This window comes from Esox lucius, chromosome 23, assembly GCF_011004845.1.
Source record: "Esox lucius isolate fEsoLuc1 chromosome 23, fEsoLuc1.pri, whole genome shotgun sequence".
Classification (NCBI taxonomy): domain Eukaryota; kingdom Metazoa; phylum Chordata; class Actinopteri; order Esociformes; family Esocidae; genus Esox; species Esox lucius.
Genome location: NC_047591.1, coordinates 22,048,440 through 22,109,897, shown reverse-complemented (window position 1 = coordinate 22,109,897; position 61,458 = coordinate 22,048,440). Strand labels below are relative to the sequence as shown.

At 43.4% G+C, this 61,458-nt stretch overlaps 1 protein-coding gene across 3 annotated transcripts; it reads right to left on the bottom strand.

Moving 5' to 3' along the window:
* Positions 1-1,303: 1,303 nt before the first annotated feature.
* On the bottom strand, positions 1,304-30,046 carry mvb12ba (multivesicular body subunit 12Ba). Of its 3 annotated transcripts, none has more exons than XM_010893614.5 (10): positions 29,500-30,046; positions 25,136-25,258; positions 19,914-20,021; positions 17,913-18,009; positions 17,422-17,551; positions 16,333-16,476; positions 12,984-13,078; positions 8,795-8,850; positions 8,506-8,565; positions 1,304-5,926 (listed from the first exon to the last, which is right to left on the bottom strand). In XM_010893614.5, exons 2-10 carry the CDS (start codon positions 25,247-25,249, stop codon positions 5,840-5,842), a joined length of 891 nt encoding a protein of 296 aa, XP_010891916.1. In that variant the 5' UTR covers positions 25,250-25,258; positions 29,500-30,046; the 3' UTR covers positions 1,304-5,839. The 3 variants fall into 3 exon arrangements, with proteins under 3 accessions (XP_010891916.1, XP_010891915.1, XP_010891917.1); XM_010893613.5 differs by lacking the exon at positions 29,500-30,046 and adding an exon at positions 29,294-29,442; XM_010893615.5 differs by lacking the exon at positions 29,500-30,046 and adding an exon at positions 25,782-26,531.
* Positions 30,047-61,458: the final 31,412 nt, after the last annotated feature.

The following is a 61,458-nucleotide window of genomic DNA, read 5'->3' as shown; positions in this document are numbered from 1 at the left end:
ACAACAATGACGCCGATCGTGTCAAAAGTCGTAAAATACTGGCTGGTAAGTTTGAAACGCATTCATAAGCCGGCTTCATAGTTTCGGACAGAGGTCCTATCTGACAGGTTGTGTCAGTGGAGACAAACCAGAGCTTTTCTTCTAAATCGACGCATTCCTCAACTAATTAATGTATTCAACTCATTCAACTTTATCCATCAGCAGCCCATCTCGTTTAAACTTTTGATGGATCCAGGATCACCTCTCGCCCTCAACAATTTGGCAAAAAAGAACTCCACCTGCTGGCCGCCGACCGCCAGTTCAGACAATTTCCCACTCCACTCATGGATCCCGGAACAACAACCTGATACGCAGGAGAAGTCAGCGGGATAACACAACAAGCCGCTACAAACAACCTGTGGTGGCCTGTTACACACCCTCACTAAAATCCGTTGCTCACACAGCTGCATGGAAGCATGACCCCCCCCCACCACCAACCATCAAACAACAACACTCCCCTGTGGTAGTTAGGGAGGCAAGTTCCTCAGGCAACTGACTGATGGTCGCTCCTTTGATCTCACCAGAAAGAAATCCATTCGTCTTCCTGCCCTAGCCACTTAAACTCAGAGGTTCCCAGGGGAAGTCAATGCCAGGACCTGTCCAGTCGTCTCTCCTCCACATCTGCCTATCGGAGAGAGGAATCACCTCACACCTAGCACCATCGTAGGCCAATAATCCCAATCGGCCTCTCGTGGCCGCGAGAACAAACCTACTGAGGATGAAAGGGGTACGGGACCCCTCAGATTAAAGGAGAATTTCACTATTTTACAAGTACGTTAGAAGTCTCCACGGAGTGAAAATAGTATATGGGTCACGACAAACCTAGCCACGCATCAAGAGGGTTGAACCCAGTGAACTGAAAATAATAAAATACAAATAGCACAACTCTAAATAGAACTATAATCTCATTCCTGTTAAATATATGTGTGCATCTTGTAAATAATCAGAGAGAGAATAAAGATCATTTAAGAAAGTTTTATTAAAAATGTGTTAATACAGACAAACAAAAAAAAAAAAAAGCACACATTTGTCCCTTTGCAAATATTAAATGTTAAATAAATTAATAAGAATGGTACACAGTGCTTACGTGTTTTTTTTAGTTCTCAATAACATCAACAATGCTTATGTACAGTTAGGCCTAATCATTTGACAGGCGTGGCCACAGGTTCCCATTCCAAAAGACACAACTTGATTTGATGCTAGATCCCACCGGTCATCTGTGCACATTAAGTTAGAACATAGTCTACATGAATATTGTTTTTCAATTTGTTCACCAGCCACTCCATTGTAAACATACTGTAAGCCATTTACAAAAATAATCCGCTGAATCCATTACATTAGCCTAAAGCCTGGTAAATCATCCAGCAGCCTGCCTCCTGCATAGGAAATTATGCCGCTGTTTGCTGGCGTACGAGCAACATGCAACGTTTGACAAACTTCAACGTAATTTACATGGGACCAAAGCCCATTCAGTTCTCATAACATGAATGGAGATATGGCCGTGTTTACACGTGCAGTCAAAATCTGATATTTGCCTATGACTGGGCATAATAGCAGAACTGATCGGCCTATGTAAACAGCCTACGGATGCCAACAATACTACACGAGAGTTCAAGGACAAAATGCGAGGTAATTAATCGGTTTTGACAGACGCGTTTCTAATAAAGTAGCCTATATCGTAGTAAAAGTACAGTGCATTCCCGAACACTCTTGTCACAGTAAAACTAGCCTGATTTGGTGTCGACGGGTTGTGCGTGCCAGCTTTCTCTGTTGCCTACGCATTGTGAGAGGAAAGTTACTGGTGGGGTTCGAAGTAGCTAGTTAAGAGGTCTCGCTTAGTTGTTTTACTAGTCGTCATTAAAACGACAGAGGTGGTACAAAGATGAGAGAAACTGCTTGTTTACACACTGACGAATAACTAATTTGATTGCGGCAGCGACCAGATCACCAGAAAAAAAACTGATAACGAAGTAAAGAGCAATGGCAATTAAAATAATGAAGTTGAGGACTCTAACATTTTCTTTTTTAAATAGAAGCACGACGCACGTGGATTAGTCACCAGTTATTTGGATTTCGCACCATGTGTGCTACCCCACAAACAAAAACTTCCACAGAACGGTCTCACTAATAGGCCCATATTGATTTAACTGTCCGCAACAGAACGAAGTAGGCTTTGAACCAGAGTGAGCTTGGGGGTTGTGTGGGTTTGTCTTTTAAAACATCCTCAATCCACCAGCATCCTTTAGGGACATAATGAATTAAAGACCATCTATAAATGGAGACCGTAGCCGGCAGAAATAAAAACCTAATACGGCTCCGTCTTACAGGCTCCAAATTTGGTCCCAAAGAGCTGGTCGGAACAAACAAAACAAATATTTTATTTTCACCTTCAACTTCTGTTAATTTACTTTAATGATCAAAACGGTTAATCGAACAACATGACGGAGAAAATCGTAGCGAACAACATCAAACGATAAGCCAGCTTGTCAGCAGCTATTTTAAGAATGGAAGGCTCTCATTGTTGGCTCAGAAGTGTCCACATTTAAAATATACTGAACAAAACTTAACATCAATCAGCACTATTACTAAATGTTAATACACAAAACCATATTAGTTTACAAGAATGTATTTGATAATGAACAGCTGAAGATATTTACACACCATAGTTTACAGATATAACTATGTATGGAGCGAAGTTCACCATGGAAGCATGGAGGACAACACGAGCTGTAATAAGCGGTTAAATGGGCACACGTTCCAAGCATCTGTTTTGAATGGACTTAACTAAGAATCTTCAATCATGACAACAGTATACCAGCAGAACATTAACACATTCGATATCTTTAAATGTCACATTTGACATTGATCTGACTGTTATGATCTTCTCGAAACACATTGTAATGTAATGGTCAATTATTTTCGGGTGAATAGGCTGTTTCTCTGTTTTTAATTGAACAGCTCGACAACCAGAAAAGGAATAGCTTAATTATTGATGTTGTTCCTAACCGCACCAAAGGTTGCTCTCAAAAAACGACTCTGCCGTAGCAGAACTTAATCGTACTGCTTAAACCACAACAATAGACAGAATACATACCAAAAATATGAGGCTCATCCGATTTTACTTATTTTATAGGCAGTGTTTAAAAAAAAAAGCTCATATATATTGAAAAGGAGCAGCCCTGGGCACCACCTAAGACAATAACATGTACATAAAACAAGCATTCTCAATATTGATAGCCTTAAAACCAAGCATGTCTGGATAAAACAACAAATAGTAAGCATGGCAAGCAGCAGTAAACAAACGTAAATAAAGAACACGTTATAATCTCGTGTCGTAACACAATTGTGAAAAAAGGCAATCACATAAAAAAAAAAAACTAACTCTGGGTTTCAGACTAAGCAGTCGAAACGCTATACAAAGAGATGCGTTTCCTGATTTAGAGAGTGTGAGCTAGATTGTGTCAATAGAGAAGCCGTTTTTAAATAGGAAGGCATTACCTGGGGTGTGCTCATGCTGCCAAACAGAAGGTTACGTAGCAAAACATTTTACGAAACAGACGCAACCCGTACCAGACTGGGAGGGACCTATCGGAATTTGTCAAATCGAAAATATGAGTTACCACCAAAATGTGTCCAATAGAAAAACAGTCCCGCCCTTGCTCTTTCGGTTTGGCAGAATCAACACACATACAGTCAAACTTCGATTTGAATTCAGACTGGCTTCCTGTTGAAAAACGTTTTGATATAGTGTACCTTGCTGAAACCAACCCCTATGTGTGGATAGGACGTGGACACTTTTTTAGGATCACCATTTTAGGTTCACATTGTATCCTTCACTTCATGTCCTCTGGAAGAGCATGTGCTATTGGGACCATCTCCAATTTGAAGTAGCACATTCTTGTCTTCACATTGGCTAATCCTTCTAGTTACATGCTAAAATGACTGATGCCAGATAATCAGAAAGGATCCACTACTTCAAAATGGAGATGGCGTCAACCACACATTCTCTTAACATGGCAGATGTGTGATGCGTATGGGAGGGAATAGTGGCAGGCAGGTAACTAAGGACATAAGGGTGTTATAGCACCTCTATACCAGTGGACAAGCAAACCGTCAGGAACTGTTGCTTTATTAAATTATGATACTCAGTTTTTGCCAATACAAATAGAAACATTTACTGTTAGAAATACGACATTTCCACTTAGGAGTCAAACAAAATAAACTATTGCATTGTAACTTGACATCAGCCCAAATTAAGGTGTTCTTCCTGATACAAGATCACATGTTAAAAAACACATAATATACTTGAACATAAAACACACTGAAAAATCTTTTGATCATGAAGAAAATGAAATGGTAGCCAATGAATAATACCACAATGCTGCCTATTATATCCTTTAGACCAGGGAAGGAGGACTAACTGACAACTGTCCTTAGCAGTAGGTTTGTTTGAACTACTTTCTGAGAAATATAAAATACAGCTTTAAAGATTAAAAAACACTAAAACTCTAAGACTGAGTGAGCCACAGTGAAACTGGTAATCAATGCAAACATCTGGCTTTGCAGGGAGAAAATAATAGTGGCGTGAAGTTCAGCTATTTTACCAGCAGGCAATGTGCCCTTTAAATCTCAGGAGTGGTTCAGGCCAGAAAGAACACTGGAGTGGTTAAACTTGAAGTGGTCATGGGAAGAATAAGAACAATGAAATCACTAAAAACACTGTAATAATGCACTCACAAAGAAATCCATGTCATCACAATGAAGAGATAAAAGGGCCTTACTTGACACTGCAAAGGAGTTTGTGTATAGTATCTAGGAGACGGAGGAGGTTTTGTATCTAGGAGACGGAGGAGGTTTTGTATCTAGGAGACGGAGGAGGGTTTGTATCTAGGAGACGGAGGAGGGTTTGTATCTAGGAGACGGAGGAGGGTTTGTATCTAGGAGACGGAGGAGGGTTTGTATCTAGGAGACGGAGGAGGGTTTGTATCTAGGAGACGGAGGAGGGTTTGTATCTAGGAGACGGAGGAGGGTTTGTATCTAGGAGACGGAGGAGGGTTTGTATCTAGGAGACGGAGGAGGGTTTGTATCTAGGAGACGGAGGAGGGTTTGTATCTAGGAGACGGAGGAGACATTGAGGATTTGACGATCAATTGAACACTGTTAAGATGTTGGGGTTTCACATCGCTCGTCTCCAATAGGGGTGTGGTTCCGTTGGTTTAGATGAACTCTGGAGGCCTTGTTGGGTACAGGACCTCAAAGTTACTGAAAGGGAGGAGCCAACTGGCCACATCGGTCTTGGTTTCCTCCCCATTAACGACCAAAAGTCCAAATGACATAACCATGTCCAGGTTGAGCGGCGGTCCTGTTTTGACCCCAAGTCTTTCCTCCCGAGTACACACCAGAGTTCTCCCTTCACCATGACCACTGCCTCAGGGACTTTAAAGGGTCCCTTGTAGTGTAGTGGTTCCCTCCTGTTTAAAATAAGCAGCAAAAAAATACTGGACGAAAAATCCTGCACAGGGCAACCAAAGGCAGTCTGTTTGTTCTCTTTTTGCCCCCCCCCCCCCCCCCCCCAAACGAAAGCCTGTCCATGTGGGCAGAGGAACAAGCCGTCCGTGTCCCCGGGGCAATACCGTTTTGTCTGTTGTGGGACGGGCAGGGAGGAAGACGGGCCGAAGAGACAGAGGAAGAACCCGTTCCCTCTCACTCTCTGGCTTGGTCTGCGTGGACTGGCTGGTTGTCAGTAGTAGCGTATGAGTCCGTCCTGCTCGTCTCTACGTAGGGGGGGGGGCGGATGGGTTCAGGCCTCAGAGCCAAGGGAGGTCCGCGTGGGACTGGGGGGCAGTCTCGCTGCAGCACTGTGTTCTGTGCGGAAACTGTACTCGTACTGGCAGAAGATGGGTGGAAGGAGAGAGATGGACGTGTGGGAGAAAGAAACAGAAGATCATCTCATTAGCCATTAGTAGGCCTACATTAAAAAGACATTCTGAGGACAGGCAAAATGTATTTACTGTTAAATAGTGGCTTCTCTTTAACAAAACAAAAATAACTAGGCCTGGACAAGCTTTCAGTGACATTGTCCTACACCAACAGGGTCTTGGGCAGGTTAACTCAGAGCATTTGCCTAATCACACCTCCTTTGAAAAGAGTTTGGCCAACCCATTAGTCTCATTTCCTTGGTAAAAGTACTCCCCCTAGTGGTTAAGCCCAGCTCGGCTCAAACCACCAGAAATCTTTCTGAATTGGAAAAGTAGTTTCCCACTGGCTGGGTTACATACTTGGGGTCTGGAAACAAATCAAACGCATTTAAATCTAATCAAAGTCTTGTTAAAATCCAGAACAATGGGGGTTTGGGCTAAGAGGACTGCCAACAGTTTAATGTAATAAAAACACACGACCAACTGCACATTCCAGCTCTAGAGCTAAGAAGCCGGGGTACTAGGTGAGCCTGTGTGACCTCTAGTAAAGGGACATCCTCCGTTCCACTGGATTAGTTAAGTCTCCTTTATGAATCCAAGGAATGCACTCTCTAACTTTCATAGTGTCCTGTTCTGTTTAAACCTAGGAGCACAAGAGCCCTGGACCACGCCTCAGGACAACCAGGCCCAAAAGACTCATATCTGTCCCTGTCCAAAGTCCTCCTGGTTGTTTCAGATCAAGTTGCTGCCACCCCACCTGATTTTTCCTGTCCTTGTCCACCTGGTTATGCAGCTGATTTGGATTCTGAAATACCCTGGACACAGCCCACCTTCATATATTAATTATTATAATCTTGTATTCCTATAATCTTCACCCGGCACAGCCAGAAGAGGACTGGCCACCCCTCAGAGTCTGGTTCCTCTCTAGGTTTCTTCTTAAGTTCCAACCTTCTAGGGAGTTTTTCCTGGCCACTGTGGATCAACTCTGTTGTTGCTTGCCCTTTGTGGGTTCAGGCTGGGTATCTGGAAAATAACTGACTACTGATGATGTAAAAAAACGGCTTTAATAAATAAACGGGATTGAGTGATTGGTTGATAGTGTCAAAACCAGCAACACTCACAGGCAGAACCACTATGATCCATTTCCCTTTACTAACATGGATGTTGGCCAAGCAGATCTGAGGTGGGTGTGGTCAAAAGATCAGTTGGTATTGGGACTGGATGGCCCAGCACACTAGGCCACGACTCGCTCCCAACTAGGATGTCTTTTCAGGAACTTGAGATCCCAGATGAGCGCATTTTCCAGCCAACAACCACAGTTGAGCTTGCGGGTGCCACAAAAGGTTGCTCGAGGGCTACGATCATCCCTGCCTGACACCCACCTCACCAGCCTAGGAAAGTGCAGAGACAGTAACACCCCCTGATGCCATTTCTCTGCCATGTTTGTTGGCGCCACGACTGGCTAAAAGCAGCATGCTGGACACCTGGGGTCTTAACAGAGTACATACTATGACATTCAAGCAATGCCGACATTAAGACAAAAAATTTCCCACAATCCATTGCTTCTTATTTCACTCCCCCATTCCATGCCCACCCCATTCCTCTCCCTCTTCAACAGAATGAACAGGTCAGCTCAAACTGCGGGCTAATCAACACTTAAAGAGACACAAATTAGATATGCATGGATAAAAGCAATTACTGTGTGCCTAAGTTCCTCCAGTCACAGGGGAAATGGGAGCCTTGCTTAATGGCTGGAACGGACATCATCTGAACCGATGAAGGAAAGAAAAAGTTGCGGCGTCCAATTTTTTTTTTCTTACTGGCTGTTGTATATGGACTCTCATCTCTGGAACATGCATTTTAATTCTCCCAAAATGTTCTTTCCTTAATTAATGCATATTTAATAGCATTAAAAGCAGCGTCAGTCCAGCCCGACAACAGGAGACCTCAGGAACAGGGAACGGAAAAAAGGGAAAACACCACCCTCTAGTGGACAGAGGGGGCATTGACAGTGGCACACATTCTGCCATGGTTACCAATGCAAACTGCTGCATACTTAAAGCACTAACAAATAGACCGTGGATCTCCTCGCATTGATTCTTCAACTTACACTCCCTGGGTTGGTTATATTCCACTAATCCTGTAGATTAGCCATTAAGAAGGGGCTGGCGACCACTTGGTATGATTTACTCTTCTAAAGAGACACACACACCCTTGGCAGTTCTCAGGGCTCCAGAGTAGAGGGGCTTGGGTGCACTTTAATTCCAAACGGGATTATCTCTGTTGGAAAGGCCCCTCTAACTCTGTGTAAAAGCTCCTTACATAATCAACATAAGACCTAAAGTTTACCGAGCACCAGGACGCGTTTGAAGTCAAGTGACAGTGTCATAATGTCTTGATGGGTATGAGTATAGCCTGATCCTGGGCTGTTTGGAGTCTTGCTGCCCCCCCCCACGGCATTTGGAACGACATAAGAAGCGAGAGCATCGCGAGACGACGCCAACAGATCCGGATAGAGGGTGGAATGAGTTAGCAGGGTGACACTCACCTCCTTCTCAATCTCCTCCAGTGACTTGATCGTGATCCCCAGGAGATCCACTTGGTGCAGCTGCAAAGTCGGCCGCCGGGACACGAAGGTGACAGACTGAGTCAATGGTTCACCGTAAATGTATGCAGGCAGGCGAATGCCAAGGCATCCGCCCGTCCCACACATACAGAGAAGCACTATCTAAATCAAGCTTATAGTTACGCTGGACACCAGATAATTCCCTGTTGCATTTCCTTTAACAATAATAAAAAATATATATATATTTTAAGCAACGGCTGGTCTGACTCACGTCATCAGAAGCGCAGGCAAACTTCTCGGAGATCATGAAAGGCACTCCATCCATTGCTGAAAAAGACACAGAAAGGACCGATTACACAATCTGGTTGTGGCTTGTCACATGGCGGACAGAGTCACACTCCATCTGCCGAGTCCCCCAAAACATCTGGCTTTCAGGGACAGTCTTAACCTTGGCTTTCCACCAGAAAACAGGATGTCAGAACTCCGTTCAATTGTTTCATTATTGCCTGCTAAGTTCAGTTAGTGTAGAGCCAGAAACGTACATTTTTGGTTCAAATCCCATAGCAGGCAGGGTGAAAAATCTGTCCCAGTTTCCTTGATTAAAGCACTTAACCACAATTGCTTATGGGTCACTGGTGACTTTTGTTCCAACATTAAATCTTTGACAGCATGTCAGAGCATGTCTACAGGGTTTACAGGAAATCATGTGACAAAAACATTCAGTCAGCGACAGTCCATCAGGCAAAAAAACAGCCCTGGGGAGAAAGCAGAGTATCGTCCCAAGCTAACATGTGTCCCTTAAACAAGCAGTACAACAGAACGGCACCTGGGACACACAACCCGTCGGCGCTCATGTACCGGCTTCCGCAGAAGACCACCACGTCAGTGGAAACCACAGCAGCAGACGCCCCGGCCACACCGTAACCAACGCCATAACCAACACCGTAACACTGAGCGGTGGAGACCAATCGCCTGGCCGGACACATCCCGGGTTCAGTTTGAGCCTTTGACACGACAGGCAACGGGCTGATCACAGCTTGAGCAAATGCAATGTCATCGCATCAGTGCAGACAATCGTGGTTGTGGAGTGTTTTCTGACACCTTGTACAAGGCATGTCCTGAAGAACCCAGGGTGTTCTGGGAAAACGGTCTGGACCAGTAACAGACTCATGTACCTAAAAAACAGATGACTGAGCGTGTATTACCCATCATCACATCAGACCACGATGAGTTTCAATAACAAAAACACACGCACGCACGCGCAAAGTCGCCGTTTGATGAAGTTATAATTTGACCCCACTGGCTTTGGTTTAGCTAAATGAGTATGAATAGGGTCCGTGTGGTGAGATCAAGACAACCACACGCTGGCGTAAACGAGTCATTTCAACCCCACAAATGTGGTGCATGGCTTTTCGTGATGCAGGGCCACATTAAGACGACAGGCCGCTCTTCGCACATGAACGTCCAAGATTGTCTTTGTGACGCTCCTGAGCTCGTATTAAGACCTCTACACACAGGCGACATGGATGAGATCACATTAGGACCTCTACACACAGACAAAATAGATCAGATCACATTAGGACCTCTACACACAGGCGACATGGATGAGATCACATTAGGACCTCTACACACAGACAAAATAGATGAGATCATATTAGGACCTCTACACACAGGCGACATGGATGAGATCACATTAGGACCTCTACACACAGACGAAATGGATGAGATCATATTAGGACCTCTACACACAGACGACATGGATGAGATCATATTAGGACCTCTACACACAGACGACATGGATGAGATCATATTAGGACCTCTACACACAGGCGACATGGATGAGATCATATTAGGACCTCTACACACAGGCGACATGGATGAGATCATATTAGGACCTCTACACACAGGTGACATGGATGAGATCATATTAGGACCTCTACACACAGGCGACATGGATGAGATCATATTAGGACCTCTACACACAGACGAAATGGATGAGATCATATTAGGACCTCTACACACAGGCGACATGGATGAGATCATATTAGGACCTCTACACACAGGCGACATGGATGAGATCATATTAGGACCTCTACACACAGGCGACATGGATGAGATCATATTAGGACCTCTACACACAGATGACATGGATGAGCACCAGGGGTTGGAGGTGAGGATGGGATGAGGAAAAAAGATAAATGAAAACTAACAAGAAATTATCCTTCAATGAAACAGGACTAATTCAATCTAACAGTTCCCCTTTAAACAGGTTGTCGAGTGAAAAGATGGTGTATTTAAATTCTCCATTTCAATTCTCTGATTCTCCAAACATAATACAAACATCTCATCATCAAAACAAACAAAATATCTAGCCATGCCCTTTCGGCTCTCTTTTCTAGTGCCTTTGTCCATCCTACGGAAACTTTATAAGAAACCCGCCCTTTCAGATCAACGAAGGACAAGAGACAAGGGAAGGACACTTCCTCCAAGCAGAGCATTAGAAGTTCATTAATAACTTACTTAAATAGCCCATGGAGCCATCAGAGGATCTTTTAGGGACATGGAATGATGAATCTTCATAAAATGTCTTTAATGGCCTGGGATGAGGAGGGGTATAATTTCATCTGGCTGTAATTAGCTGCGGATACAGTAAGTAGCCTAGAACAAGCCGGAATGTCTCATGTCCATATTGCTATAATGTTTTTTTTTGTTGTTGTTGTTTTTTTTGGGGGAGGGGGGGTAGAGACAATTATACCTCTAAAATGTACAGAAATGCATCTCATGTGACGCGTTTCCATTTCTAAATTCTGTGATTCCCAAACATTTAAAACCAAACAGAACCGGCCTGAAACCTCGTCCGCCCGGTGTCTCTTCTCCATCGGATGACAGCGGGAGCGTGTTGACAGAATGAAACTCAATAAAAAAGACAAAGGATGACAGAGAAAAAAAGAAAGAAATTTGAGTAAAATCATAAAAAAGGAGAAAGCGAGAGAGAGGGAGAAGTCATTTTAGATAATCAGTGAGCCAGGCGCCATCTGGAACAATTAAGCGTATTCCACACACAGAGCGGGGGGGGGATCAATCGTCTGAGCGTATTAATAAAAGATCCCAAATTACACAAGTCATAAATCCCGGGGAAAATGAAGCGCACCCTCGCCTGTCACTGCTATTTTAGCTTCAGAGACTTCACCGGGGAGGGGGGGGGCTCGATAAGGCTGAACAGCAAGAGATTAATATATGTAAATTACATTGAACATTTACAAGATCCGAATAGCCCCTCCACCCCCCCCCCCCGCCCGTTTCCCTCCAAAGCCAACTCTCTGAGGCTTTTCCGCTTCTCACTGCGCCCCCCCCCCCACCAGCCCCAGCCACCACAAACCCCTCGCCTCATGTTTAATTCATCCGGGGGTCTCACCTGTCAGTTTCAACCTCTCCAGGGCTACGGGGGTGTCATTATTTCGACCGCCGTCGAAGAGCCTTGTTTTAATTGGAAAACTCTGCTTAGTTCTCGAAGCTACCATCATCAGGGGGCACATTACGGGCAGGTGCAGCCCCTCAAAATGGCTGATATCTGATATTTGTTTCAATGGACGAGAGGCAAGACTGTTGTCCGTGCTGCCATCCAAATCACAGCTGGGTATTTCTGACCTAAAGGATCCCAAATCTGCATGATGTTATAAAAGGGATTCGGAAACACGTGGAAATTCCATAATAATTTGGACAATATTGGCGGGTCGTAGCATACCACAGGAAATGGATGACATAAGCACACAACCGGATGACATGGAACAAAACAGGATGATGTAGAACACAAAAACAGGGACCTGATGTTGCCTGTGGCCATATAGATGGATGAGACTATACAAAATCTCTTAATGGGGCTTTCCCTGCTTGTTTCTCTTGCTAGTTTCTCCTAGACCTCCCGCAGAGCAACGCGTTGCTCCCTTTCACAGGGGTCCCAAAGGGGCCCGTTGGAACAGCTCTACATTGGTCTCCGTAACGACTAGGGTGGCTGACAGAGCGCAGAGGACACCGCTTTAGGCTGAACGTCGAAGAGTGACGCGTTGTTCGCCGAGGGAAAATGTAGCCCAGAGATCGGAGCATGGATAAATCAAGTCCCTCTGAATCAGGGGGTTGAGCTCATTCTCACCACACGATGTCTCTCTCTGCATTTGAAATACATCTGCCTTACGGCAGCCGAGCGCCAGTCTCCTTGACCTCCATATACCCCACCTGATTGGTTGCTGGACCTCTCACATCACCTATTCTTTTTTTTTTTTTAAGAGCTGGTCTGATTGGTCAATACACCAATCGCTGAAAACTATTTCAAAATTGGTCTGCCTGTCAAAATACAGTCCCTGGGGCCTGTTACCACAGCAACACCACAGACTACACACACACACACACACACACAACTGAGGGACAACACCCGCTTCACACCATATTACGAAGCGACTCACCTGATATGGCATACATGTTGGAGTTCTGGTGTTCGTAGTCCGGTCGAGTCGTGTTCTGACGTCTGAAACTGGCGGGCAGAGTCATGGACACATGTCTGTGCGAGAGGAAGAAAATGGAGCGTTAACCAGTGAAGGCGCCACACAAAACACACAGTTTGACACACAATTATTTTATGGAATTCTCCTCAGTATATAACATTTTATTGCAGCCAGAGGAATGGTTGTTTCTCACAAGCCTCCCTCTAAAACACCTGGCAAGATGCGGTTGACTGAAAGTGTCTTAAAAAGAAAGCAGATGTTACACACATAAATGAGAAGAATTTGAATGAAAACCAACACCTGACCAAGCACATCAACCTGCAACACTCACAAACAGACGTCGCGCTCTCTGGCTTATTCCGCTTGATGGGCTCGACCTTTGAACCTCACTTAGATCAGTGTGCGGGAGCGCGTCACGAGGGGAGGGGGGGGTTTAAAGGTTGATGTCAATCTAGGCATCGGTCATGGACAGCTTTAACGAAGACCTCTTTTCCATCTCAAAAGGCTGACGGAGGAAGTGGAGGTGAATTGTCTGCGATCTTCACGACAGCGCGTGATATTTCAAAAACACAGAGTGATCTGACAGGTGTGGCTCTGGCTGCTCTTTCTGGAGATGCCGGCCTTTGATTGCCTGGCCACACTAAACCAAACATACAGAAATATCCAGAAGTTCTAATTTAATAATCTAAAAGCTAACAAGCTATTTCCCACTACTCTCTTGTAAACAAGAACAGGAGCTCCCGTATTGACCAAGTTAATTGGACTGGTTCACAGGCCCTGTGAGAAGATTGGCCTCCATCTCAGGTGGCTAAAATATGACCCTCTGATCATCCCCGGTCCATATGTTGATGTCAAACACGTCAGCTCGGGGAAGCTCCGCGGCTTCAGACCAGTGACTCAATTGACATACAGGCAATAAATTACTCAAGTCTTCACTGTTGTGACAAAAACTCAAGTGAAAAAAAGCAGAGTAAAATTGACTGCTGTGGTTAGGTATTGAATTACAGTGGCCACTGGAGTTTGGAATCCAATTTATCATTGTTGTTGGAAACAAGCTGACAACCCCTTTTGTTCTCAGACGAGGTTTTGACTGCGGTGTGCCGAAATTCTTTATTAAATTACAGCAGAGAACATGGAGGGGCAGCCAGCAAGACTAAAGCAAATCTGCACCCTAACATGTCTTTGGGGGGTGATATTATCAGGCTTAGTCTAAAACAAAGACTGGAGAGTGGGTCAAACTTGACTTTGGTAAGCTTGTCTAGCACATGAAGACCATGACACTCTCTAGTGTACACAGCATGCTCACAGAACGCTGTAGAGGGAGGGATAGCGAGAGGACATCTCTGGAGAGGAAACGGCTGTATCAAACAGGCTTCCGGAAAGCATTCCCTGATCTCACTTCCTCTGCCATTGAAACAGACAAAAAAGGAATTTCACAAAAGACATACGTTTCCTTGCCTTTTGGTAAGGAAAACATGTCGCCAAAAGCTCACGCCAGGGGTACATAACTCTGGGTCCGGACCCTGCTGGTTTTCTGACGTACCTTTTCATTAACTTCACCCACCTGGTGACCCCGGTTGAAATAAAACTCTGATTAAAGGATTGAAATGAAAAATGTATTGAGTGAACGTGGCCTCAAGGTCCGGAGTTCGGGGGGGGGGGGGGGGGGGGGGGCTTATGCCATCAACTCTGTTTCTGTGTAGAGGATAGCTCAGACATTAGCACTCAGAACGACCAGCCTGAATCCGGACCAAAAAACCCAACGCAAAGCTGCTGTTGGCAGCTGGACGCGGCTTCCCTGGCACCACCTCTCAGTCCAGTGCTTAAAAGGCTACAGAGCGTCCTCTTCAGTAGAGTTAAACCCTGGCTGGGCTGGCGCAGCGCTGAACAGCCTGCTGGGTTAATAGTCTGAACGAGCACCAGCCCAGAGGAAGAAAAATGACCCCGCCACAACCACCCGGGACAGTTCAAAATCAGGCAGCTGTACGGCTGTATGTGTGCGTGCGTGCGTGTGTGTGTGTGTGTGTGTGTGGGGAGCAAGTGTGAGTGGAATCACAACAGTTCCTATGCACTCCTGTGGTCCGGAGAGAAATAAAAAAATAAAACAGGCCTCCCTGTTTGAGAGGGGGGTTATGGCGTAGTGCTTTTCCTGAAGGGGATTTCGCAGACAGGAGAGTCCTTTTATAAAGCACCGGAAAGTAATACGACTTTTAAATCTCACAGCAAAACTAGAGTCTTGATATTGAACTGAGCTTCCTTTGTCTGCTCCAATTCAGTAGGAAGCCAGAAGACAAAACTTCACAAGCTAAGTATTACTCCCAAACACAAGAACAGAATGCAACGCCTTCTCTGTCAAAAATTAAAACTACCAACACCAGCGCTATTAAGATTATTTTTTTGTGAATAACCTCGCAAACAACATTCTAGCCGGGAGGAAAAGATGAATACGTTTCGGATTACAAGTGTACATATCATACAATAGTAACTGTTAGAGCAGTGTCCTCCATCTGAACCGTTAGGGCCAGGATCAGACCTAACAGCACGGCTAACAGAGCAGGCTTGTTTTCTCACAGAGGGTTTGAGGTTGACATTTAATCCTCCTCAGAGGGGCTGAAATCCAGTGGTTAAGCGTTGTCGGATAAAACCTGTGCTGGTCCAGACAGGATCCTGTGCCTGCTGGCTGCATATTAGTGATCCTCTCCTCTTGTAGAAGCCAATAGGCACGGTTCCTGTTTCACTACTCAAGCTGCGCAGTTCAGAGTTTGTCCGTTTTCCTCTTTAGCTGGAGGATTTAGACTGTAGATCTAACAACACACAGTTCCTCTGGAGCAAATTCATTTAAAACACAACATGCCTGTTCTTCAACTTAAGAGATGAAATAAAATTCCTTTTACATCGTGAGAGAAGGAACACAGGACGACACAGAGACGCACAGGACGACACAGAGACCCACAGGACGACACAGAGACCCACAGGACGACACAGAGACCCACAGGACGACACAGAGACCCACAGGACGACACAGAGACCCACAGGACGACACAGAGACCCACAGGACGACACAGAGACCCACAGGACGACACAGAGACCCACAGGACGACACAGAGACCCACAGGACGGCAGAGACAGACAGGCAGAGACAGACAGGCAGAGACAGACAGGCAGAGACAGACAGGCAGAGACAGACAGGCAGAGACAGACAGGCAGAGACAGACAGGCAGAGACAGACAGGCAGAGACAGACAGGCAGAGACAGACAGGCAGAGACAGACACCAGCTGAATGGGAGTCTATGTAAATAAGGTAGCCTACTTAGGGAGTGGGGGTGCTGGGGTGGGTGTGGCGTTGGCCGTTGAGTTGATGTTTTGGATGTTATTGGTGGTTGGAGTGGGAGAGGAGTCCTGGGTACGTGGGACCTTTCCCATGCGGTACCAGATGCCCATGTTGTTGAGCTCTCTGAAAAACCAAACAGTCAACGTCACATCATCCATACTACACAGTCGGCACAACGTCATCCACACTACACAGGCACACAGTCAACGTCACAACATCATCCACATAGTCAACGTCACAACATCATCCACACAGTCAACGTCACAACATCATCCACACTACACAGGCACACCGTCAACGTCACAACATCATCCACACTACACAGTCGGCACAACGTCATCCATACTACACAGGCACACCGTCAACGTCACAACATCATCCACACTACACAGGCACACAGTCAACGTCACAACATCATCCACACTACACAGTCGGCACAACGTCATCCATACTACACAGGCACACCGTCAACGTCACAACATCATCCACACTACACAGGCACACAGTCAACGTCACATCATCCACACTACACAGTCGGCACAACGTCATCCATACTACACAGGCACACAGTCAACGTCACATCATCCATACTACACAGTCGGCACAACGTCATCCACACTACACAGGCACACAGTCAACGTCACAACATCATCCACACTACACAGTCGGCACAACGTCATCCACACTACACAGGCACACAGTCAACGTCACAACATCATCCACACTACACAGGCACACAGTCAACGTCACAACATCATCCACACTACACAGGCACACAGTCAACGTTACAACATCATCCACACTACACAGGCACACAGTCAACGTTACAACATCATCCATACTACACAGGCACACAGTCAACGTCACAACATCATCCACACTACACAGGCACACAGTCAACGTCATCCATACTACACAGGCACACAGTCAACGTCACAACATCATCCACACTACTACTATTCTAAGGAGTTATAAATGGCGCCACTCATGTCATGACCTTTTTCTACAACCCTGATTTTCTTGCCATTTTTCCAACATTGCAGATTTATTAACATTAGAGGCGCTGACCCGATGAAGGTGTACTGTGGCGGGGCCTGCTTGGACCTCCCCAGGATGCGGATGTCACAAATGGCTGCCTCTGTGGAGTCCCGCGGGATGAACTTGATACACAACCTCCTCTTCCTGAAGGCCTGCTCCTCTGTTGGTGGCCATCAGACACCAAGAACAGAGGGCGAAACGGACAGAGACAGACCGAGAGAGAGACAAATACACACAGAGAAAGAGAGAGGGTCAGTGTACTGGAAATGGCCTCTGATCAGGTTACCGTCTATAAATAATGAATGAACCCACTGAGGCTGAAAGACTGCATTACAACCTGGCAACCTGGTCATATCTCCCAGAACCCAAAACCTGGACACGCTACACACATCTGATGTGCGTTTCACATTTGCAGTCAAATTAAAATCACATGTTGTCATGTACCACCGGCTCACCTAAACAAGGTCTGACATGAATGGTTAGTCAGAGGTTTAAAATAGACCAGGGGGTCAGGTGCTTACGGGTATCCACAGTCTCCTGGATTGGAATAAACCCTACAGGCAGAGTGTCCTTGATGTCAATGAGCTTCATGTCCACCAGCACATTTCCTAAATGACTCTACAGAGAAAGACAGAGAGACAGAAAAAGACAGAAAGAGAGGGAAGACAGAGAAAGAGGAGAGAGAAAAGAGAGTGAGATTTGAGACAGAAAGACACATCCACGTGAACCGATGACCAGTCAACAGTTCCTTCTAAAGCCGTGACGGGGGCGGACCTTGTTGGCACCACATGTGCCGGTAGCATTAGCAGAGATACCGGGGGTCCTTCCGTGACGGAGAGGATCCATTTCTGCATCCACACAGGGTGATAAATCACTCACTCCTGCAGCTCCCAAGCACACTTTCGCAGACTAATTTCACAGTATCTGTTTTTGTCAGAGATAATTACGCGGCGGGCCCTATTGATTGGCAGGCAAAATAGCTTCTGTCGATGGAACTGTCACATCTGATCACACCTCCGAATGGAAGACAACGGAACAGGCGTTAGCCCGGGTTTGACGGACGGACGCGGGAGGGGGGCTTGGGGGCGTGGAGTAATTGTTTGCTTCGGGGCCATTTGTTTCGGACTTCAAATGGTGTTTCAAAAAAGAAAATGATACCGAAAATGCTTTCTACCTTGGCCAGGTTATGGGGGAAATCGCTGCTCGTCTTGTGAAAATGTCTGAAAACCTAAATAAGATGTCAACACAGGCCATGACTGCTACTTCCTGTCTCAATGCCTTCTTTAAGAGGATTGAGATATCACAGATATCAATATTTACTTTCACTCCCAAGGCCCAACTAAGACAAGCGCCTCGTGGGCCAAACAACTGTCCTGAGAATTTTTTCCCCCACCAATCTACATGATCAGTACAATAAAAAAACAAGTAGAATAGAAACAGAAATAAAAACAATCAAAACCTCTTGCAGCCCTCATTTATCATCAGCTCATAGCTCTAGATTATGATGAATTAGCTGAATTACCATGATCTACATAAAATGCATGAACTTGCGCTTTCTCAGATATCATTAGAGTATCAAAGCATGTTCGCAGAGCAATTATACAAACTCCATTTGCTTAAACAGGCCTCACTATGCAACCGTCGTCACCAGGCGATCATTAAGGGTAGAAAAACAAGAACACAGCAAGGAATTCCTGATTCGCTAACGGCATAACAGAGCAAGAGAAAACAGCATCAGGGCATCAATTTATGCACCCAGAGAAAGATGAAACAGAAACTGGAATCATTTCAGGATAAACATTCCTATGGAGTTTTTTTTTGGCAATTCAAGAGATGAGAGAATCCAGTGGAGTAGTTAGTTGGGGAAAGACTATCTGAGAAACATTGCTTGTCAGAGAACATCGAAGCCTCGTAAATACCTCAACTCCCCGTGGAGTTGCCGAAAAAGATCACGGTCAAACGGTATGACCTAAATAGAATCCTTACATTTATTTTAGACTTATTAGTGAAGACAGAAGACTGTCCCATCAAGGGCGGCAGGCACAGAGTGGGAGTCATGTATGCTTGTTGGTGTTTCTGACGACAGGAAGACTGGTCTACAGCACAGTCATGTGGATGAAGACATTCCTCCTCAGTACAAGTCAAGTACGCCAAGACAAACCTTGTCACCAAACAGACCAATCGTGTGGTGAACCAACAAGGGAGCACTGGGTTCCACTGTGAACTGTATAGTTTAGACTATGTGCATATGACAAATGTAATAACATTTTACATTTCAGGCATAAATCTTACAGGAGCAGTTAGGGTAAAGTGACATGCTCAAGGGAACGTCCACAGATCTGTCGGCTCATTAGCTTGGGATCTGAACTTCTGGTTGGTGGACAAGGCTTTCACCACTTGGCTATATTTCACCCAACAGGAATTTTTTATCTCAGAGCACATTAGGGGAGCATGGCACTGAGGCATTTAAGAACATTGATTTAAGACCACACACACACACATACATTTTTTTTTTTACTTACATTTTCTTTAGAGAAGACCCTGGTGAAGCAGAGGTATCGCGTCACCTTGGATTTGAACAGTCCGTCTTTCCACAAGTCAGCATCCAGGCCATCTGTAGTTTGGGATACCTGTCAATTGAGAGGGCTATACTGTCAAGTAGAAATAAATAGTCAAAAGGTATTATGGTCGAGGTGGACATACAAATCAGGACTATTAAAATATTTAAGCACGGTTATGATCATGAATTCCAATTTTCAAACACTTTGGTGTAAACAGAGTAAATTCCATACATTTTCCATATGGATTAAACATCATCTCAGGTAGAACCTACAAAGGGATATTCCTAGCAGTAAACCTATTCTCAACGCCTTCTGATGGTTCAAAAACAAAAGCTACAATGAATACGAAACAGCTAACCTACACAGTAGGCACAGCCCCTCTGAACCGTGACACACTTCCAGTCAGAAAAACTAAATAAATGAATCCAATTGTTAGTGATGGATCCACCTCAGTAATCTATCTGGTATTATTGGTGCGACACCACCAATAAAAAAATAAATAATAATAATTGTTGTCCTCCCACATAGCAACAGTATTCAGCTTGTCCGTGGAAACAGGGAAGACCGGTTTGGAAGCCATACAAATGATGTGCAATTGATTGAAGACGGAAGAGTCCTGGTTAACAGTAAACACATTGACTGTCGGACTAGACGCCAGTCAAGTCAGTACAATGATGTCTCCATACTCAGAGAGACGACCACCACTCTTGGGAGATAGGGGGGAATGTTTTCCGTTTCTTTAACTGTTCCTTATGTAGGAACTGCAATTTCAAGAGTGTGGTGACTGAGTTATGAGCGGAAAACTACTGTGTCCACTCTCCTACCATTACTAATAGGTAGTTCTCTTTGTGGATCCCCAGGAAACAGCAGCCCTTTCCATATATTATTAACCCATCTTTAGTTTCCCAGGAGTCAACAATAGCTTTGACCTCTGAAGCTTACGGACGGCGACTGAGAATAGGGCAGCCCACAAGACACACTGTGTCTCAGCCTGTTCCCTCGGTTTAATGTACAACATTCTCCCACTGAGGGCCCTCCAGTGTTGTGTTGAAGATGGGACTTTAAGTGGGGGCACGCCATCCTGACACCAACCGGGTACTGGCCTGACGGGAAAGCATAGGAGAAACTCACCCGCATACAGATTAAAAGAGAGGGAATCTCTTGCTGTGTCCACGGCGGTGAATTTCACTGGGGGGGGGTTTAATGTGCTAAGCTGGTTCTCTGTTGCGCTGTAACGTGTCCTTTGACCAGGGGTCACGAAGGAGTCATTGACTCAAAGTGGAATTACCATGCCTCAAGGAACATGCTGAACAAGAATGATGTGTGTGTGTGTGTGAGACCTTGGACAAATGTCTGTGCCGCTTCAAACAAAGAATTTTGTTTGTTTTTATAATGTACATACTGCCATTTTTGATCAACCATCGGGATTGCCACATTCTGTAAAATAAAAGGTTGCAGAGTGCAAATGCACCAATATGGAAATAAAGACGTCCAATGGAAGTGGCCACTAGCATTTGACTTATCATTTACCACTTAAAAATTGGTTAATACCACTTATAAATTGGTTAATACCACTTATAAATTGGTTAATACCACTTATAAATTGGCTTTCCTCATGGAGTCGCTCCCTCTTATTCAGTCCTAAAGTGAAGTATTATTTACATGTGTTATGTAGTATACTACACTTTGCTGGAGTGCCCAGGGATTTCTGAAGGGTTGTTTATTACCAATGTATTATTATTATTATAGTAATATAATTCCAGATTATACTGTGGGCATTGAGGGAAAATCCAACACTAAATTATAAACCCACTTGCATGAGAGTGATATTTGCAGTGCTGTGGCTCCACAACGTGAGTGACGCGGGCACTGTGTAAATCCCATTGAAGACATGATCCGCCCTGAACAATGCCTGGGTTACAATAGACTGCTGTGGGCCAAATCAGCTAGATGCTTTCACAGGAAGAGTGCCGGAAGGAAAGTGAAGGAGAATAGAGAATAAAAATCAATACAAAGTCAACACGACTGACTGAGTGAAGAGCCTACGCCAAAAGCAGAGACTGGGAGAAGATTAGCCGGCAAAAGAAAGTGCGGGACAACAAAGTAATCCACTATTTGCACGAATGACAATCAACCCTTCTGTGAAAGAGCCTTTCTGAGACTCGCGTCTGAACAAGGGGGCCTTGCTAATCATAGGCTCTGTTCCCCCCGCTACCTCGTAGTTCTGGAGAACCACACACAGGGACCTTTGTTGGATCTTAGCGCGGGTGTAGCGCAAAAGCCGGCAGGCCAAAAGAAACAAGACAGCCCCCTCCCCATCCCAGAGGCTACTGTTCCCAGGCAAGAAGGAAAACTATGAATTTCACCAACTCTGCAATTTTACAGTTCAAATATCTGTTGTCCTTTGTCAATAATCCATTCAAAACTCTGTACATAGACAGCAATATTAAAACATGGTCTGGAGACATGATCACTGGATGTTTCAGGAATATCCAAAGCCTATTGTAAAAAATGTTTTTGCAGAAAACGTATCCCCAGTCAATCCTGATCTGGCTCAATGGAGTCCACCTTCACCTCCAACATCACCCCCTGGCCTGGGTCGGTGTCCACCCACTATGTGGATAAGCTGCATTGTATGGTCATCTGGCACCTGCCGTTCACCGAGGTCCCATATGACACCAGGGCAATGAAGCATGTAGGCAAGGTCTTTGTTACCCCTTCCGCCAAGGCCACCCACTGTTTAAAAAAAAAAAAGAAGAAAACTCCCCCCTGGCACGGGGAGGGCAGTACAGATCAACTGTGACAGAAAAAGCCCAAATCCATTCCGGGTCATTGTCTTGCTGCTTGATGAGGCGCCGTCCAAAGAGCGCTTGGTGGTATCTGAGCACACAAGACGTTCATGTAAACTTCCCCATTCCTCCTTCCACTGCTGTCAGAAGTTACACCACCAAGTAAGACTAGGCAGGCAGTTCCAGCGGCAGCCATACATGCCCCAAAACATAACACCCCCCTCCGCTATTTTTGCAGATGAGGTGGCAAGCTAGTTCCTTTTCTCGCCATCTCCCTGGTACACGTCAATGTTTGTCTCATCTGTCCTCAGTATCGTTTTATGGCCAAGTCGTGTTTTAGCACCTTGCAGTCGAGACAGTAGTCCGGCCGGTGACGTCTTCAGCAGACGGTAGCAGCTAACAGTTTCATGTCTACTGCCTAGAGTGTCCCTAATCCATCAGAGTTTTCCTTTTTCTTTATTATGGTGAACATGTTTTTGGCCCTCCACTGTCACCCACTGCATAGCTCAAAAACCCACTCAAGGTGTATTTAAATATTTGTACGAAATATCCAATTACTTAAGTAAAGCGTTCGAAAAGAACCATATTTGAAGTCGGTCAGGCACCTGACCAGATCTCTCATATTTAATTGTGCCGTCACCCTTTCCCCCTCAATGACCTCTTGACTATCGACTGTGATCAAATCACCTTCCAGTGAACACGTCAATACACTGAGAAGTACCGCGTTCTGCATTCCGCTTGATTACAAAGACATGCCACCCACGGGGGCCTGCGGCGTGTTTGTCTACCTGCTCTGGGGATCTTTGGGATCCACCGACTGAGTAGGTTTCAGACATTGTCCTTTCAGCAACCCCCTCCACACCCAACCAGGAATGCCTTTGAACCCTGAGAAGCAAGGTTTCACTGTAACGGCAAGGATCAAAGAGCCCACGTGTGTGTATGGAGATCAGATCGTGCACGATCACAACCTCAGCTGAAATGAGTTGTGAAGTCCAACTCTTAAGTCCCATTGCTGCTCCAGTGAGAAAGTCTGGGAGAAACGTAATCACTGCAACCAATGTAAGATTGCATCGTGGGTCTGCCAACCGGTCTTTCAGCGAACACTTTCCTCTTCAATTAAGCGTAAACCCCCCCCCCCCCCCAAAAAAATATATCAGCAGAGTAGCAGGCTGAGAAGGATGGATTACTGGAGGCTACTGACGCTGTGAGAACCTTGGGGAACTTTGGATCGCTGCACTGTGCCAACATGCAGACAGCTGGCGCCTTTCAATTAAGACTGTAAGAAGCACCCATATCGACAAGCCTTCGAGTGGACAAACATAATGAAAGAAAGAGGTACAGCACTCAAGGAGGATGAGACATGTTTCAAGATCGCACCTCCTCAGAAACAGATTGGAGTTTAATGCCCGGTGAACAGAGAGGGTGGTTGTTGTTGTTAATGGAGAAAGGCATGTGAACAGAGAAACTCTCCAGGACTTCCCCTGGCTACACTAGTCCAGCGTTAGCTTTGAGCTCTGCAGTGTAAACAACTGAACCCTTCCCTTCATCCCGTGCGAGCCTAAGGCAGAGCAGAGACACTGGTGTGTGGAGACGAGTAAGCGCTAACAAGACTTCCACAATAGTTTCACTACCTGAATCATAACCAGAAGATGGGTGGCTACGCCGCTCAGGGAGTCTGTGAGAGGTTCAGGATGTCGTTTCACATCCAAAGAGTACCATAAAAAGAGCACCACGACATCCACCCAACCCCCCGCCAAAAAGGCTATGTTGGTGCGTGGAAAAACTGTTTAGTTAAAAACATAAGAGGACACATAGGGACACATTTAAAAAACGGTCACACAATGCTTACTTCATTTTCAGGTTTGTTTTCCAGAAATATTAGTGGCACCTAAATGTGGCCTTTACGCTTTCTTCACGGAACATTCCGCCCGACATTTATGAATACCACTGATTGGGTCTGGGTTGGAATTAACTGATACAATTTAAAGGATTAATTAAATTATAAAAACACCAAAGTCCCAGTCCCACAGGGTACTCCTATGCAGATGCCAATATATAAGGACGCAAAATCATATATAAGGAAGTAGTCCAAACCCACTGCCCGTGATGAGTGTCCAGGGAAAAACAAGGGTAAACACCCCGATATTCCAAATAATTTAGGGATTTGACCTTACAACTTCTAAGTTACCGGTCAGATGCTCTAAACGCCAAGCCATCTACCTCCTCCAATGGCAGAGGTGAGATTCAAACATGCCCGCAAAGAGACCGCAAAAAGGAGCCTAAATCCATCACTAGACCACTCGGCCACACTAGCCTAACATCAGCAAGCTTGTGCTGCTGTTTCAGGGAAACAGGTCCATTTAATCCTTCCATTACCTTCCCTGACATACTCACCACATCGTAGCCAGAAGGTGCTCTGTTTCGCGAGGCCACCACCCCTACGCCAGTGATAGGGTCCATGGGCATCTCCGGCAGCGCGTCTGAAAGTTCCCGAACCTCAGGCATCATGGAAGAGTTCTGGGGAAGACAAAACACAGGAGGGAATTAGTGGCTACATTCCCCCCGACCCCATTTTTTTACTGCTCCTCTGACCAGATCAGATGAGAAGACATCTGATGCTATTGGTCAAAAGTGTATTGGTCAATAATTCCACTGCTTGAGTGAGGGTTCTCTCGAAGCACAGATCTGTATTCAAGACCCAATGCAAATGGCTGATAGCGAGACACTGTTTATGGTAAAATGTTACACCCCTATTTTAGAGGTAGAGGAAACAGACACTGAAACTTGACCAGAAACTGGCCTACTAACACAGCAGATGTTTTGCCAAGACTGAAGTAAAAAAACAATACCAGAAAATATTAACTTCACAAGCTTGCTACGATTACGAAATGAGTTGGAATTAGCCCACATTTAGACCAGGGATTACATAACACAACAGTCTGCATTATGAATAGGACAATTCAATTGATTCTGAGACAAATACTGAATACTACACTGCAGAAAGGTTTGAAACTAAGTGAGTCGTATTCCAAAAGCCTACCTTCCACAATCATATTCATCTCAGCTCTCAACAGTCAGTGCTGAAAAACGACCCTTAAAGGAGCTGCGCCCTTCCTCTGTGCAGACCACAGAATCCCACAGCCCCATTCCTACCGTCTGACTTCATACAACAAAACTTAACGACCTAAAACAACAGGGACAGAACAAGAAATGCGCTGTTCCCCGACAAACAGCACCTGAACATGTTACAACAAATCTCAGTGGTTTATCAGTTCCAGACACACAGACAGCACAACGACATGAGAACGAGCAAACACCCCTTTGTTTAGACCCACCCAGAATGGACCTCAGAGGGCTGTGCCCTGAGCACGACGGGCAGGCCCAGTCTCCACCAGAACGCCAACAAGACAGAATGCTAGTAAACAAAATAATGTCCGGCAAAAGTTTGTTAAAGACACCGGTTTTGGCGTGTCAAAGAACCGCAAAAGCCAGGGCTTCAAAGGTAAGAGGCGACCTGGCATCCCCAGTCACAAACTGAATCGGACTGCCTTCAGAGAGGAACTGGAGGTGGCAGAGAACCGGGCCTCCAACGGCACAGGCAAACAGGGCCACTACAGATTCACAGGTAGGATGAGGACCACAGATCAGGAGCTGACCTGGCAGCCATGACATCAGACATAAACAGAGCGGTTGGCACTTCAGTTAAATTGTGCAGTGGATTATTTGGAGCATGGGGGGGGCGTCAGGACTTAGCAGCATATTAATTAGAGATAAACCATGAGGTTTACACACACTGGAGGCCTCCCTTGGCAACAGCGGCCTCATGCCTGGCATCTCCCGGGCTACCCTGCTCCCTTGCCAAAACAAATGACCAAAACGGGGGGGGGGGGGGGGGGCAGGGGCTTTGTCAACTCCACCGAGTGAACAGAAGAGCAGTCCCCCTGTCGTCGTAACCCTGTCCTTCTCCTCATGAAGGAGCTGACCAGTTCGCCCAGCAACGGAGCACAGCTGACAAGTAGCGGGGTGTCCTGCACCTAACAACGACAGAGGTATTAGCCCACTGAACAGCCAAGCAGGTTTAACCACGTCATCCGCCGCGGAACAGCAGAATCAAGCCTTGGTAAATGCACACACCACCAGCTGGTCAAAAGCCTATGGATACGTACGTACCTGGTGTGATCTGTGGGGACCCGGCGTTTGACAACGGCGGAGGTTAAGCAGGTCTCCTGACTAACCAAGAAGGAACCACTCACCCAGCGGGGGGCACCCCACTTACATGCCTGGCCGCGAGCGGGCCGATGTGGCGCCACACAGAGCGGAGACCCGTCCAAATTTCTCTAGTAAAAAAAAAAAAAAAGCCATCGCCATAGAGACAGGGAGGAACGTGGCTGCCATAGGAGACCTGCAACAGCTATCTCTCTGCTTACAGTAATGTGAGCTGAGCAGTGGGTCGCTCTCTCGCTGACAGACAGACACAGAGTGAGACAGCGAAAGAGTCTGGAGTGTGTCATTTACAGGCCTTGTTTAGTTTGAGATGCCTAAACCTACAGGGCTGTTAAATACGTGACAAAGCAGAGCCCGCACTGCATAGCCTCTCGTTAGAGAGAGTTGTAGCCCGGCCGTGACAAAGCAGGACACTCCAACGATTGGATTCCCAGCCCCCTCTTCTGAAGGAAAAATCAAACAACTATCTGTTTATTCAGGTGGTGACTTGACGGTACGCACAAGCGTAGTGAAGGAAACAGAAAAAAAACCAGCGTGACACCTACCCACCAGCCATGGCCATCAGGAGTAATTTCCTCAAAAACACTGGTTTCTCTTCGGCGTCCACCTCTCATCTAGCCAAACTGATCCACAGAAACACAGATGCTCATGAGATGGAAGATGAGACAACGAAATGTCTCTGCCTTCGAAACACCACTGAATGAAATAGGCTACAGTCATGTCCTAATTGACAGTAATACTAGCCTTCTCTTTACAATCAGTACTTTGAGGTGTCACAATTATACCTAATCATTTTTACTTGTCCATAAGCAATAACACACCATGACACGCCAGACCAATAACATCCCCCCTCTGTCCATGTAGTAATAAGGCTTTATGTAATAAGTGACAGGCTGTATCTAGACCTACTTTCATTTTCCAAACAACAGGCTGTGCTTCTACTAATCAACCGTTCTAACAACTGGCCAAAGGCGACAGCAGGTGTCAGCTGACATAGGCAAGGACCTTTATCAGTCTTCAGCAAATGTTCTACTGTGACACTTTTAGAGCATTTTGCTTAGCCTGTCTTATGTTTGACATACTAACCCAAAAGCAGAAGATCAAACCGAACGATTCAATCACCATCTCAGACGTTACAATACTACTAGCCACACAAGGCTTCTATGTAAATAGCGGTACTATAATGTCTTGGCACAAGAACAACCAACACTCACGAATTGGATCGTTCCAAAGAGATTTTATCAAAAATGTAATTGACTGAATAGGATAACCACAATTATTGAATTTCAATGTTTACCAAACACATGAACCAGGCCTTGTTTTTTTTTTTTATAAATGTATATAAAAGCTGTATAAAAGCTACGAGGATGATAGCGTTTGACACAATTTGCAAACGCACTTATCTGTAGAATGGCTTATTTTTTACAGTTATTAATTGTCAAATTGGTAAATATACACATTCCTCTGCAATTGGTTTAGTTACACTATCACTGAATGTCTGTTTTGGCTCTTGGCTTAGCATCTCTCAGAACTCCGACTGCCATGCAAAGGAATAGCTGTCTAATATTCAAGATTACAGACCACCTAACTCAATGTTCAAAAGTTGCTTTGATTACCTCTTTCAGATTGCATCCATTAGGTTTAGTTAAGCAAGAATGCCAAACCTTTCCTTAGAAATAAACACTAGTTATGTTACATGAAATGTAACCCGAATGCTCCGTAGCTAGCTAACCGTTAGCTAGCCAAATAATATAGCCACCACTATATCAGTGCCGGGATTGACTGGGTCCTGACCTAGGCAACTTATAATACAAACCAAGCCAACTATTCAATTACTCCTGGTTTAGTGTCGTGAAACCTTGACATTGTCCAACCAAAATATACCACTCTGTGCCTCATCCCAACCTACTTTCTGGTGTTCTGCCAACATTAGTTAACACGCAGTAGCGGTGAATTATCTGGCAATGACATGTTAATGTTTTAAACTTAGATGAAGTCTAGAACTATTAGCTAGTATTACGAATTGCCATACTACGGTAACCGCGAACCTGAGCATTTCGCTAAACGTAGGTAAACAAAGCTAGCTGGTGTAGCATGCTAACGGTTATATTAGCTAGCTACCATCTTTTTCTCCAAAAAAGGGGCAACGCATTATTTGTAGCTAACGTGGTTAGCATGCAACATAATCGACATTACTCGTTCGGCGGTTAGCTGGCTACCATGTTAATAATGCAGAGCAAAATGAACAACAAAAGCTACAATCCATATTCACTCATATCCAATACTCCAAAATTGATGGCTTCTCGTTAAATCTCTTGACGACTTAACTGTTATTCGCATCAGAGCGTCCCTCCTTTTCAGACAAAAGCAGCTTTTCATGACCACAGAATCAGAAGACAAGCAGCGGTCTCGCTAGAGGCCACCGCGGAGAGAGAAGCGACAGGGTCGGGGGAGGGCAAGATGCAAACCTTGTTCTGGGGAAAGCAGTCGCTACCTACTTAGCCAGTTTGCAAGCTAACTAAACGGTTTCTTACCCAGTGAGGCCAATAACTTCAAAGAACAATTTCTGTTTAGATAATGTAATCTTCTTTTCCTCGTCTTCTCCGCCGTTTCAACGCATCCTTTACTGAATGTTGTTTAGCTAGCGAATTTCCAACATGACCTGTTTATACGAGCATTTGGCTAAGATGATAACAGCTAGCGGGAATCTATAGCTAGCTGCGATTTGTAGTGCAATTCAGTGAGAGAATGAGGGAGTGTACCGAAACAGAAAATCGTTGGCGGTATAGAATGGCCCCCTCTGCTATTGCTTTTTTTTGACATGTTTACACAACAGTACTGTATAGTCTGATGTTGAGTAATTACGTTTCCTCCAAGAAAATACAAGTAATTTAAATGGAACGTAACTAATATAATCCTATCAATTACCGAGTTATGAATTTGGGCACAACTTTGCCAGATAATATACTATCAAACGCTGCGATCCGTTTAATTCCCTGTTCTTATTAGCTTGTGTGCATATTCATCATAAATAGGTTAAGAGGTTTAATCTGTGCATCCGTGCCCTAACCACATGACCAACCCGGTCATCAGCAGGGTTCAGCCAATGAGCAACTGGGCCATCAGGTATCAGCGAGCAGTTATGTTCTGTCCCACCAGGTTGACTAAGTGAAAATGGTAAAAGTCTTCAACGATGTCCATGCAAGATATAACACATTTCCCCTCACTTAAACCATCTAAATTAAAGGTGCCTTATGCAACTTAACGACACCTATCGGCAGTGAGTTGTATATCGATTCTATAACTCCATTGGGATCGGACATTGTCATTACAAACAATGAGCATATTGAGCTGTTTGAAGCAGTACCACTTCTAACCATCTATGCTGGAACAATGAACACAGACTTTCGTTTCAAATGGGGTTAAAGTTGATGGGCCTTTTCCATAACTACGGAACATAGAATAAACATAGTAAACAGCTAAACCAATCAAAACATCATCTGGGCTTTCTATTGCGTTAGATGCATCGCCATAATTCAGAGACTCGTTGATGGCTATCTAGCGAACATGAAACCATAATTGTGCTAGTTAGCGCTAGCTTGAACAGTAATGTGGGCACTTCAACCAGTTGGCACAAGCATAATTATCTAAAATGCTAAATAATTGCTTCTTCCGAGCAATATTCACTTATGCATAAGGTTTAGTCAAACAAACCACAATGCATGCTTTTTATTAAACATTTTGCAGATTACACCAGGTTGTAACACTATTTTCCAGCAAGAAATGGAATCAAGGAGTGTGTGCTCGGACACAACTTAGCTCGTTAGCTTATTGTCTCAACCAAAGACTTTGGAGAAACGTTCCAAAAACGTATCTGTGCTCAAACAAATAGAATAAACAGGAGCATTTCCACGTAGTATATTGTTTCTCTGTCATCAAGTAACTTACACATAGATTTAATTGACTATCTACCCAACTATGGCGATGTAACCTACTTGTCAAGTAGAAAGGTAGCCAACTCTGTATCACTGTTCACACAAGCCATCAAATGCAAAATGTACCCTATTTTGTCTTATGCTCGTGCTCCTTCATAGTTCCTGGAGCGTTTAGTGTAGGCCAGTCTCCCAACCTTTTTCAGTTACTGTACCCCCAAAATGTTTTTGCACTGCTTTCAGTACCCCTGAAGTACCCCCTCATGTTAATTTCACTAGTAAGTCATTGGTGTCATGAGTGTTTTCAAGTACCCCCTGTGGAGAGGCCAAGTACCCCCAGGGGTCCTAGTACCCCTGGTTGGGAACCACTGGTGTAGGCTACATGAACCTAAACAAAGCTTGTCATTGGCCTTCAACTCACACACCTTCAAGGAAGTACACTCCTACAAACATCCCGGTCTTCTACGTTTTACTTGCAAACATGGCACTGGGGATAGTGGCTGTCGTGATAGTGGCAGACATTATCAGTTTTAACGTTAACTGATGGTATGTAACGGTTATTATCGGATATTTTAAATGTTAAATGCTGCATAAGGCACCTTTAACTATATGATATTCCTCAATGTACTGTATGTCTTTTCTGAAATGTGTAAATTTTTGTTTTTCATGGAGTTGGAGATCGAGATGTGTCCTCTGAGGCACATCTCGCAAAGGTGTTTTGCTTCTTATCACAGCCAGGTCAATCAACAAGTTTTTACTAGTACATCGAAGGTTGGAGGACAGACAATATTGGTTATTTTTGCACTTCACCATTCATTATATACCACAAGGGATTTTAGAATTGCTTCAAATAAGACATGTTTCAATTAGGCATAACCATGTAAATCTTGTCAGGACAACATGCCATTTGTCAACATATTTGCTTCAAATAACTCCACCCAAAAATATATTTGCTTATATTTAGCCAATATTGATAAAAGTCACCTTGTCCCATATGTATTCAGAGTTATCAAAATGCTGAGGTGCTGTAAGCCTACATGACACACAGAACCAACAGGCTATACCACGTAATCTATATTCTGAACCAGACCAAACTACAAAGGCAGAGACAATGTTGGTAGATTGATTAATTCAATAACATATTTATTTATTGACTGCTGGGTAGACACAGGGCAACTCACACAGTATCTTACTCCTAAGGCAAAGAACCACCTATGGTTGCATTATAGAATTTCTGTTAGGGAACTCGACCCAGGCTGCCCTCCGCAAAATTCTATACGTGGTGCAGAAAACTGCTTTGATATAAAATGTTTCATCTATGATACAGTAGACGGACTGTCAGCCAAGTCCCATCTCTCTTCACAATATTCCCAATGTCCAACCACAGGGATATTTCTACCTGTATGGAGTACAAGCAGCAACCTGATGCTTCAAACTACTTTTGATGGGCTATGCGGCCTATCTGGTCCAATCAGTCCATGACACATTAGTGATGATGGAGACAATGATGATGATGTTGATAATGGGAGTTGATGTGTCAGTGCAGTTTAATCTTCCAGTAGGGTATTAAATACAAGCGGACAAAATTAGACAGTGTTATAACTACAGTACTAATTTGAGGATACCTCTCGCTCCGTGGAAATGGTTATAACAGGTAGACCAGACTCAACAATCCAACGCATAAATGTCCTAATCCATCTACGCTGCTTGGCCTTTAATACATACCCTTAATACATGTAAAACCCTTTATGATGATTGATGCTAAAATGAGAAATGAAACCAATGGAGGGAGAAGGATGGAGTCAGGAGAACAATGTCCCAGCAAAGCAGAGTGAGACTGACACGCACAAATCACAACGGATGATCCCCTATCCAGAAATTTCGGCCAAACAATAAACATGACACCCCTGAATGTGGGTGCCCGTATTATCTTGTCACTTAGACGTAATCCTTCAACAGGACACGTTTACTGAGCCCGGGCTTAAATCAATTTATCTCTCCTTCCTCCACGTCTTCCCATCTTCCTGCCTTCTCATGCATCGGAGAGGTTTCATCTGGCGTGCATTTGAAGGGGAATTCACAAGAACCCCATATCCTCACTGACACATTTCACAGCTCATATTTAGTCTGCACTATAACACAGCCACTGTTGACATTACTTACAGGGCAATGAATTGGGGAAGATATGTTGTGTTTGTGATCTCTGTCAACTTAGCCGATTGCTTGAACGTAAATGATGATTTGGATTTGGGCAAATGTACTTTTTCGGGGGTGCGGGGGGGTGGGGGGGGGGGTGGCGGCAAATGGGGCTTATTTTGTGAAATGTAATTTGAGTTGTGTACATCACCCCTCTCTGAACATACGATCAACATTATTGTGTTACATACATATTTACTATATTGAGATATGTTCTTCAGCTTAAGGGTGTGTTTATGTGTGTTACTCCAGAAAGGTGTTTTACTAGCTTTTAGTATCTCTTCATAAGCTTTTTACTAACTCTAGTATCTCTTTAGTCTGTCTTTACTAGCTTTCTTCTCTATTTTTGTCTCTGCAAAATACTAAACATTGTCTGGAACATTGCAGATCAAGACGATACCTGACGATTCCAGCTGCCAGTCTGATAACCACCACAACCCCCCCACCTGGTTGTCCCTGTCCTTGTCCATCTGGTCATGCTTCTGACCAGGATTAGGTTTTATAAATTCTGGACACAACCCAAATGCATTTACTAATTATTATAACTTGTACTCTTAAAATTCTTCACTGCCAGAAGAGGACTGGTCACCCCTCTGAGCCTGGTTCCTCTCTAGGTTTCTTCCTAAATTTCGGCCCCTCTTGGGGAGTTTTTCCTAGGCACTGTGCTACAACATTGTTGTTACTTGCTCCTTGGGGTTTCAGGCTGGGTGTTTTGTAAAAGGACTTTGTGACAACTGCTGATGTAAAAGGGCTTTATAAATACATTTGATTGATTGTTCGAAATTTAACCTCAATAATGTAACTGTTATTCCTAAACCTATACTAGCCATAATGTCTAACTCCAACCCTGAACCTAACTGGTAATGCCTAAAAAGTCACCCCATTCTTAATCTCTGAAACGCAAAAGTAAATCTCGAATAATGTGTTCAGCTTCATGATATTACATACACTGTGCCCACAGGAGATTTTATTCACACTATGCCCAATTGTACTTTTTCCCCTAACACTAAGCCAGACATCACATTTCCCTAGCGGGGACCTGTCAAAACATCTTGTGGGGACCAATTTCCCAGGTCTTACTACCTTTGTCCAGTCTACATTGACATGGATCACACTGAAAAAGCAGAAAAAAATACACAAACACATACACACACACACAGAAAAACATACACACCCCTAACTAATACCTTTTGACTGGCTGGCATCGACCATGGTGCCCTATCCAAGCCCTCTGCCAGCCTTACCCACCATGCCCCCCATCCCCCCGTGGCGGTGAGTGTCACCATCTGGTGTGCCACACGGGCATCATAATCTCCCCATAATGACATTAGCGGCGCCATCAGTTACCGCACGGCGAGGCCTGGCAGAGGGCTTTTTCAATCAGCCGGGGAATCATAAATAATTGTGCTAAGTATCTTGCACCAGATGTGTGTGCCAACCCTCGGCTGTCGTGATATGAATGGCAACCCAGCTGTGTCTGATGATATCATCGGAGCAAATATTATCTTTTTTTTTTTTTGATGAAGCAGTCACATAATGATACACCCCCCCCCTCACTTCTCTCTCTCTCATAATGATCGCGTTCTCTCTGTTCTCCGTCGCTCTCGTTTAATTGTTTTTCTTGGTCTGGGTTGCCGTCAAGTTAATTCTAGGGAAAAATATGGTAACGAATCAATAATGCTGGGCTTGTGTCTATTGGTTTTTTTGTGTATTGGGTTTGAGGTGTATTGCCAAGAGCAACAATCTTGACAAGCTATGTATGTATACCCAGATGAGCAACACCTCACGCCGCTGTCAAATGTGTTACAAAAAGCCCTATGCATGCTGGGAAAACAAGGAATCTCTTGAAGTGAGGCGCCACAAATATATTCTCAGGGTCATAACAAAATCTACAGAAGGATACTGTCTTTTTGTTGATTCATTAAGTTAACAAGATTCGAGACCCTTCGATAATCAAATCGCTCTTTCTCACACCACACAGACAAAACAAAAAACCTTGTGTGTTCAAACGAGGCAGTGAGATAATTGACGACATTGTTAGGTTGAACAGACAGTAGAGAGGCCTATCACCGCCATTTGAAGATGCGCTCGACTGTAATGGAGATACAAGACATGTAAAAGGGCCCGGGGCGATTTGTCTTGGTGACAGAGCCTGTGGCGGGGATCCCATCAGGCTCTCAGTGTGATTTCTTTCACAGTCTAGGTCTCACCAATGAGCTGAACTAAAATGAATGACTAATACTATATGTGAAGACTATACCACAAAGACAAAGACCTGCACCTTGATTGAATCCAAGTACATTAGCTAAACCAGAGCAAGTTGGAATATAAAAACAGTTGGGTAAAATAATAAAAACTCAGGTAGGCTATTGACTAGATGTATCTTCCCATTTATCATAATTTATTTTTCCACCTTGACACGGCTTCTGTGTTTAAGGAAGATAGATGACTCAAGATGTCTCCCCTCCCTCCAGACGCTCTCTGCTCTGGTAAGTGTGTGCGACACAGAATCATTTTGTCACTTTATTATTTTGTCGCATGCGTTTGTCAGCCTTGCATGCGTGTCAGCTGTGTTTTTTCCCGTCTGCCAACTCGAACTCTGTGCAAAGGTTTGCCTGGGTGCCTCTGGGTTAAAAATGTACATGTGTAGCAGAATTCAAAATGCCCTAACTTTATTGAGACATGTCACAGTTAAAATGCCACGGGGTAAAATGCCTCTTCAGGGTAAAAAGAAATTGCCAAAACCAACCCCCACCCCACTCGTCCCGCAAGTATCTGGTCTCATGCTGTTGTTCAAGTTGTTGATTATGAGAATTTGCAAATTGCAGAGTTTCATCAAACAATATCCTGCAAACTCAATTTCATCTCTGTATGCTTCATAGATTGAAATCGCTTGGGAAGCTTTTAATGTAGTGCCTTCAGAAAGCATTCAGAACCCTTCCATATCTCTACATTTATGGTTGATTAAACAAATCAATCAAGAAAGGGCAGTGCTTGGTCAACAGGCACAGTCATCCATTCAGGCTTATCAGTTAGACCCATCCAATCTGAGAAGTTTAGGAGCGATGTCAAGATCGGTCCCAGTCCTTGTCCTTTCAAGTCAGCTAGAATCTCCACTTTTTCTTTCTATCCCCAGGACTGTCAAAGTCAGATTGATGACGCAGCGAGATCCAGGTGTCTAGCTGTGGATCAGTACTCTTCTAATCCACCTACATCAGACTCTCAGTACTCACCTGACCCCTGGCCTCTGACTGTCTCAGTGTTCATCTGATCCACCTGCCTTTAGACATCATCCACAGTACAGAAACGTCCATCATAACAGAACAGAGGACCGAAGACCTTTAAGGTCTTGTGCATAACACCTTCCTCTGGCTGTAGCTCCCTCGTACCTGTCGGGTTTGTATGCGTGTCAAATGTCCTCCTTTTTGGTCCCCCACTCGCCAATGTCCCTGTCACTCGACCTCCAGGCGTTTTTCTCCCCTGACTTCCCAGCATGTCCTGGTTTTAAGGGCAGAGACACAAAAGCGACCAGCTGCAGGGCGATCAGCTGTGTTCTGCCGGTACTCACCAGAGGCAGGCTCAGGTCACCTGCAGGGTCCCAAAGTCACCAGGCTACTTGAATGCTCACACATGGCTAAGGAGCGGTTTGGGTAGGCCACATTCTCACAAGGTTGAGGAGCAATTTGGGCCTGCCACATTATCACACGGTTGAGTAGGGGTTTGGGTAGGCTACATTATCACACGGTTGAGGAGCGGTTTGGGCCTGCCACATTATCACACGGTTGAGTAGGGGTTTGGGTAGGCTACATTATCACACGGTTGAGGAGCGGTTTGGGCCTGCCACATTATCACACGGTTGAGTAGGGGTTCGGGTAGACCACATAATCACACGGTTGAGGAGCGGTTTGGGTAGACCATATTATAACATGGTTGAGCAGCGGTTTGGGTAGACCACATTATAACATGGTTGAGCAGCGGTTTGGGTAGACCACATTATAACACGGTTGAGCAGCGGTTTGGGTAGACCACATAATCACATGACTGAGGGGCCGTTTTGGTAGGTAACATTATCACATGGCTGAGGAGCCATTTCGCTAGGCCACATTATTACACGGTTGATGGACAAGCTCTTCCACACGGGCGTATTGATTTATGTTCCACCGTGATAACAGTCAAGAAGAGAAGTGCTGAGCAGTAGTCAGTCCATCAGAACTGTGGTATATTTATCCTCAGCCATGGACTTAGTTGATGTTTTCGTTCCACACATTTTGGTGGATGCTACTATGACATCACCTTGTCTTTGTTATTCCTTCCTGCACCAAAATTATTCAGGTACATTACTGGAGAACACTGACCCAAAAAAAAATATCAGCAGACTGTAATTGTAAATTTCACATTAGAATTGTGGCAACAAAAATAATTCTCCAGAATTTCCAGTTTACCAAAGCAATGACCGAATCTCAAAATAGCCATGGAGAGGAGAGAACTCATACCATTGTGCTTATTTATATTATGGATATTATCATGTAATTTAATTTGTAATTATTTTCTAACATATATTCTCTTCTACCAGTGGGATTCTTGCAAACACATTATTTTAGAGTAATATTCTTATATATTGGAATTATTTGATCCTTTGTTGTCAATGTGCTTGTTGTAAATCGCTTTGGGTTACGGCTCAGAGTGCCCACTAGATAACATAAATATTTAAAAGTATTCATGATTGACAATGTGTTGTTATTTCTTTGCATGTCAGACTGAAGTTACATGCACACTTCTAAATGTCACATGTCCAGATACGAATGAAAGGATCCCACACACTGATGTTCTGAAAACAGAAAGAGACCAGGAATAATTGGCACCAGAGTGCAATGTGTGCATCTAGGTTGGCAGCAAAGCTTTTAAATATGGATTACAGTGTTTTCATTGTTTGGGGTATATTTTATCGCCAAAGCCTCACTGACATTGCCCGCTTGGTCAGCAACAAACGTGGAATGGTAACCACGCCAAGTGATTACAGGCGTCCATGTTTCAAGGTAACTTTCAAGGTAAGTGCATTTGGGGAAAATAAAGTTCAGAATATTGAATACAAGTGCAGCACACAGGGTCAAGAGTGTTTTTGACAGAGCGAGGAGGTCAGTTTATCCAAATGCTGGATGTCCTTGTTTAGATTGAAAATTGGCGATATTGTAAATGTGTTGTGTCTGGACAGCTAAATGTGTGAATACGTTTTAATTTCATTTTAATAAATAATCCTTACATGTGGCCTGTGTTTGTAAAGAGCTCTAAGCTGCTGCCTCTGGTACACCAGGGATTTATATCTGGCCCAGTGCCATTATAGCAAACTCACTCCAGTGTCTTCCACATTGTCTGTAAACGATAAAGCATAAAATGTCAGATGTACCATGAAAACAGATAATATACTCCATTCTAGTTTTAATCTGTATCCGATTAGGAGTGTCAATTGGCTATCCTCCATTGGTTGAAAACAACATCTAGAAGCTAATATGAGATTTACTGGGGAGTTTTGGGGTTTAACTGATGCCATGCACATCTTATGCCAGCATTATTGCATGGTGATAACCACAGTATTCATGGATGGCCAATATCAATATTAGGGCCACTTAGGGCTGTGTTTAACAACCTATCTTGGATGCTGGCACATCCTAGATCACCCTTTTGAGGATTAAAACATCCCTATCAGTGTTGGAGGCCATGGTGTAGGTTTTAGCTTAGTAGGCTCTTGTTAAAGTCCTCAAGACCCATAAAGTTGGTCCAAAAGCCCCTTAAGCATCTCCCAGTTCTTATATGCCCGGGTGGTATGAAACCCAAGTACTACAGGCCATCCAAGTCATTCCCCTCACACACACACATCTCTTCCTGCACTTCAGAATGTACCATGTCTAATCCTGAGAAGGCCTCCAAATGTATATGGATTAAAACTATGGGGACAAATTGAAGAGCAATACAGAGCTAGCCTCTTTTCAGGCCACCAACACCTTCTGCTCCCGCCAAATTGGCACCGGCTACATGTGGCAAGACAAAATGCCTCAGTGCATGCTGGGAGAGTGTATGAACTCTTAAATGAAGCCCCCCGAGGGAATGTCCGCTGGCCAACAGTTTGGGGAACCATAAACCAGACTTAGGTCTTTTTTCATTTTTTATTGGTTCATAATCACCTCATAAAGGCAGACATAACATTTTTGGTCAAGTTGTTTCATTACTTTTGTTTTATTTTTAATTTCTAACCCCACCTCTGAGAGAAGCCTGGCAGCCAGGAAAATAAATATTATCATCCAAAAGCCAAAATGTCCAAGGCTGTGCTTTGGGATTGTAGCTCAAAAACAGGAATAAATACAGTGGCCATATGTAGCTCCCAGCTGAAATATTGCCATGTCAATAACATAGAATTTTTTAAATGTATATTTTGGAAAAGTGTGTGCTTATTACATTTAACAACATTTAGTGGCATTCTAACTTGGTTTGCGGTTAAAATCAGATCACTCGCTGCCAATGCATTTTAGAAACTCACTGCACTTTGACACTTCCTCAATAGGAAAACATTTCATAGTGAATGGAGTGACATGTGACAAATGACCATATATGGTCACCTTTCCGTTTGTTCTAATGAAATCCTATGAAGTCTTGAAATGACATTTATTTTGTAAGCATCTATCATTTCTTCAAGGTACACATATCAACTGTAGGCCAAAATGTTTGTGCAGTTGTTTGGATCACTGTTTGTGCATCAATTCCTGTTGTTGCTTGCTCTTTGACTGTACATCACTTCATACAAAAGTTGTATGAAACGTTTCATACAACGTTTTTAATGAATTGTTTTGTCTGGGATGTTTGGATCATCTCAATGTAATAAGCATATTTGAAGGCTCTCTCTCTCGTGATCTCTCTCTTTCATTCTCTGTCACACCCATAGTCTTACTGATCTTCATGTCCCCAGTTTCTCGTTCTGCTCTCTGGTCACAAGGGGGTAGCATTGACACAATCTTAGGAAGCCTAGGCACTGTTCTTCCGTTTACACACAGACACTTCTTTTGCTGTCTCCATCTGGATTCTACTGTACGGATCCAGTTTTCAGAAACATCCAGCAACATTGGGCACAAAACAACTACTATAATAAAAGGGAAAAGAAAGTTTAACATTGTAGAAACAGTATGGCTGTTGAACACACACACACACACAGACTCAAAGAGCCCTATTCAAAAATCATTGGCACGGTGCGTGAAGACGCCGCCGCCATACATTACCCCCAGACAATGCTGAGGTCACGACATTTGAAATTTCATCGGCCCATTAGCCAGTGGGTAATGCATACCCTATGAAGCTGTGGCTAAGCAAGCGTTTGACTGGAGACAAATTTGAAGGGGAGAGAGTTCAGACCCTCCTTGCCAATGCATATGCATATTGTCAGACAACCAGAACCGTTCTTCATCGCAAACGGCAGATGACGCATTTTGGTGTTAAGAGTTTCTGAGAGAAGTATCTGCAACACACACTCCATCAAATAGCACCATTTTTCATTTGTTTGTTTTGAAATGGAAATATGGTTTGGGGGATACTCCAGAAGGACCTGGTGCTATGGCCTAGTTAGATTAATATATATCTCCCTATAGCATTCACATTCCAGATAGAAAAATAAATATATATTTTTTATTTATACAAAATATTGTATGGTAGTATCTAGTAATAGTAGCAGCAGTCTAATAGCAGTATTTGTATTTTTAAATACAGTATATATATTTATATCTATAGAGTACCTGCCAAAGGTTTGGACACACCAGTTGTGGTGACTGGGCATGTGTGTCAAAACCTATAACTGGTACTATATAGATATTATATTTATTAAAAAAATATATAACTACAGGAACCCTTAGCTGCAGCTGGAATAAGCATAAGATATTATTCAAAACAATATATTCCATCCACAGTGCGATTGCAGATTCTCTCCCTGAGAACCGAAGCCTGATTGAACCTTGACACTCTGCAGCCCGTAAATGTATTCCAGCAAGAGAAAATTACCTTGGCTTTGCAAAGGGAGATCCAATCTCTTGGTGCATGACACAGGACAGGAAAGGCTTCTTACTATTATTACTGCGTGTCGGCTCACATTAGGTGCAGGGGGGCTCGACGGTTGAGAGAGAGAGAAAGGCACAGAGAGAGAGAGAGAGAGACAGAGAGAGAGGGAGAAAGAGAGTGGAAGAAAGAGAGAGGGAGAAACAGAGAGGAGAGAAAAGTAGGGGTGTGGGGCAGTGAGAACACAGGACCTCCAATGCTGAGAGACAAAACCAATATCTGAAACCACTCCCCCACCCCTATATGCCAAACCACTCCCCCACCCCTATATGCCAAACCACTCCCCCACCCCTATATGCCAAACCACTCCCCACCCCGACTTACCAGCCCATCCCCAACTACCAGAACCCTCTTCCAAACCAGCCCCACCCCCACCCACCCTCCATTGTGACAGGCCACAGATGGATTTTGAACAAGGTGGAAGTGGTGGGTGGAAGTGGTGGGTGGAAGAGGTGGGTGGAAGAGGTGGGTGGAAGAGGTGGGTGGTGGTGGTGGGGGCGTAGAGGTAGGGGGTGGGTATTGGATGCTCGTATTTGCTCGCCTCCCGCAAAAGACTCCATCATGCCGTTTCAATTTCTGCTGTCACGTCTGCTCCGGAGGCCTGTCCGGTGTCTGCCACTTGTTCTATTTCAGACCCGGGTTGTTAGAATATCACTCACCGTCACGCGCGCGCGCGCGCGCGTGTGTGTGTGTGTGTGTGTGTGTGTGTGTGTGCGCGCGCACGCGCACGAGGAAGGGCGTGCGAGCGCGCAATGAGAGAGTGTGAGTGACACGCTATTGGATGCGCCTGCGGTGCGATCAGTCATGTCCCCGCGAGAGCGCGGTTGTGTGGTCCTCCCGTTGGGCGGCCTCGTCTCAGCTAGCGTTGCACCGATCATACGAACGCGCGGGAGTTACACACACACACACAGTCACACACACAGTCACACACACAGTCACATGGCGGAAGTGTCTTTCACAAGCACACATGGAAGGCAGGGCAAAGGCGGATGTTAAAAGACAGAGCTGAGACACTGTCCAAATCCACCATAAACACAGACATCTCAGTATCTCTTTACCTCATTAGCTGAATGTTGTTGCCTCTATAAATAAAGTTGTGAGTCTGAGGGGTTCCACACTGACCATGGAGTTACCAGGAGTCTGGAGGAAAAAGGCACACGAACAAACGTATGTTGTCAGAAGGCATTTGGTGACCTTTCGGGAAAATGTTCACTTAAAAAAGCCAAGTGCATTCAGCCCCCCAATGTGGTCTTTAGCCCTACAGCACAGACCAATGCTGTCCAATGAAAAATTACAGTAGCACTGGTATGTGTGTGTGCCTATTAGGGAGAAAGCCTGAACTGGACTTTACTAAAATGCAATGGTCACTAGATACTTGCTTTCCCAGTGGGGCTATAGTGCGCGGTTGATTTCGGTTTTGCCCACCACGGTTATATTTCAAAATAAGAAAAGAGGGCGGAAGTTGACCCAGGCAGTTTGAGTGTTGCCTGTTTAAATCTCAGGTCTGACGGGGAAAATCTGTCTGGCCATTTGGAGGATTGCTGGTACCAACTTCCCAGGATAACAGCAACAGGCCAAGATGGCTTGGTTCCATGGCAGTTTCTTCTCTTTTCCTCGTTCTACACGTGTGAGCTCCAGAGGGGTTTGTTCCCGTCGAGTGCCAGGACAGCAGAGGCCGCTAGACCTCCCATGACACGGTTGAGACTTGACGTCACAGCACTGAGACAATTTACCTGGGAGGCGACAGGCCGGCTGTGCCCTCCTCCTTCCACTCACGATTGATGAGCCCAGTATTTAGTGTGAATACCCCGAACACTGAACCCATCCCACCAGGGTTAAGAATCACTCAGCAGTCATGACACCAACTGAACACTTAGGAAACACACTGAAAGGGTTCAAATACCAGTGTTGATGTTAGGGTCCAGATGAGGACCTGAACGCTACCCTGTTAGCTCACTGAAAGGAGGCGTCGCACAGCTCAGCCATGTACTACCGTCTTACCTGATTGGTTCAATGCCTGGTTAAACTGTGGATCTCTCTAAAGAGACAGAGAGAAGTTTGGGGCTGTACTGTAGGATCTCTTTCTCGGCCTGTGGCCCAAATGTCCCTGTCCCCCTTCCAAAAAACAAATTAGAAATATGCAAAAATCGTGAATTGTCAGAAGCACCAGAACTAATTCTGCTCGTTATCTCACAAGCCCTGTGGTATCATAAAAGATCCACTGTGCTATTTATGTTGACATGAATCGTCTGTCCACGCGAGAATAACATAGGCTATGCATGTAGTTTAAATCTGCCCTTTGGTGGCACTTTCCATTTTAAAGTGGATTTTACTTGTATATTTGTTGAAGTAATTAAATACTCCATTCAAAATATTATATTCATACCACGCATCTTTAGTAATTGCATTGGATTGGAATTGCACAGTAATGGAGTTGATTGCTTTAAGAAAGAAAGACATTAGGCATTAATCTTCAAAGACTTTGTTACTATTGTAATTAAAATGTTGGGTAGTCACAGCAAATCAATAATTATTTGTTTGACTTCTTATTTGATTTTAACATGCAGTATATTGAAAAGCAGACAAGTTATTTGCTTTAAAATGGAGATATTAAGCAAAGACATATAACAAGTACTAGAACTTTAGTACTAGCTTTAGTACTTCTCAGTAGTTTAGTTCGAATGGACTTCAGTGTTACCATAGTTTTAGTACTTCTCTGTAGTTCAGTTCGGAGTGGACTTTAACCTTTTAATTATAGGGTAGAGTGGGGATGGTTTTAACACTTTTCTGATTGTTGCAAATTTTTTCCAGATCAAGCTACTACAATTAAAATGCATAAGCAAACAATTTACAATTCTCTGCGAGAAACAGTTGTAAGTATTACTTCGATAAACCAAACAGATATTGAGTGTTATCCAATGATATAACAGTCATCCTTACCCTCCTACACGTTGGATAACAGACTGCATTTCTATGAAAGGGAAGAAGAGAAAACACGAAGCACAAGTGAAATTAGCCACAGAGTCCAGACAAAAATATTGCCTAATTTGCATTGCCTTGTCCACACGTCAGCCCAAGACTTATTGTTGGACATTAGTAAAGCCGACAGTCAGAGGTGTAGAATAATCACAGTCTGGCTGGCGAAGGGATTTTCGTCATTTCTGACAGCAATTAAAGGTTTCTAAGGAATGTTTTTTTTTTTATCAGGTCTCTTTCTCACTAATACCCTCTTCCCTCCACCCCCCCCCACCCCCCACATCCCCCCTCCCCCCTCTCCCCATCCCCCCTAAGTGTGGTACAAAAGAGACGTTCATTAACATTCGGCTGCCAGCTAACTCTTCATTTGCATAGAATTAATGGCTTTCGGGAAGCGGCAACAGAGCATCTTACATTTCTATCGTGTTTTGTGAATATACATGCTGCCTGAGACTGTACTCCCCCGTCTAACAATTGTTTTATTAATCTACATCGGCTGCATGCATCTGCACAGTGTGCAAATAAAATGTAGATGTGAGGCTTTTCTAAGGATTTCAACGACATGGGAGTTTTCTCATTTGGAAAATAGTTAGTCCTGAACCCTCCCGCCACAGTCCTCTCAACTCTGTGACTTGGAGAACCAATGAGTGATCAAGTTGCCAATTGGGTGTCAATTTGGTAGTGAGCTGGTGAAAAAGAATTCTACCCTCCTCAATAGCTGACCTTCACGGAGTTTTGAAATCAGCCACGCCCCTTTAAATTAGCTTAGTAGGAGAAAAGCATATTTAAAGAGTCTGTCTGGGACTCGAATAACAAACAATGTTTTTTATCTCCTATTCTGGGCTAGGTGTGTAATGCGCTGTTTATGTGTTAATAAGTGAAATGAAGATCACTCGTCAGTAAGCCATGAAACACCCCAAAGATATTTTCAGTTTTTGGTGGCCTGTTTTGGCTCAACGACACTGCTTTAACAACCAGTTATGTATCTTTAAAAACAATAATTTTGTCGTGTTTCCTGTTTCACACTGAACATACAATTCACATTAATACATCATGTTGTATGCTTTGAAATCTGCCATATGGATTTAAAATGACAACATTCAGGTAAGCATTTTGAGATGAACAGTTGCGGTGGATGGTGGCAACATCAACATCTAGCCTGTTTTGTACAACTGTTGTAGTATTTACTCTTTCTGAAACTACAGTACCAGTCAAAAGTTTGGACACACCTACTAATTAAAGGGTGTTTCTTTAGTCTTACTATATTCTACATTGTAGAATAATAGTGAATACGTGAAAACTACAAAATAACATACTGAATAAAGTAGTAACCAAAACAGTGTTAAAAAAATCCAAATACATTTATATTTGAGATTCTTCAAAGTAGCAATCCTTTACCTTGATGACAGCCTTACACACTTTTGGCATTCTGTCAACCAGCTTTTTCAGGCGGTCACCTGTAACGCATTTCAGTTAAAAAGTGTCTTGTTAAAATTGTATTCCTTGAATTTCTGTCCTTCCTAATGCGCTTGAGCCAATCAGTTGTGTACAAGGTAGGTTTAGTACACAGAACACCATCATTATGTCTGTCCTAGAGCCCAAAGCTGTCATCAAGGCAAAAGGTGGCTACTTTGAAGTATTTTGTTCTGTTTAACACATTTGTGGTTACTGCATGATTCCATATGCGTTATTTAATAGTTTTGATGTCTGCAAATATATGTTCTATATTTATGTCCCCTATCAGTATATTGGCATAATCCCATCATACAAAACAAAATATACATTTGGAAGCAAATTACTCTGTATGTCCAGAGCCCTTTTAACATAGATTATACATTTAATCATTGGTTCAACCTGCTCTCCACAGTCTTTCAAGGTAAAACTTCAGAAAGATCTAGGCTCTGAAATACCCACACAATGTCAGGGAATTTCTTTCCAGATTAATTTCATAACATTGTCGCCAATTTTTGTTGCATTATTTATTTTTATGGATGTTTGTGTTCTCATCTTTGAATCTTTTGTGTTCTCATTTTTCCACATGTGAGTGCAGAAGCCATATTTCTTCAACTTGAAATCCCTAACTTAATGTTGTGCTGGTTTGATACTCACAGAGGAATGCATTTACATGTAATTGTTGTTAAATAATACGTCCAAGGTTTTTGCAGAGGCTCCTTAAAAGATATTTTTCTTAAAATGCTTTAAAATATGCACAGCATTCTTAAATATTCAAAATTTCACGCAGGGTTGGGACTTAGCGTCAAGTTGGTGAGACGCACTATTTAAAATAACCGTATGACCTAAATTACAGCGCTAGTGCATTTCAGGAAAGTGACATCTCCCTAACGTGGCGTGGATGACATGTCCAATGTCTGTGAAGGATTAAACTAAACCTAAGGGCTCTATAAATAAAGAGCAACTTTCTCTTTAAGCAACATTTCTCTCCCACCATGGAAGGCTTACTAGATCTTACCTCAGCAGCAAATACTGAAAGTGGCTGATTATAATTTTTTTGAGCTTTAGAACAACAGCAACATGCATTTCCAGAAAGGTAAGGACAACACACCTAACTAAAGTGACGTCTCCATCAGCCTTGTATAGATTTGGGATTGGGTGGCACCTGTGAGAAAGGAATGAATGAGAAAGGAATGGAGTATCCCTTTCTACCATGCACACAGGAGCACCTCATCATATCCAACAAAGCAGCTTTTACCCACAATCCTCTCATGTGTATTTAAAAATGAATTCAGTCAGAGCTGTATAGTTTAAACATACACACACACATATATACAGTGGATATAGAAAGTCCACACAGCCCTGTTAAAATGCCAGGTTCTTGTGATGTAAAATAATGAGACAAAGATAAATCATGTCAGAACTTCTTCCACTTTTAATGTGACCTATATTGTGAACAATTCAATTGAAAAACAAAGTTAAATCTTCGAGTGGGGAAAAATGAAAAATAAAAGCCTTACAATTACCTGGTTACATAAGTGTGCCCACCCTCTTATAACTGGGGATGTGGCTGTATTCAGAATTAACCAATCACATTCAAACTCATGTTAAATAAAGTCATTACACTTCATTTAAAGTGACTCTGATTAATCATAAATAAAGTCCAGCTGTTCTAGTAGGATTTTCCTGACATTTTTTTAGTTGCATCTCAGAGCAAAAGCCATGGTCCGCAGAGAGTTTCCGAAGCATCAGAGGGATCTCTTTGTTGAAAGATATCAGTCAGGAGAAGGGTACAAAATTATTTCCAAAGCATTAGATATACCATGGAGCACAGGGAAGACAGTCATCATCATGTGGAGAAAATATGTCACAATAGAGACATTACAAAGAACTATACGTCCCTCCAAAATTGATGAAAAGACAAGAAGAAAACTATTCAGGGAGGATTCCAAGAGGCCTACAGCAACATTAAAGGAACTGCAGGAATTTCTGGCAAGTACTGGCTGTGTGCTCCTGTATTCTTCATATGAATGGGCTATGGGGTAGGGTGGCAAGACGGAAGCCTTTTCTAACAAAGAAAAACATCCAAGCCCGGCTGAAGTTTGCAAAAACAAACATTAAGTCCCCCAAAAGCACATGGGAAAATGTGTTATGGTCTGATGAAACCAAGATTGAACTTTTGGCCATAATTCCAAAAGATATGTTTGGCGCAAAAACAACACTGCACATCACCCAAAAAACACCATACCCACAGTGAAGCATGGTAGTGGCAGCATCATGCTTTGGGGCTGTTTTTCTTCAGCTGGAACCGGGGCCTTAGTCAGGGTGGAGGGAATTATGAACAGTTCCAAATACCAGGCAATTTTGGCACAAAGCCTTCAGGCGTCCGTTAGAAAGCTGAAGATGAAGAGGAAGTTCACCTTTCAGCATGACAATGACCCAAAGCACACATCCAAATTCACAAAAGCATGGCTTCACCAGAAGATGATGAACGTTTTGGAATGGCCCAGCCAGAGCCCAAACCTGAATCCAATTGAACATCTGTGGGGTGATCTGAAGAGGGCTGTGCACAGGAGATGTCCTCATAATCTGACAGATCTGGAGTGCTTTTGCAAAGAAGAGTGGGCAAATATTGCCACATCAAGATGTACCATGCTAATAGACTCCCACCCAAAAAGACTGAGTGCTGTAATACAATCAAAAGGTGCTTCAACAAAGTATTAGTATAAGGGTGTGCACACTTATGCAACCAGGTACATTTTTCCCCCTCAAAGATTTCAGTTTGTTTTTCAATTGAATTGTTCACGTTATAGGTCACATTAAAGGTGGAAGAAGTTCTGACATGATTTATCTTTGTCTCATTCTTTTACATCACAAGAAAGGGGTGTGTAAACTTTTTATATCCACTGTATATATATATATATATATATATATATATATACACACACACATACACACACACATATACACATATATTGCCCTTATTGGATCTTTGCTGAGGAAGTGGGATGTTCTGTTTACATTTATTCACAAGACATTTGCACACACTACTACGCTGGGGCTGCTGGGAAAAAAACAGGGCATGGATATCAAAAGCAAAACACTTGAGGAGCTGTCAGTGCCTGTATGTGCAAGTGGCAGATTTGTCTGCAGACCCAGGGGACCGCATGCAATCGTAGCGAGACAAATGAACTGGGAACAGTGATGCGCCGTGCCACACTGAGACCAAGGCAGCTGTTCCTTCCCACAAAGCAGCCGAGTTAACGTTAAACCACGCCGGGCTCTCCGGGCAGTCCCTGGCCTCCTGGGAACTCAGAAAAGGAAATAGAATGCGAAATGTCGTAAGCAACCTGGACTACGAGAGAGACATACTTTATATTCCACAGACGGATGTCATCGATGTAAATGTCTGTTGTTGTTGCTTCTTGCCTTGCAGGTAAGGCTGCAGAGGAAATCATTTGGGGGTACAAACACTGTTTGCTGATTCTTTGTAGTAGGTTGTGAAATATTCATTATTTATTATTTCAGTGTATTTGCTGTGGTTTTGCTGCAGTTATAGGCAATGTTTTAAGACGAGATTTTATGAGATTCCCGGAAATTCCTGTAAACCAAAAGTTGTTTGCTGGAAAGGCCACAGTTGACTCACAGACATATTTGATATATAACTTTTTTTTCTCTCTGACATTGATTTTCATCTACTCCTCATACATCTGGAAAGAATTAACCTCTGGCAAATCAAATAAAAGTTAAGAAAACAAACAAAGGTCAATAATCGTTAGCCTGATTTAACAATAACCAAATTCAGCAAGGTCTTGACCACAGGCGTTGTCTCCATGGTAACCACCTCTATTCTAACCCCCCTCAAAAACAACACAAGCAGGAATAACAAATAAAAATACAGGATCTTAATTTGACCACCCAGTTGTTGAAGAAACGTCCATGCACAGCAAGAAATGCAATCTTTTAGTGAGTAGGTATTGAAAAAGTTTAACATTTTTAATTAAAAATATCAGACTTCATTTGCTTTGGTAGAAAAAGCATCAACACCTGCTGAAAGTGTCCATTATTTCAATCCCCATAACAACTATAATTTTCTGTGGTTGTGGGATTATTCACCTACTGAGTGCAGCCAACTAAAACCATCATTGTAAAACACAAGATTTTGTTGTTCTGTACACTTTATCACTCTCAAGATATAAAGGGCCGGTCCACTATCCAAGATAATAATTAGTTTGCAAGAGAATACATAAGAATTCACATGAATCAAACTCAGTCACAATAAATCTAATTAGGATATCATTATTCATTACTTGATCAGTAAAACCAGATAATGGATGGTTGGATACATTGTTATTGGTTACTTGACTGGTTATTGATTATAGCAATCAATTACTTAGGTAACTGAATGATGTGGCCAATGTGATCCCAGGGGTCCACACATATCCACAGTTTCCTTACCGATCTCATCATGCAAGACAAGACACAATATTCCACTTAACATTATATTTGAGTGGTTATCAGTTTTTTGTCCATCCACAGTTTGTTGTCCAAAAGCGCATTTAACTAAAGGCGGTGAAGTACACACAAAACCTTCTTGACAAAAGCACAATTTTTCTCAGCATTATCTTGAGCCACTAAAAAAATAAAAACAATCTAAAACTTCTGTGTTAATTCTGTATAGGTGTAACATCATGCAAACGCACACATTACTACACATTGCGAGCGGATGGCTCAACGTCCTCCACCAGATTGTCTCCAAAGCTTGCACATGTGGGTCTCCATTACTCTAATATTGTCCTTTCCTCACCAGCCCCCAACCCCATCCTCTCAGACAATCAACCCCATCCTCCTTCACCCTCCACCCGCCTTGGCCCACCCCTATCCTCCTTCACCCTCCCTTTTCATGACCCTCTAGTCTCCTAATGACTCTCCTCTGTGAGAGAGCGACGACAGAGTCGCGTCGAGCCAAAACCCGCCGCCGATGATGAAGGGAGCTTATTAAAAGCAACCTTGTAGAGTGGTGTGCGTGATGGAGGGTGCGTTACGAGGTCTGATCCCTCTCGAATGACACCACGCTCTCCCGAACACGCCACGAGAAGAGAAAAAAACCCTGATTAGCCTGACGTGGAACGAGCGATACCGCCAAACCTGTTAATAACGCCAAAATTAGAAGGGGACTCACATTCGGCAAAGAGAGGAGATTAATTTAGCTAGGAGTCCGTCTCCCTTTTTCCGTCCTCCCCTCACACACGCAAATTGCAAAGTTTTGAATGTGTTCCGATAATGAGCTTGCCGCTTGTCAGCTTGCATGTCATTTTCTGTAATTAATGCTGAGGAAGAGGCCTTCCTGATGGTTCTTATTACTCATGTAGTGAGAAAGCTTCGGCGCCGAAAATAATTTACATTAATTATCTTGGTCTGTTTGTGTGGTTTCACGGTGCGGTAATTTATTTTCGCCGCCATTTTACCCGGTGCTATCAGTCACTCATCAATGGGTGCATGATTTATTTATCTTTTTCTAGTCCTCTACTCTCTATGTAATGAAGGCAGGTAGGCAGAGGTTTCAACTTTAACAGTTTTAAAGAAACATTACTGCTTTAAAATCAAAACATTTAGTCAGAGGTGTTTTTGCATAGCAACAGTGTTAGCCTAAATATGTAGCGTAACAATAACATTGCAGGGCATACAAATCTTACCAAACCAGGAAGAAGGTCAATCATGAAAAACATTACAACTCTTTTGAAAATCTACTGCTCCTGTAATGCAAGTTTACAAGCCAATCACATCTTTTTCTGCCACACACAGACACACACACACACACACACACACACAACACCATCACGTGCATGATTTATCCACCTAACTTTTGATGTTGTTGTTTCTACTGGGAATATTAACATGTTGGTCATTTGTTCAGGCCAACAAATGAAAACTGTTTTCTCGTGGCTTTAATTTATAGATCGAACAGCAGAGATGAAATGTGGTCGTACCCGACCCCCGAAAACATAACTCACAAAATATTCACAAGAGATGAATATTTAAATCAGTTGCTTGCTTTGGTTTGCTCAGTGGTGGGAAATTTATTAGCTTCCTTGTTGGGATGTATTATTCATTTGAAAGTAAATATTGTAGGCTTGGTTTCTCACAAAATTAACCCTTTGCCTTTCCGGGACTTACGCAGTCATTCTTTTGAACAGCAATTATGACACTTAATTAATGCTGTAATTAACACTGTAATTAGCTTAAATACTCTGCAACTGGGCACCTCCACTGAGGTGTCTTAATTAGTGAGATTAACGAGGTTTGCGTGTGGTTATGTGTTTGTCTGGCCCATTGGCCTACCAGACCACATTATTATCAGTGATGATGATAGCTAGGACAAAATATTCCTGCGGGTTTTTTGGGAAAATTACATTTCGGGCCACTGTGTGTGTTGAAATATGTTACAGGCAACCTCACGTCAAAAGTGATTTACATGAGGCACCTCAGGCACACATCAAGTAGAAGTTCATGTTAAAGTAATAACATATATCGGATATTACAGGGCAACCAAGAACAATGATGAACAGAGTCACAGTTAGATTCCTGAACCACACGACTTTCTTCAATGCAATGGTCGATCTAGGCTTGGTCTGGGGTCCTGGAACAGACCAAACTAAACCTTTGTCTCATACTGAATCCTGGGCATTAGGACATTAGCAGGCCTAAATAAAATAAACCCTGGCCACTGCAAGCTATGTGTAAAAGAGCCATTAGGAACCTAAAATGAAACAGCGATTTGTTTCCTATTTGTCTAGAATACCACAAATACAGCCTTAGAATATCGTGCTGACGTGAGAGCTGACTTGTTTAAAGGGAAGTACCCTGAATAATGGTGACAGGGTCGAGATTGCAAAGTAATGAGAGGGGAACATCAAAGAAATTCATTTCTTGGAGCTCCACAGCTTATCTGATCTCACTGTCTTGACTCTTATCTACGTCGCCCTATTGATGTGATAAGCGTTCACTCAAATTTTACGCAGAGTTTCACAATTAAATGGAAAGCCTCCTCCAACCGCCACCGCTATGTTTCCTAGCCTTAACTCCCTAATGTACTCCTTTGCAAAGATATCAATGAGCGAGTTAATGGTTCAGAGAAATTCTTTAATTAATGCCAGATTTAATTAACATGGAAAGCGGGACCCTTCTCCCACTCCGATCGCTGCCAACCCAGGTACTTCCTTTTGTATTTATCGGCAGAAAAATCAAATGATCGCATTATCTCTTTTCATCGAGTCTCTTCAAGTCCCCCCGTCGAAAGGCTTCTGTCTGACACTCTGTGACACAGCTTCCCTCTTTATTGCGTCTTGACGGAATGTATTCCGACAAAAGACGATCATAATAGCCCGGATATTTCAATGAAAGAGATGGTTTTTAATAACCTCGGCAGCAAACGGAGAGAGAGAAAAAACAAGAAAGGAAATCCTAATGTAATGTAAAGGGAATCAGCCTCGGCCCCATTGAGCCTACCCCTGCCTCTGAGTCAACCGTATCAGATCCTCTAATGCTGTCAAATTAAACACTATTATGCAAAGTGTCATTCAGAAGGCCACTGTGTTATATAAGGGTGTAATTTAGGCGACCTGTCACTCGGGTATAAACGCCGCCGCGAATCGTCCATTTTGCAGAGTTATCTTATTATCGTCTCGGTAATAATTGATTCACTGCTTTTACTTTAGTTAAAACTTTGTAATATTTCCTCCGCCCCGAACTACTGAATTATACAATGGTCGGTCTGTGAAATTGCCCTTATACATTTTTATGTCAGGATTACATCACAATGAAAACTATTTGTTACATACAGTATGTATAGTAGCCTCCCGGTGGAGGTCAAGGGTCATTCTTTCCCTTACATCCAAAACAGATAACAAACTAATCCTGTGGAGTGTGTTCATTGATTCAGACTGTACACATATTGCCAATTAAATAACACCGCGGCTCAAACCCTTTTGTAAAATCAATAGTAACTGGTACCAAAGAAATATGAATGTGCCGCCTGCAACCTGTTTCTGTCTCTGCTGGTCTTCAACAGTGGGAGACCTGGAGGTTATCTGGCATTTATGGACATATAAATATATGACTGGAAATGAGGATATGGTGAGGAAATACATTTTACCACCAGTCAGAATAACTATTATGACCAGTCAGTTAGAATAACTCTTAATACCAGTCAGTCAGAATAACTCTTATGACCAGTCAGTCAGAATAACTCTTATGACCAGTCAGTCAGTGCTTGACTTGGGCAGGAGGTCACTGTTCGGTCACATTCGACACCTCGAGCTCTTGTTCCTCTTATACTCTAGAACATTAAACACCTCAAAGCTCCTATTCTTCTTATACTGTAGACCATTCGGCATCTCAAAGCTCCTGTTCTTCTTATAGTGTTAAACATATGCCACCTCAAAGCTCTTATTCCTCTTATACTGTAGAATATTAAACACCTGAAGCTCTTGTTCTTCTTATACTGTTGTAAATTCTGCACCTTAAAGCTTGTGTTACTCTTACACTGTAGAACATTGAAATGAAGGGAGACTTTGTATATAGAAGACGGTAACACATGGAGTAAATATACAGTAATACAAATGATAGTTTGGTAGTTTGGCAATGCACCATACAGGGAGTACCAGTAACGAGACAAGTTAATGTTTGTTTAGGCAGGGCTAATAAACTGTAGAAGCAGTATACATTTGTATTGTGTTCTTCCCAGCACTGACTATTGCCGGTAAATAATTAACTGAGTAGAGTGTACTTCTACTGAATTGTGTCCCCCACCTAGCTTCTTGAAATGGGTGCACTAACTTTAAGTCACTCTGGATATGAGCATTGGCTAAATGAATAACAATTAAATGTACACATGTGAACGCGTGTGACTGTGGATACGCGCGTGCACGCTGGACTGTATGCGTGAGTGCGTCGGGAGAGTTTAGTGAGTGTGCGCATATAGTCAGTGCCAAAGACCGTTGGATCGCCAGTTAGCATCTATTGGCTAATCCTCTTTTGGTCTAGTTTATTATTAGTCTCATGGCTCAGGTACTGCATGTAGGTCCAGCCATGTGGACGTGAGGGGAACATTCTGTCTTGGACAGCTGGCAACTTGCTCAGGGCCCCACTCTGACACTGCCTTGTGTAGAGGTCCTGGGACGTAGGCAGCCTTGCCCACCGATGAGCGCCAGGGCTTGCACCACCCACGGAAGCGCCTCACGGCCTGTCGGGACGGGCTGATTGGTTCAGATGCAGACATTTGTAGATGCTGACGGGGGCTGAGGGAGTGGATTTGGAAAACCTGAGGGGCCCCAGTATTCAGGATGTGTGTGAAGGACCCAGTGGCTGGGGGAGGTGATAGCCATTTAGAAGCTGAAACAAGTTGGAATAAAGGACTGTTTTCTTTCTGGTCGTGCCACCATGTGATTGGGCATCCGTTCAAAAGTTTCACCCCCATCAACTACGAAGAAACGGATCATATGGCCCCGGAACAGCAGGTCCTCTCAAGGCCTTGTATGCATTATTTTGCATTGACTAAACATGAGTTTTCTCACTTTTAGTCATGCAGCTGACAAGTTGGTATACATTTTGTATGAAGTAGATTTCAACTCTCTGGGTGGTTTTGTAGATGTGTTTGACTCCATCCTACTGCTGTTTAAGGCAGGGATCCTTTCCTCTTTCTTTTTTCAGTGTCTCTATCCAAGCATCAAAATAGCTAAAAATATAAATGTACACCTTGATCTAAAATATGGTTGCAATTACAGAAACAGAGAACTGAGAAACATCTCTGGTTCCAGCAGTGATAACCTATGGAAGAGCTCCTTTAGATGCGCCAGGGAAGGTAATTGGGGTTGTTAGGCATTTGGACCATTGTGTGGGTCCTTCCTGGTTGATCAAACAGTATGGAAAGCAACAGAACAGCTTGCTGGCGTGTATTTATGTGATATTTGAATCTTGAGCCCATTTGGTGCTGACAACTGGTAACTACAGTACTAAGACAAGGCAGTAACTACCCCAACATTTGAGGAAACAAGGGGTCGAATTTGGAAAATAATTATATAATACAAATATTTTATATTGAGATGCAAACAACACTGATTCAATCAGTTTTTGCCTGTTAAGGAACGACAGTTAGCTTTTTGGTAGCTAACATGTTATGTATGTAATTCTCACCATAACTCTTTCATGAACAAACAATTCAAACCTGAGCAGTAGGTCTTCCCATATGAACCCTGATCTTATCTGACTAACAGTGAGTGGGTCATGAAAGCTAACATTTACTTGAAGAAAAAAAACCTGTGCTGTTGATTGAAGCCAATGTCATGTTGTTGGCTAAAGCAAATCCTATTTTGATTGATGACGGTTGCGAACGAGGCCGGATGCGTGACATTTACATACAGCGAGTATGAGCGAGCGCTTGCCCGCCAAGCAGCAGTGTTATGTAAATGGCACACCTGTTTGCTCATCGACATCCTTGGCTCAGGGAAAAATCCCCTGTTCATATGAGACACCAACACAACGTTGGCACCATCTGTGATAATATCTGCTCGGTTAATGTTGATGCATCGGTGTTGAATCTAATCGCAGATATAAAACGCAGGTTCACCGTAAAAAAGTGGACCTGTGACAAATGTTTCCGTCTACTTTTTTATGCACTCATTTTTTATTTACTCACCGATTTCATAGTATCTAATTACTAGTTATGGCCTTGTCTACTCACAGTAGCCCTTCAAGAGTGTTGAAAATTAGCCATCTAAAAACCTGCCCTTGCCTGTGCTGCTTCTTATAACATGGCTTGTTTGAACAGGAAGTTACAGTAGCCGATCCAGTGGGTCAGAGAAGGCTTCCTCGGCTGATAACCTCAATCACATTGCAGGCGTCAAGTCCGCCACAAGGAGTTGCTAGAGTGTGATGAGAAAAGGAAACCCCCACTGACCTTCCCCCTCCAACCCCTTCCCCATATGGGACTCCTGGCTGCAGCTAACTGTGGCTCCAACCCTGGCTGCAGCTAACTGTGGCTCCAACCCTGGCTGCAGCTAACCGTGGCTCCAACCCTGGCTGCAGCTAACCGTGGCTCCAACCCTGGCTGCAGCTAACTGTGGCTCCAACCCTGGCTGCAGCTAACTGTGGCTCCAACCCTGGCTGCATGGACGAAGAACCACCTTCTCTGTGATTCCTTCAGATCCATTTTGCAGAGACACAGATTAAGATTTATTTTAAACAAAGACTCACGGGTGAGGCTGTGTGCACTGAGGTGAGTTGTCTACTTGTACGTTTGAATAATTCAGTGCAACAACCAATGGCAAAGTAAGGAAGAAGATGACAAAGAAGAAGAAGACATTAAAGAAAAGGGAAGAAATTCCGAATACACTACAGTAAGAGAAAGAGAAAAACAAAGAGGAGAGTTAACTGGCTAGAACCTTACCGTTGTCCAACCAGCCATCACTTTCAGATAATGGCCCCTTGCTCAATTAATTCAGGTGCAGAGGCGCCATTGTCTCCATGCACAGCCCTCCCCCATGCCTCCCCCATCCCTAATGACATTAATTTCATTAGGGTTTTCGCAGTGGAGAAGAAGCCATTGTGCGCTGCTACACAGCGATATTCATATTCCTCTTCATTCGCAACAATACACCGCTATTGTTCGCTCTCGCTCCCTTCCCTCTCCCTGCGTGAAATTCTGCCATTCATCACCACGATAATAATCATTAATTCCAAATGCCCTATCTGCCTTACTGAGTAATACAGGAAATCTATCTAATCGGAGAAATCACATTACTCCGTTGAGGTGGTGGCCAGAGGCTCGAGGGTCTGTGATAGCGAGAAATCAAGGAGACGGGGAGAGAAGTAGAGAGACGGCGGAAGGAGCGGAGACAATGGGAGGATGAGCAGAAATAGAAAGGGAAAAGGGAGGAGGGAGATTCTTTAATTTTGTTAATGACCGTACACGCGGCTTCAGAAAGAGAGGCGTGAAAGCCACTCGCCTATCTGTCTCTATTTGAGTTGATAATGAGATGAATCGGTGTGTTCCCCATTGTACCCCAGCTGTTCCAATAGAGTTAGTAGACAGACAATGGGAGACACAGCGGAGCCACCTTCTAACATCCGTCTCTCCGAGGAATCCAATTTAAAACTTTTCCATGTCTGCTTCCTTTGAATGGTGCCCTTAACATAGACCCCGGTAGACACACAGTAGAATGAATGTGTGTGAGCATTCTAGTGACATCATAAAAAATGGACAGTGGTTGAACATAAACAAAGGCATCTGAGTATGTGGGAACATGAACAGGAAGAAGGTAAAAGTGCAAAATAAGCATTTGCTGCAGTGTTGAGGAGTTCATCGACACGAGGGTGTAGGAACCGTTGGCAAAAGGTCAGTGGTTTGAATCCCCGACCTGGCAATCTGAAAAATCTGTTGAGGTGCCCTTGAGCAATGTCCTTGACACTATTTGCCAGTGTAAGTCGCTCTGGATAAGAGCGTCTACTAAATTAATAAATATATGTTCTCTCCAGGGCAATTAAATACATATTCATAGGCTATTCGGCTGCTGGTAATAAGACCTATAAAAGTGGTGATATTAAACAAATAGAATAAGAGAAGGGAATGTTTCTGAATACAACTGTAAATGACACTGTAAAAGTGAGAGTTTTATGCTGTTTGTTAGCATGGCAGCAATCAGCCATCTCTCATTGATTATAACTTCTCTATTGCAGTGAAAACGTACATGGCTTGTTTGCTGAAAAATAAGATCTGTTATGTGAAGATACACTGTTGTTGGTCGTCCATGGTAGTGCCATGCAAATGCTTGTTGCGTGTGCTTATAGCTCAGCCAGGGACAGATGGCGAGTCGTGAAATTTTATGAAATGATTACGCCGTCAAGGTGTTTGGAGAAGGAGCAGCTGTGGAGGAGATGGGACATTATAAACACTCACAGGTGTTCCAAGTCCCTCCTCCAACTCTCTACACCAGAAACACACACACACACAGAAACACACACGCAGAATGAGACACACACACTCTCCCCACTTCAGGAGCCAGACACAACTATAGCAGCGATTCAATTGAACAAAGCAACAAACGCTGTTATCAGCTTTATGAACACATGCTATAGCTCAGAGCAAGATATCCAGAGGTCCTCACGAAGAAAATGAAACATTACTGATCAAAATGTTGCTTGTGTGGTGGTACTAACTGGGATTTGGACTGGGGCTGTCATTTTTTTAAGGGGTAGATTGTGAAAAAGAAGTGGGAAATACTTAGTACTTTTTAACTTGCAATTTGCAATTCCTGTGTTACATAACATTCAGGATTGTTTTGAAATTATAATACCATGTATCATTTAGCAATTTGGTATGGAGAATAAGGATTTAGGTAGAAACCCTTTTATTTAAATTTACAGAAGAACTTCCCCTTTACTGATTTTGTATACATTTTGTGACAGGACGTCTTCCGAGAAAAGCCACTGACAAATGCGAAAGACTTCTCATGTCACTCTAACTATGAAAGTCACACTCACAGAAAAATATGTAACTTACCCATTTGTATCTCTAATGGATGGGGAATTACAGATGTTTCTGTGACTTCTGTCTTTTTATCTGAAATTTCACTTTGATGAAAAACAGCAAATAGTGCTTTCATGCAATTCGCACACAAGTGCCTCACATGGGCGGATTCACAAGCGTCAGACAGAAACACAAAAAAAACAGATTTGTTTCTATCACAAACCCAAATGGAGTTACAGAATGTGATGACATCACGTCAAGACGAATCATTAGGCAGTCATTGTTTTGATTTTTGGTTATACCTGTGATAAAATACAGGCCTTCATCATTAACCACTTGAGAAATACGATAGAATAGAACAGCATAGCAGGCCTGTGTTAATGGTGATATTGTGTATCATAAGCCTAGATATAGACTCAATAGAAAAGGTTGCACACATATGTGAAGGCGTTTAGTTTTTGCTAGTTTGTTTATTTAGGTGTTCTCCACCAGTTCTGTCCTTCTCCTCCACACACACACACACCAAACGCCCTCCCGGACAAGCATTTAAAATTAGCCATTGCTCAGCACGTCAGTGAAACTCATCCCCATCAACATCACAACCCTGAGCTGTCACAGCGTGCAAATCAAAGGTACCCCACTGATTAAGGGGGATGACTCTGTGGTGAAACAGCACCAAGTCTGTGTACATGAACATGCAAGTCTGGCCGTCTGTTTTCTTATATCTCCCCACGACGTGGGATATGCGAGGGGTTACGGTTTCTGCTTTGAGACTCACAGCAGACAGGCTCTGTGATGAAACGGCCAAAAGCCTGTGAACCTGAAGAGAATATCACCCAATCTGGAAGTACATCACAGGATACAGTCCATATCAGAATTATATTTGATTGACAAACGTGTGGTAGTGAATCCAATCCATACACTGCAGAAATAAATGCGGACATATTAGCAATGGCTACTGGTGCAACAACCATTACTTAATAATGTCCCTATCACTCATTGCACAGAATGTTATCATCTGCTGAATCAGTCCACTTTTGTTTCAATCGCTGTCACACAATTAACTCCTTCAAACCTTCTCTTAGGTATGCACATGCACATTTCTAAGAATAAATTATTCGTACAAGAACATGCCAAGTATTGATCTATGGAACTGTATTGTTTGGAGTGACATGCCTTGCAGGACAGACCAGTAATGGCTTTTCAAAACCAGTGAACAAGTTCCATTTATCTGCGAATATCATATTTAATTCTAAATCCAAATAGGTGTACACTCACTGACATGAGTGTACAAAATACATGTGCTTCAAATCTGGTTTTCAAAAAATATTCCAGAACATTTACTTTCCCGTATTCACGAGGAAATCCATAATAATCTTCCATAGCAGCCCATTCACATGAGGTCCTCCATGAGATCAACAACTGGGAATAGGCCTACCCACATTGGTGTAACGAGATGCACTTCATATTTTCTCATATGACATTATAGGTATAACATAAAGCAAAAGAATGTTACTGCACCTGCGCCACCCAGCCACCACCCCCAGCCCTTTGAAACATCCCATTTGGAGCAGCTCCAATTTCAATTGAGCTGTACTTTATACTTTCAATACAGAGGCAATCAAGGCGCCATCGAGGCACAATACAGAGAGCATGATGGCTTTCAAATAAGTGGTTTCAGAGTAAGGAAACCCATCACTATGACAGCTAGGGTTAAAGGTCAGGGGGGGAGGCTGTGTGACAGGGTGGACACTTAAGAGTTCTGCTCATCCGCCCAGAACAGAAGACCAAGGATACAAGGAAAGCCTCCATATGTTCTTATAACTAGCCCTAGTACACAACGTAAATATGATTTGAAAGTTACTCTTTTCAGATATGTACAGACCTCAGTGGTCAATGGTGGAGCAAGTCACAAAGGTTCAATGGGGACAACCAACCCAGAGAAACTCCCCCAAACATTTATTATGGGTCGACCGCCACAGTCAGTCTAGTCACGGACGCTTTTGCTGTGGAGCTGGCAATGAATCCTTGCATTTTATGCCACAAACTGTCAAATCCTATGCTTTGAAACAATAAAAGGCATCCAAATGGCATGTTTTTCATTTCTATTGTTGGGGAATGCTGTGTAAAGTACTAATAATAAATCCAGCAACAGTATTGATGATTTCACATTGGGTGTGCACTTTTATTTTCGGCTAATTATTTCACATGAGAACCGAAATTACCTTTATTCGCTAAGTAGATTTATGAATTTGACTTGACGGTAAATGGTCTGCTTGTGGTAGACAAGACAAAGGAACAGTATACATACAATTACAACA

What these genes read in the sequence shown, in the direction of transcription:
- mvb12ba (XM_010893613.5), bottom strand. Translation starts at nt 29,344, where the DNA reads ATGAAAAGCTGCTTTTGTCTGAAAAGGAGGGACGCTCTGATGCGAATA. An exon ending in CCACAGTACACCTTCATCGG is followed by an intron (nt 16,477 to 17,421) that starts GTCAGCGCCTCT and finishes TTGGTTTTTCAG; the next exon opens with AGAGCTCAACAACATGGGCA. An exon ending in CCAGCACCCCCACTCCCTAA is followed by an intron (nt 13,079 to 16,332) that starts GTAGGCTACCTT and finishes CCTCTCGCACAG; the next exon opens with ACATGTGTCCATGACTCTGC.